General features: G+C 41.1%; 1 protein-coding gene across 2 annotated transcripts; it reads right to left on the reverse strand.

Annotated features, from left to right (window-relative positions):
- Positions 1-11,742: 11,742 nt before the first annotated feature.
- Positions 11,743-40,639, reverse strand: LOC124114965. Of its 2 annotated transcripts, none has more exons than XM_046475730.2 (8): positions 40,389-40,639; positions 31,920-32,234; positions 20,279-20,614; positions 19,475-19,558; positions 18,036-18,347; positions 17,329-17,685; positions 15,116-15,244; positions 11,743-14,135 (listed from the first exon to the last, which is right to left on the reverse strand). In XM_046475730.2, the coding sequence occupies exons 2-8, from the start codon at positions 32,218-32,220 to the stop codon at positions 14,044-14,046; spliced, it is 1,611 nt and encodes a 536-aa protein (XP_046331686.2). In that variant the 5' UTR covers positions 32,221-32,234; positions 40,389-40,639; the 3' UTR covers positions 11,743-14,043. The 2 variants fall into 2 exon arrangements, with proteins under 2 accessions (XP_046331686.2, XP_046331685.2); XM_046475729.2 differs by lacking the exon at positions 40,389-40,639 and adding an exon at positions 37,186-37,320.
- Between the last annotated feature and the right edge of the window lie 31,450 nt (positions 40,640-72,089).

The raw sequence follows: 72,089 nt of genomic DNA on the forward strand, positions 1-72,089 counted from the left end.
GCCCTGGTGTTGTACCTGACAAGTACACACCTTGAACTCATTTCACTAAGCGCCCACGCGTTCGTAGGAGGAAGGAAACTGTTAATATGAGGAAACTTTTCAGGTGTTTTTATTTATGCGCGACTGTTGTCAAATCTATTGCGCATTTACTTAAGGATTCTGTGAAATTCACAAACATTCCGAATTGGATTTAGTCTTAGTTTGTGTGTGTTGTTGAAGTCAGTAAAATTCAGTTGCAAGCTTCAATACAATTGTTTGTTCATCAAAGTCATCTTATGCTTGTTTTGTTTTGATATGACACTGGGGCGGTCGGGTAGCCTAGTGGTTAAAGCGTTCGCTCGTCACGCCGAAGACCCGGGTTCGATTCCCGACATGGGTACATTGTGTGAGCCCACTTCTGGTGTCCCCCGCCTTTACATTGCTGGAATATTGCTAAAAGCGGCGTAAAACCATAACTCACTCACTTATATGACACCATTATTATCGGCGGTCGAAACAATACGCGCACAGCAAACGTGGTGGTCAAGATTATTGCACTTACATAGCGACGTGCATGCACGTGTGTGAGCTTGTCAGTTTTGTTGTACACCCTTTAATACCTAGCGCCTGGCAGGGCAACAACAAGTACCATCTTTTAACTTCGTTTGGTACGACGCCTAGATGATCGAACCATCCGCTCTCCGGGTAGACGCTCTATGCACTATACAACGGAGGCTGACGCAATTTGATTTTACGGAATATGAACACTTGGAAACATTATCCTTGAGTTCAACTAAACACGAACAAAAACTTCGTTGATTTATGGGATTTGTGTGGGAGGCATTACTTAATTTTATTTTCACAAAACATTTTTTGGACATCCTGCATGACAAGCGAACAGTGTTATATTTGTAATGATACAAAAATATTCAACCAAGTCCCCGAGTTTGACCATCCAATCCCGGAATCCCAACGCAAAACAAACCGAGAGAGATGTTCTGCATTAAAGGTTGAATCTGCAGTTAACCTTCATCAACCGACCCCGGGGCCCACACAGCAATTTCTGGTCAGTACTCCCTGAAGCCATTGACCTTTGCCCTTCTTGACCTTAACCGTCATTGACCTGTGTCCTGATACCATCTATAGTAAGTAGGTACGGATAGGTCACCATGTAGCAACATCCTGAGAATGAAATTGAACCTGACACTGAGCTACTGACTATGGTAGTAATAATACATAGCCATGATCATTCAATTGGTGCATTCATGTACAATGAGGAGGTCACGAAGATGGTTTACATGCTTACATATACTGAGAGAGAGAGTGAGAGAGAGAGGGAGGAGATGAGAGCGAGAGGGGGAAGAGAGAGAGAGGGAGAGAGAGAAGAAAGAGAAAGAGGGGAGAGAGAGGGGGAGAGAGAGAAGAGAGAGAGGGGAGAAAGGCTGGAGAGGAGAGAGCGAGATGGGGAAGAGAGAGAGAGAGAGGGAGAGAGAGAGGGAGAGAGAGAGGGAGGGAGGGATGAGAGAGAGAGGGAGAGAGAGGGAGGAGATGAGAGCGAGAGGGGCAAGAGAGATAGAGGGAGAGAGAGAAGAAAGAGAAAGAGGGGAGAGAGAGGGGATGAGAGAGAGAGGAGAGAGAGGGGGAGAGAGGCTGGAGAGGAGAGAGCGAGATGGGGAAAAGAGTGAGAGGGGGAGAGAGAGAGACACAGGGAGAGAGAGAGAGAGAGAGAGAGAGAGAGAGAGAGAGAGAGAGAGAGAGAGAGAGAGAAAAAAAATATACACACACAGATGCACAGCCACAGAAACACGTATCAGCACACCCTGTTGGGCTGATTGTGGGGAAACAGTCATTCGTAACAACGTTAATGCCCAGGGTAGAACATAATGCAGAAATACATCCCTCAGTACTTCTACTTTGCATCGCTGAAGGCAAGGAAAGTGTCTGTACCCAGGATCTCAGCTAACAATGTGGGAAGGTCTGTGTTAACCACCAGGACCCTGTTCTGAACACTAACTTTAACACAACGTCAGACGTATGTCTATGCTGACGTAAAGGAGTTACGGCAGACGTAGAGCATCAGCTGCTTTGTGGATGGGACCCCGACCTCTGCGCGCCACTCCCTTTAAATAAGGATAAAACAAGCTACACACCAATGGTCTTTGGGAATCAATATTTCTGTGAAAGTACAACAAAGTGTAATATTTCCCAGAAAACACCCAAAGAACATGACATAAATGGTATAATTACCACGGCGTATGGTGTTTTTCCTGGAATCTGTTTGCTTTGTATGTTTCTAGGGGTTTCCTTTAGAGAAGTTTAACAATTCAGATAACATTGCGGTGTCGTGTCAGACAAAGGGGAAACAGTGCTTGCGTTCCATTTCAAAATCATGGACGACCCCGGGGATCCCTTGTTGACCATTATTTGACCAACCATGGTTGACCAATGCTACCACATGTTAACTGATTTAACGCCAGACGTTATTCAAAATTAACATACCGTTTTTATTTTAGTTTTCAACAAAATCAGTAATGATACTCTTGTTTCACTGGCTTTTCTGGTTCATCGATCACTGGATTGTCTGGTTTGTTCACAGGCAGGGGTACTGCTGTGCTGCGTCAGGCCATAAATATTTACTTTTTTCCATACAATTTGTACAAATGGCGGGGGCTACCGATATGGCAGGACATGCTTACCCTTTTCGCGAACACCTGATGTCACCACTCATTTTCAGTGGTCCATTCATATAATTTCCAAAGCTAATTGCCCTTTACGTTAAGGCAGAAACTCTAGGATGGGTATTCTCTTGCATTGACAATTTACATTTACGTCATACTACCTAAGTCAGCCATACCTACTGAATGGTATGGTACTCGGACTAGCAGCCTAAACGTGACGTCATCGTTCACGTTAGATCGTTTCATTTATTGATTCAATCATGAATTTTAATTACCTTATTCGACGTAATAAGCGCCCAGGGCGCTCTCAAAACTACAAATAAGGGGCTCTTATTAGAAACTAATTTTGGTGAGAAAAAAACAGAGTTGAAAGATTGTAAATTTTGTGGTTTATGCCGACAGCCTGAAATGTTATAAAAAAAGGAACTGTGTGTATTATTCACGATAGATATATTTTCGAGAACTTAATTGCCCATAATTAAGGGTGCATTACACACACGAGTGATTATTATACACGAATACATAAGTCTTGTGTACATTGATCAATTGGAAAGGGTGCTAATTAGGATTGTTCACTCGCCAATATATTAGCAAATATCGTCATGGGCACATTAGAGCGGGGCGCTTATTACGACGAATACGGTAACAAGGTTTCGCAACTATATACATCATACTTAAAAGTTGCCATGACAGCTTTGTCAAGCAGTTAAACACTTGTTAATACATGGTTGTGTGGCATAGCAATACTCATCGCTATTGTATTTATCCTTCTCCTGGCAGCCATTTTATATAATTATTTCTCAAATGAAGTTTCTGAGTATTGTTTCGGGTACTGCCCTAAGTTATCCTTGATTAACACTGGTTGACTGGTTGACTAAGTTTGATTGTGATCAACCCTGGTTGCCAGAAACGTGATGACCACAGGTCACTCCGTGTAAATGATCGCTCTCAGCAATATTCCAGCTCTATGACGGCGGTCTGTAAATTATCGAGTCTGGACCAGACAATCCAGTGATTGATATCATGAGCACCGATCCACGCAATTGGGACCGATGATATGTATCAACCAAGTCAGCAAGTCTCACCACCCGATCCCGTTAGTCGCTTTTTACGACAAGCATAGTCGCCTTTTACGGCAAGCATGGGTTGCTGATGAAGACCTATTCTAACCCGGAATCTACCACTAGGCTACCCGACCGCCGCTTACTGAAAGTGATACACATCTGATAATATAATAATTAGACTGCTTTTCCTACCACTGAATTTTAACATTCGTTATATCAAATCATGGACCCGTGAAGATTCCGGGGTAGAATAGGTCTTCAGAAACCCATTCTTGTAGTTAAAGGTGACTATGCTTGTCGTAAAAGGCGACTAACGGAATCGGGTGGTCAGGCTCGCTGACTTGGTTGATACATGTCATCGATCCCAATTGCGTGGATCGATGCTCATGATATTAATCACTGGATTGTCTGGTCCAGACTCGATTATTTACAGACCGCTGTCATATAGCTGGAATATTGCTGAGTGCGGCGTTAAACAACAAATCATGCGTAACGACTGTTTAATAAAAATACACGACTGTCTCAACGATATGACGAGTGGGTTTACCGCCGCTTTAAATAGTATTTCACAGTCGGGGTGAATCAAACAAACACCACAACATTTCAACTAAGGGACACAACTCCACATAGTGAAAAGTGGCCCCTAAAATCACAGGACTACCAGGGTCTCCGTGACGAGTGTGGCCGCCAAGACAAGACTCAGATTTCCGATTTCCGAAACAGTATGGAATAACATCATTCTTACATCATTACGTGAGTTATTTTGTGATTGAGTATAGTTTTACGCCGCTTTCAGATATATTCCAGCAATATCACAGCCGGGGACTCCAAATATTGGCGTCACACATTGTACTCTTGTGGTGAGTCAAACAAGAGTTCAGCGTGAAGAGGTAACGATTTGACGACGATGCTAACAAAAATCTCTCCGTTAATGCAGAAGAACTAGCCTTTGAGCTAACTTGAAGTCCAACCAAGTTCGATTCTAAGACCCTCTTTGTTTGCCTGCCTGCGTATCAAACCCGGACTCTGACTTATCCGGATTTCTGAAAATACCGGAACATAATTACAGTTCCCTTGAACATACTTCCTCTTTAAGTTCTCTTCTTAATCCGAGTTCGATTCCCAGTTCGCCCTGATTATGTTTCTAGGTTTGACAGCACAAAACATGTGCTCGTTGGTTTCACAAAGGTGATAACGTCTAACACCTGCACTTCAGGCTTTCATTAACTTGACACGCCGTGATATAATTGACTGGTGATATTACTTTTAATCAGAATATGTCAGACATACAGCATGTCGTAGCTCTCTAGGCATTGCATTCATAGTACAGTAAAGTACGGTTATAACGAACTCAAAGGGACTACTAATTTTAGTTCGTTATAACCGTAGTTCGTTATAAGCATATATACAGCATAACTACAGCAACGAGTCGGGACCAAAAAGTAAGTTCGTTATATCCGTAAGTTCGTTATAAGCGTGTTCGTTATAACCGTAGTTTACTGTATATCCAAACTTGTAAATTTTGTACTTTAGAACATGATCAGTGGGTCAACGCGTTATACTACATACTCGTCTTAGTGACAATAATAGAGATACGTTCGACGTGCCTAATGATACTGTGTGTAGTTATCAAATATGCCAGACGTTTTCACCGTCTTTCATGCCTTTTAAGTTTTAGTGTGAGAATCTCTGCCTTTAATAGCTGCACCGTGACAATAGCTGCACCGTGACAATAGTATTTAGAGTTTAATACATACCCCAAAAGTATTTACGTAAACTACCAGAAATTGCATAATTTCCTTTTTTATGACCTCTGGAATTCTGCCACAATCTATGGAATCCTAGAAGGGAAATTGGTTAATTTTGACACTGTTTGCTTGTTTTGTAAGAGCGACAATGCGACAATGTCCCTTCAACCATTTCATATACGGCTTTTCAAACACAACGGATTAATACATGTTTCGTAATAGTCATGTGTATACATCCATGTACATGCGGTTTAATACATGTTTCGTAATATTCATGTGTATACATCCCCATACATGCGGTTTATTACATGCTTCATAATATTCATGTGTATACATCCCTGTACATGCGTTTATTACATGCTTCGTAATAGTCATGTTTATACATTCCTGTACATGCGTTTATTACATGCTTCGTAATATTCATGTGTATACATCCCTGTACATGCTGATTATTACATGCTACGTAATATTCATAAGTATACTCCCTGTACATGCGCTTTATTACATGCTTTGGAATATTCATGTGTATACATCCCTGTACATGCGGTTTATTACATGCTTCGTAATATTCATGTGTATACATCCCTGTACATGCGGTTTATTACATGCTTCGTAATATTCATGTGTATACATCCCTATACATGCGGTTTATTACATGCTTCGTAACATTCATGTGTATACATCCCTGTACATGCGGTTTATTACATGCTTCGTAATATTCATGTGTATACATCCCTGTACATGCGGTTTATTACATGCTTCGTAATAGTCATGTGTATACATCCCTGTACATGCGGTTTATTACATGCTTCGTAATATTCATGTGTATACATCCCTGTACGTGCGGTTTATTACATGCTTCGTAATATTCATGTGTATACATCCCTGTACATGCGGTTTATTACATGCTTCATAATATTCATGTGTTTACATCCCTATACATGCGGTATATTACATGCTTCGTAATATTCATGTGTATACATCCCTATACATACGGTATATTACATGCTTCGTAATATTCATGTGTATACATCCCCATACATGCGGTTTATTACATGCTTCGTAATATTCATGTGTATACATCCCTGTACATACGGTTTATTACATGCTTCGTAATAGTCATGTGTATACATCCCTGTACATGCGGTTTATTACATGCTTCATAATATTCATGTGTATACATCCCTATACATACGGTATATTACATGCTTCGTAATATTCATGTGTATACATTCCTGTACATGCGGTTTATTACATGCTTCATAATATTCATGTGTATACATCCCTATACATGCGGTATATTACATGCTTCATAATATTCATGTGTATACATCCCTGTACATGCGGTTTATTAAATGCTTCGGAATATTCATGTGTATACATCCCTGTACATGCGGTTTATTACATGCTTCGTAATATTCATGTGTATACATCCCTATACATACGGTATATTACATGCTTCGTAATATTCATGTGTATACATCCCTATACATACGGTTTATTAAATGCTTCGTAATATTCATGTGTATACATCCCTGTACATGCGGTTTATTACATGCTTCATAATATTCATGTGTATACATCCCTATACATACGGTATATTACATGCTTCGTAATATTCATGTGTATTCATCCCCATACATGCGGTTTATTACATGCTTCGTAATATTCATGTGTATACATCCATGTACATGCGGTTTATTACATGCTTCGTAATAGTCATGTGTATACATCCCTGTACATGCGGTTTATTACATGCTTCATAATATTCATGTGTATACATCCCTATACATTCGGTATATTACATGCTTCGTAATATTCATGTGTATACATTCCTGTACATGCGGTTTATTACATGCTTCATAATATTCATGTGTATACATCCCTGTACATGCGGTTTATTACATGCTTCGTAATATTCATGTGTTTACATCCCTGAACGGTGGGTTTCAAGTTTCAAGTTTCACCAAACACCTGTTCCTTAGTTGTTTTTTTAAATGGACGATTAACACGAACAGTGAATACGCAAGAAACTATCGTCCCTCTTATCGATGTCAGGGTGACACTCCTACACTCCTAGGTGAAAAAACGTGTTTTGTAAGACGGGTTAGTAGACGATTAATGTTGATCTGACACAGACATCGGATATGGAGAAAAAGAATAATGTGTTCTTGTGTTATAATCCCCTGACATGTGCACCGGGAAGCTACGTCCTTGATATCAATCACTGCACATGTTGGAGCTGCGGTTAGGTCTCCGGTTGGCTGTAGATTAGTCCAGTAGGAGAGCCTTATGTAAATTATCTTTATTTGCCACATTTATGTATATCATTAAACACAGTAGGACATGTTGTGATTACATGTACAACTTACCTTTCACGTGTTGATTGCACTTCTTGATCTCGGTGAAATGTGCATACCAACCCCCACCCCCTCCCCCTCCTCCTCCCACCCCATCGCCCGACTCCAAGCCCCCATGCCTCCCTTATTTCCAAACATCGGGATCTACATCTACCATGTACATGTCGACACACATAGCCTGCATTGTATCATACAACGTCACTTCCAAATGAGGAAAAACGTAAATGAAGTGTTATATAATTGGAATATAAAAATGAATAATACTTGTATCATATATTTCCCTGGAGGTCAGACCAGGAACCACGTTACTTCATTATGTCGTTTTGGTTTTAAAATAGTTTGATACCATCTGAAACTGACCAACCTGGTACTACATAGCTAATTCGAGTTGATGATATTCATAAACGCTTGAGCCAGAGCTGATGATAAACAAGTATTTTTTATGGAATCATTCAAATTCGAATGCACATGTCAGTTCATGATCAATTTACAAGAACGCAAACGCATATTAATTTCCATTTCCACACAACGTTTTCAAGACAGGTATAAAACGACGAAATGCCATGCGATATATTTGTTCGAATACCAAGGTCCTAATCTAGTTACTGTAAAAGGCGACTTTGCTTGTCGTAAAAGGCGACTAACGGGATCGGGTGGTCAGGCTCGCTGACTTGGTTGATGCATGTCATCGTATCCCAATTGCGTGGTTCGATGCTCATGATGTCAATCACTGGATTGTCTGGTCCAGACTCGATTATTTCACAGACCGCCGTCATATAGCTGGAATATTGCTGAGTGCGGCGTTAAACAACAAACAAACAAACAAACAAAAAGTTACTGAATTTCAGGTACGTAGTTTGTAAAGACCTACCAGAGAAGAAAGGTTTTGATCGTGTCTGCCTATTACAGCAGATATCGGCTTATCAATACTTACGTTGCGTTAATTCTTGTATGGGTGTGTTGAAGTACATGAACGTCTTTGTTAGGTTCTCTACTTGAGAACCTCTCACGGCCATGCGAGTTGCATCGTAGCGACACCAAACGGCAATACGTAGGTAGCTGTTGAAGGGTCGCTTGGGAACGCCAATGTCAGTTACAACAGTACCTACTGATGCTCATGTATGAAGCAACACATTCGATTTTTCTGTTTTATTAACAAAATAAATATTTGCTAAACAGAAACGTAATCAACAATTTTCTTTTGTAAGATACTATGTCAACATGGTAAAAAGGTCTGAAACTGCTACTCAGTACGAAAATACAACAAGAATTACATGCTTCGTAATATTCATGTGTATACATCCCTGTACATGCGGTTTATTACATGCTTCATACTATTCATGTGTTTACATCCCTATACATGCGGTATATTACATGCTTCGTAATATTCATGTGTATACATCCCTATACATACGGTATATTACATGCTTCGTAATATTCATGTGTATACATCCCCATACATGCGGTTTATTACATGCTTCGTAATATTCATGTGTATACATCCCTGTACATACGGTTTATTACATGCTTCGTAATAGTCATGTGTATACATCCCTGTACATGCGGTTTATTACATGCTTCATAATATTCATGTGTATACATCCCTATACATACGGTATATTACATGCTTCGTAATATTCATGTGTATACATTCCTGTACATGCGGTTTATTACATGCTTCATAATATTCATGTGTATACATCCCTATACATGCGGTATATTACATGCTTCATAATATTCATGTGTATACATCCCTGTACATGCGGTTTATTAAATGCTTCGGAATATTCATGTGTATACATCCCTGTACATGCGGTTTATTACATGCTTCGTAATATTCATGTGTATACATCCCTATACATACGGTATATTACATGCTTCGTAATATTCATGTGTATACATCCCTATACATACGGTTTATTAAATGCTTCGTAATATTCATGTGTATACATCCCTGTACATGCGGTTTATTACATGCTTCATAATATTCATGTGTATACATCCCTATACATACGGTATATTACATGCTTCGTAATATTCATGTGTATTCATCCCCATACATGCGGTTTATTACATGCTTCGTAATATTCATGTGTATACATCCATGTACATGCGGTTTATTACATGCTTCGTAATAGTCATGTGTATACATCCCTGTACATGCGGTTTATTACATGCTTCATAATATTCATGTGTATACATCCCTATACATACGGTATATTACATGCTTCGTAATATTCATGTGTATACATTCCTGTACATGCGGTTTATTACATGCTTCATAATATTCATGTGTATACATCCCTGTACATGCGGTTTATTACATGCTTCGTAATATTCATGTGTTTACATCCCTGAACGGTGGGTTTCAAGTTTCAAGTTTCACCAAACACCTGTTCCTTAGTTGTTTTTTTAAATGGACGATTAACACGAACAGTGAATACGCAAGAAACTATCGTCCCTCTTATCGATGTCAGGGTGACACTCCTACACTCCTAGGTGAAAAAACGTGTTTTGTAAGACGGGTTAGTAGACGATTAATGTTGATCTGACACAGACATCGGATATGGAGAAAAAGAATAATGTGTTCTTGTGTTATAATCCCCTGACATGTGCACCGGGAAGCTACGTCCTTGATATCAATCACTGCACATGTTGGAGCTGCGGTTAGGTCTCCGGTTGGCTGTAGATTAGTCCAGTAGGAGAGCCTTATGTAAATTATCTTTATTTGCCACATTTATGTATATCATTAAACACAGTAGGACATGTTGTGATTACATGTACAACTTACCTTTCACGTGTTGATTGCACTTCTTGATCTCGGTGAAATGTGCATACCAACCCCCACCCCCTCCCCCTCCTCCTCCCACCCCATCGCCCGACTCCAAGCCCCCATGCCTCCCTTATTTCCAAACATCGGGATCTACATCTACCATGTACATGTCGACACACATAGCCTGCATTGTATCATACAACGTCACTTCCAAATGAGGAAAAACGTAAATTAAGTGTTATATAATTGGAATATAAAAATGAATAATACTTGTATCATATATTTCCCTGGAGGTCAGACCAGGAACCACGTTACTTCATTATGTCGTTTTGGTTTTAAAATAGTTTGATACCATCTGAAACTGACCAACCTGGTACTACATAGCTAATTCGAGTTGATGATATTCATAAACGCTTGAGCCAGAGCTGATGATAAACAAGTATTTTTTATGGAATCATTCAAATTCGAATGCACATGTCAGTTCATGATCAATTTACAAGAACGCAAACGCATATTAATTTCCATTTCCACACAACGTTTTCAAGACAGGTATAAAACGACGAAATGCCATGCGATATATTTGTTCGAATACCAAGGTCCTAATCTAGTTACTGTAAAAGGCGACTTTGCTTGTCGTAAAAGGCGACTAACGGGATCGGGTGGTCAGGCTCGCTGACTTGGTTGATGCATGTCATCGTATCCCAATTGCGTGGTTCGATGCTCATGATGTCAATCACTGGATTGTCTGGTCCAGACTCGATTATTTCACAGACCGCCGTCATATAGCTGGAATATTGCTGAGTGCGGCGTTAAACAACAAACAAACAAACAAACAAAAAGTTACTGAATTTCAGGTACGTAGTTTGTAAAGACCTACCAGAGAAGAAAGGTTTTGATCGTGTCTGCCTATTACAGCAGATATCGGCTTATCAATACTTACGTTGCGTTAATTCTTGTATGGGTGTGTTGAAGTACATGAACGTCTTTGTTAGGTTCTCTACTTGAGAACCTCTCACGGCCATGCGAGTTGCATCGTAGCGACACCAAACGGCAATACGTAGGTAGCTGTTGAAGGGTCGCTTGGGAACGCCAATGTCAGTTACAACAGTACCTACTGATGCTCATGTATGAAGCAACACATTCGATTTTTCTGTTTTATTAACAAAATAAATATTTGCTAAACAGAAACGTAATCAACAATTTTCTTTTGTAAGATACTATGTCAACATGGTAAAAAGGTCTGAAACTGCTACTCAGTACGAAAATACAACACGAATGGATAAAGTATTGACGATCAGCTGTTTTTTTAAACTTTATATTTTATGGTTAGAGGAGAAACCATAAAATACTCGTCCCACAAAAAACGAGAAACGAATAAAACAGAAAGAAAACCAGAAATATGGATGAAATAACACGAAGACTGGACGAATCTTGCAACAAAACCAAAATGTAACGAATGCAAAAGCTCGAAGTATTAAAGGAAACACTTGAGAAATCAACAAAATAAAAACACATAGCCTCATGATAAGAGCTAAAGCAATAAGGACTGAAAAGGGAGAAAACCCAACAAAATATGTTCTTGGTCTAGAATCACGAAACTTCATTCACATATCATTGGGAATATTAGAAAGCGGTAACGGGATGGCGATCGAAAAACAACACAAATTTCAAGAAGAAGCAGAAGTTAAGAGTTTGTTTTCACTGCAAAATATAGACGAAGAGGTAAGAGATATTAACCCCGAATTCGAAGGCTTGCTTAAAGACTATGATCTCCCTAAATTAAGCAAATTTTAGATAACTTCACCAGCTCTGGAAGACGAATAAAAGTATGAGGAAGTACTGGCTGCTTTAAAATGTTTAAGGAATGAAAAAATCCCAGGTCATGAAGGCTTTACTGTTGAAGTCTTATTTCTTTCTGGATTGACATAGCATATAGAACTCTCTTATATATTTTCTTAATTTTGGTCCCTCCATACATAGATGGTTTTAACTGTTCTATCGGAAATTCTAAATTTCTAAATAATTTTTCAGAGGTTTCTTTTGAATATGGAAAGGGTTTTGTCGCTTTTATCCATAAAGAATAGTGTCAGCATGGTATCTGTTGGATAGATGCCATAATCGATGATAAGTCGAAACTACTTTCATTTGACACATTTGTAAAAAGGTTTGGTACATGTATCAAAAACAAACTTTCTATTAACGATTGACCACACTACAATGTAATTCCCCCTTAGATGTGCAGAAGAGTTTGCAATGGTTCCAAAACAGTATTCTACACTATCTATTCTATCTTACCAAATATAATATCCTGTCAAAAATAAGATATGTTGGATCAGTAGCTGTAATTTCTTCGCCAAAGATACAGAAACAATCACTCATATTTATTGGGAATGCAGCAAGGTAAGCTTTTTCTGGAATTTACTAAAAGAATTGCTATACGATAAAAATTTAAAAAATAAATTAAATAACAAAGAGAAATGTCCTACTTGGTTATCCAAGTAGAAACAAATATCCAAATTATTATTAAACTTTTTAAAAATGTGATTAAAAAATTAAGTTTCACAAAACTATGCCACACTTCTGTACTCTCCAGAATAAAGTACAACAATACTACATGATCACAGATTCCTTTTCAAATAGACTTACATCTAGTCTCTGAAATGAACATATCGTACATAAAAAAACAGTTGTTCAGTTATCTTAATAAAAATATAATAAAAAGGAGCCCAGTGACTCTCTTCATTTTCCTTATACTGCAGTGATCTAGACTTGCCAAACATTATAGACTTGCATGGGCTGTATTTGATATATATTTGTATCGGGGTCTGTAAGACAGACTCCTTTTCAAAGTGCAGGTCGTCATGTCATGCTCTATTCTGTTAAGTGAGTGAGTGAGTTAATATTTAACGTCACATCGGCAATATTTCAGCCATATCGTGACGATATTCTGTTAAGAGTCCATATAAACGTGTCCGCTCAAGTCCAGTATGAAGAGAAGTCGATGTTGTTTCATACCATGCGGAGGTCATTGTAATTTGGTTTTCTGTAAAATGTTGATGAATGCAACAAATAACAATGCAATAAGAAAATAATAATAATTTGCTGATAAAAACATGTCGCAGCGACATACGTAACATCTCGAAAGAGATATACATAATTCATGTTCTAGGTACCATCTGTTAAACAGAACGGGTTTTATCTACACTCTCTATCGCGTTGGGCACACACCCACCCGAAAGATGGCTTGTCAGGTCCCAAAACAATCCATACTTGTCATATAGAATATTGATATAGAACCCATGCGTTCTTCATCTAGTTAGGGCGGTCAACGTTAGCAAAGTTCACTGGACACGACGGGGTATAAAGGTGCCCTCAGGTCTTTACACATTAACGTATCGTATTGGAGTGAAAGAAAGGATTTTCGTCAGAGTGTTGTACATATTACATCCTCATCCTTTTCCTCCCCTTTCGAGCATTTCGCTTCTTTTTAAGAGTTTTTCCGCGTCTCTTTCCATTGCGTCTCTTCTTGTGGCCTGAAAATTAAAAATTAAAAATTTATATACATGTATACATGTGTCCTACTGACGCATCTAGCCGCTCATTCATGTCTGGTACACGAGTTGACCCTTTTCTGAAAAATAACGACTGTATCATCTCGAGTAACAGGTTGTGGACTAACAGGGTTTCACTGTATATATGACATTCTCATTTTAGTGTATATATGACATTCCCATTTTACTGTATGTATGACATTCCCATTTTAGTGTATATATGACATTCTCATTTTAGTGTATATATGACATTCCCATTTTACTGTATGTATGACATTCCCATTTTAGTGTATATATGACATTCTCATTTTAGTGTATATATGACATTCCCATTTTACTGTATGTATGACATTCCCATTTTAGTGTATATATGACATTCCCATTTTACTGTATATATGACATTCCCATTTTAGTGTATATATGACATTCCCATTTTACTGTATATATGACATTCCCATTTTAGTGTATATATGACATTCCCATTTTACTGTATATATGCCATTCCCATTTCACTGTATGTATGACATTCCCATTTCACAGTATATGTAACATTCCCATTTCACAGTATGTATGACATTCCCATTTCACAGTATATATAACATTCCCATTTCACAGTATATATGACATTCCGATTTCACTGTATATATGACATTCCGAGTTCAACTGCTATAACAGCCTGTGCCTGCAGACTAAGATGGTGTATTCCTTCAAAGTGGAACGTGGTAATTTCCGGCAACAAGCAAACCCTTGTTCAAGCAAATAGTGCGTTTGGCGGGTGCTGAAAGAGAAGGACATGCTTAGCAATTTCGCGAACACTTGGTGTCATCACTGATTTTCAGTGATCCATTCATATAATTTTCACCGCCATTATTCGTTTTAGGCCGAGTGGAATCTGTATAAGCACATGACCGAGACTGGTTATTCTTTGGCATTGACGTTTTACATTTAACAGAGGAACTTACCCCTTCTCCCCCTTCTCCTCTGCTTGCGACCACGCTTTTTCTGTTTCCCTTTCTTGCCCGCAGACCTGTGAGACTTTGTCACCTTGGCGCAGTCTTCATAATTATCCTCAGCTACAGTTTGAACATCCGCTAAAATATACCAACGTCGTATTGGCAGGTTGTATTTGGGAACAATATGCTGTTCTATAGAACTTTTCCTTTAGGAGGCCTGCTGGTAAAGTTCTCGAACTGTATCGGGAGTTTGTTAACGACGGTTAAGTCAGTCTATCTCCTTTATGAAGCCGAGAAAATAACTGAAGTCGTTAAATATTTCGGCGTACTATACCATAGGGAAATGTGAAGTACTAAACCATAGGAAATTGTTAAGTACTAAACCATAGAAAATTGTGAAGTACTAAACCATAGGAAAATGTGAAGTACTATACCACAGGAAAATGTGAAGTACTATACCACAGGAAAATGTGAAGTAATATACCATAGGAAAATGTGAAGCATTAAACAATAGGAAAATGTGAAGTACTATACCATAGGAAAATGTGAAGTATTATACCATAGGAAAATGTGAAGTACTATACCACAGGAAAATGTGAAGTAGTATACCATAGGAAAATGTGAAGTACAATACCATAGGAAAATGGGAAGTACTATACCATAGGAAAATGGGAAGAACTAAACCACAGGAAAATGTGAAGTACTAAACCATAGGAAAATGTGAAGTACTATGCCATAGGAAAATGTGAAGAACTAAACCATAGGAAAATGTGAAGTACTATACCATAGGAAAATGTGAAGTACTATACCATAGGAAAATGTGAAGTACTATACCACAGGAAAATCTGAAGTAGTATACCATAGGAAAATGTGACGTACTAAACCATACGAAAATGTGAAGTACTAAACCATAGGAAATGGGAAGTACTAAACCATAGGAAATTGTGAAGTTCTATACTACAGGGAAATGTGAAGTACTAAACCACAGGAAAATGTGAAGTACTTTACCATAGAAAAATGTGAGTATTGTCCCAATTTACCCCAGGACGCGTGTTGTTTACGGCAAAAGTGAATGAGAATATCGCCGCGACTTTCTTTAAACAATGGCGTAAATGTATTGTGATCATGCTGTGTAACGTCATAGCGCTATGTGATGTCATCAATGAAAAGTCGCTGCACGTGAGGATTTGAGGTGTCCCCCCACCGTGATATAGCTCGAATATTGCTAAAAGTGGCGTAAAACCCAATTCAGCCACTCACTTACTATAAAGACGTAAATGCGCACATTTTCGTCCATGCATAATCTAATATATATTTTTCGTATATATTAACGTTTTATAATTATGTTGAAAATATATTATTTAAAATTAAATACTATTTATTATCCTTTAATGCAATATTGTTACGACGGTGAGTGATATCCCAGTATACCTCTATAACAACGTGTGGATTTGGCGTGGTGGTGCAGACTTTTCCTTTTTGTTTGAATAGCTCATATCAAATAACAAAGGTTTTAACCTCAAGATCATCAACTAACCTTCAATTCATCTAGAACTAGTAAGCTGACCTATTTTCATTATCTACGTGTGGGATAGTAGGAAAAGCGTTAGTTTGTTGTGTCGAAAACCCGGGTTCGAATTTCCAGATTTTTCCCAATGTGTGGTGTCCCTCGACTTGGAACGGCCAAATATTCCTAAACATTGCGTACAACTAACCTCATCAACATCAGGGTATGAAACTCCCAAAAATTTCAGCCAGACCACAGGACTGGCTAGCTGAAATACTTGCCAGCCCTGACCAAAACCTGCTTGCCCACCATAATCATATGTTTCTCAGGATAAGCTAACGGGGTTTCTTTTTGGTTACATTTTATCATTCATCTTTACATGTCAATTAATGATTATCATCGGGAAATATTTAGAATATTGTCACATATGAAATATAACCCGACCGTCGGGCAGGGGGATTTGAAAATCTGGCAGCCCGAGTTGAAATCAACCCGTCTCGGACGGTCGGGCAGGCAGGTATTTCGAACACTGTCAACATCCATACATTTCGTTTGGGGGAAAGCGACAAAAGTATTAGATCACTAATTAAAAGTCGTTCTGTTCACGCCATTGAAATATTACCGGGATTTATTGGCTTTTAATGTCATTGCCTGTGTCGACGTAGTCGTTGACTAACCGTTCCGTCTAACTCCGTGCCCGTACTCTCAAACTTACTCTCAAACTGCAAAACAAATCCTCTTCCAGATTTTGACTGTGGTGATGCACGAAACACTATTTCCACACACCCGCCAGAAAATGTTTCATCCAACGTATTACTCCCCCTTAACTTTTTCCTCAGGGTCCTGCGGCCTTTTATATGGTATATCTTAACGTTATCTCCCTTCGTATCGGGGTCAAGGTCGATATCTTGGGTGCGAAGGCGCAGTTTGCCATCTCTCGGGACACGGATCATCTTCCGGCATGATGTTTTTGCCACCTTGTAATGCCAGGGGTAGTTGCTATGACTCTTGACCACCCCCTGGGTTTTGTTGACCACTAAACTATCTCTGTCACACAGCTCGACCACTTTATCTGGAAAATAAGGATGATAATCAAAATCTTAACCTTGTTCCTGACCCGTCAAACCAAAATACGTTAAAAGATGGTACTTGTTGTACCCTGCCTGGCGCTCGCTCACTCGCTCACTCACTCACTCACTCACTCGCTCCCTCACTGGGGCGGTCGGGTAGCCCAGTGGTTAAAGCGTTCGCTCGTCACGCCGAAGACCAGGGTTCGATTCCCGACATGGGTACAATGTGTGAAGCCCATTTCTGGTGTCCCCGGCCGTGATATTGCTGGAATATTGCTAAAAGCGGCGTAAAACCATACTCACTCACTCACTCTTTATTTTGTGTTTTTCACTCCACCGAATATGTACCGACCTTCTTCAATGCAGCTGTACCCTGAGAAGGAGACGTATTTGGGCGGGACAGACAGACACCTGATGGCCCGCGACATTGTGATAGGAACTCCTGTCTTCCATGCAAACTCGCAGGAGTTTTTCCAATAACACACATACTTCTGTGTGAGGAATGTGTGAGTCATGCCGAGGCAGTCTCCACGACGGTACGAACATCTTCCATCAGTGCTCACTCCAACCTTGATTTCCGGTTTATAGATCACGTGACCGGGAGGACACGTTAAGTTCATCTGTTCGCGCTTGGGTGTAATGCATTCCTCGACCGACCCATAAACTGGAATATCAAACAAGCAAGATAATTATACCTTAACGAATCTGTTGAAACTTCCTCCACGGAAATTAACTACAATATAATCTCCCACCTGCATGATTTCACAGTCACATTATATATGTCATTAATAGACTGCAGAGCTCCAGATAAGCTTTTGGTGTTGTGGGTATTTTACCCATACATTTTAAAATCATTGGGTATCAGTAATTCTATCTGGGTATTCAAATTTCTGTTACCCACTAGCTTTTACACATGTGGGTATTTAAGTTAAATATTTAAAAACACTATTCATCTAGTCCCTGCAAACTAGTGTCGTGTGGGTTCGTGAGCTTTATGGGGCTCAAAAATACCACGACACTTCCACAAGAAAGTGTGATGGCAAATGATCGTGATGAAACTGTCATCGTGGAGTTTGGCAAGGTTGACGGAATGCCCGTTTATAATTTCAAAATAAGTTGCTGATTTGCTAATCGAATACGCAGGGTTACTTCACAATATTTTGATGATACGCACAAGTTTTATTTTTGTAGCTTGTCTGTGATGTTCGTTGCGTATTTGATACGCTTGGATTTTATTTTACTGCGTATTTCTGCATTTCTGATGCGTATTTTACGCAGATACGCAGCTTATCTTGAGCTCTATTATAGACACAGACAGAGCAACCAATGTTCAAACATCAATGTGACCCGTGAACATCCGGGGTAGAATAGGTCTTCAGTAACCAATGCTTGCTGTAAAAGGCGACTATGTCGTAAGAGGCGACCAACGGGATCGGGTGGTCAGGCTCGCTGACTTGGTTGATGCATGTCATCTATCCCAATAGCGTGGAGCGATGCTCGTGATTTTAATCACTGGATTGTCTGGTCCAGACTCGATTATTTACAGATCGCCGTCATATCGCTGGAATATGACTGAGTGTGGCTTAAAACAACCAACATCAAAAAAAAGATACACACAATATGGGAGAGCAAACATATTGATGTGTGTGATGTGTATCTGAATCGTGCAGTATTTCTGACATCCTGTCTCACACTCAAACGTTATGAAACTCATGACATGATCATTAATTGAGTGATTCTTGAACACATGCACAATCTGTTAAGCATTCCTCAAATGTTTAACCATCCTACCTTTGAAAAGAGTTTCTGGAAATATGGGAACGGGTCTTTCACGTCGGTTGTTTCTTTGTTCGGGTGCAGTTTCCTCCAGCTTATCTGCAAGTAACATGAAGTGATATTATATAATAATATAATAACAATACAATGACAATATGTCATTAATATGATAAAAATATAATATTAATATATATTAATCAATGTAATAACACCAAAAGAAATAGAATAATATAATAACAATATAATAACAATTAAAAAAATAAAACAATAAAATAACAATATAATAACAATTGAAAACAAATAAAAACAATTAAAAGAACAATATAACAACAATATAATACCAATAAAATACAACTGATGTTAGAATAGCTGCAGCTGCCCATATGCATAATGTAATATGCAACACAATTGATCCCAAGACGTACACAGTATTCTGTTGCATCACAGTCTGCCAGCTTCATAAGGGAGCAGGGCCCACTTGCACAAAGCGATCTTAGCACTACAATTATTGAAGCCTATGTTAAAGTATGGGAGTTACGATGATCTTAGCGCTAAGAACGCTTTGTACAAGTGGGCCCTGGTCTTACACGTTTATCACTTTGCAAAACCCGCGATCACGGGGATGGTGCTGACAAACCTAGAAATATAATCATGGCGAACCGGAATTGAATCCACGACCTTAGGTTCCTGACACGCCTAAGGGACGCAACTCAGCAGAGGCGACTGGGCCACCTGTGAGCCCTTGATTCTTTGAACGTTTTCCCGTGTTTAAGTAAAAACACATGATCTCTAGACAGTACATTATAATGTAGGTCTTACATTCAAATCTGACAAGGAATCCCGCGCCACCTGTGGAGGCTCTAAACCTCAGCTTCATCTTCTCCTTGCCCTGAGCTTCAAAATTCGTCCCCATCCCAGCTGCAACATCTACAGCATTTCCCTCAGCATATGTGCGTATTGACAAGCTGCCACCGTCGTCCACGTCACCGGCATCGACTGTGACAACCAGCCGACGTTGAGGTTTAGGGGGCAGTGTGAGAGTGCAAATTCTAGGTTGTGCAGCGTACGTCGACGGGTACGTTACATGGCTGCGTATCACGCCGTAGTCGACGTTGTTGAAATCGCTACCGTGGGAACAGATGTCGTAGAGGTGATCTGCAAGTAGGACGAAGAATTTACCAGGCAATGTTATAATTGATTGTCAGAATTGTGAGTGAGTGAGTGAGTGAGTGAGTGAATGCGTGCGTGCGTGCGTGCGTGCGTGCGTGCGTGCGTGCGTGCGTGCGTGAGGGAACCAGGAAGGGAGGGAGGGAGGGAGGGAGTGAGGGAGGGAGGGAATGTGGGATGGATGGAGGGAGGGAGGGAGTGAGGGGACACTATAAGTGGGCTCATTGTACCCGGGCCTTCCGCGTTAACCGCAAGGTTACCCCACCGCTTGTCTTACTTATTATACTTATTATTGACAAATTACAGTGCATATCTTGTATATCGATCTATGTCCTCCCATGCATTTATGAATAAAGACTTATATTCATTTTAACCTAAAGATGTACCCCGCCCTTACCTGTATCAGGATGGGCTGATTACATCAACGCGTGTTTTAACAAGATGTAAAATTCCTTACGCACCTCATGTACGGGGCATATATACTTGAAAGGATTGCTGATTAGCTCTGGGTCAGGCTAACTTCCTTAGTCTTTTGAAAACGTTTTGCTATTTCTGGACTTATTTTCTCAGACCAGTTACGTCTTATCCCCCAAGCAGGAAGTATCGTATGGGTTTTGCACGTGAAGCACATTTTATGGTACAAATGTTTTGAATAGCGTGCTGGAGCAAGATATTTAGAATGGGTGAGTATGGTCTTACGCGGCAGCTTCTGGTAATGTTCAAGTTCTATCACGACAGGAGACACATGACATGAGCTTCACACGTGTAGTTTCTGGTTTGCATGGGAAAGTTACATTAACTATCAACATGTGCGAACCATTGTGCATCAGTAGACCCACATCCACAACCATACCAACACCAACACCAACACCAACACCCACACCCACACCCACACCCACACCTACATCAACACCAACACCCACACCCACACCCACATCCACATCCACATCCACACCCACACCCACACCCAAACCCACAACCACATCAACACCAACACCAACATTCACATCCACATCCACATCCACATCCACACCCACTCCCACATCCACATCCACACCCACATCCACACCCACATCCACGCCCACATCCACATCCACATCCACACCCACACCCAAACCCACAACCACATCAACACCCACACCCACATCTATACCCACATCCACATCCACATCCACACCCACACCCACACCCACATCCACATCCACACCCACACCCACATCTATACCCACATCCACATCCACACCCACACCCACACCCACACCCACACCCACATCCACATCCACATCCACACCCACACCCACATCCACGCCCACATCCACATCCACGCCCACATCCACATCCACGCCCACACCCACACCCACATCCACGCCCACATCCACATCCACGCCCACATCCACATCCACACCCACACCCACATCCACGCCCACATCCACATCCACATCCACATCCACATCCACGCCCACATCCACATCCATACCCACACCCTGATCCACATCCACATCCACATCCACATCCACACCCACACCCACATCCACGCCCACATCCACATCCATACCCACACCCACATCCACATCCACACCCACACCCACATCCACATCCATACCCACATCCACACCCACATCCACACCCACACCCACATCCACATCCACGCGCACATCCATGCCAACATCCATACCCACATCCATACCCACATCCATACCCACACCCACACCCACATCCACACCCACACCCACATCCACATCCACGCGCACATCCATGCCAACATCCATACCCACATCCACACCCACATCCACATCCACATCCACACCCACACCCACATCCACGCGCACATCCATGCCAACATCCATACCCACAATGTTTGGAGTAAGGGGCGACTAACGGGATCGGGCGGTCAAGCTCGCTGACTTGGTTGATGCATGTCATCACCCAATTGCCTAGATCGATGCTCATGATGTCAATCACTGGGTTGGCTGGTCCAGACTCGATTATTTACAACGCAGCCTTAAACCAAATTCACTCAGGCACCATTGAAATACTGACACGTACACCTTTAATTTTCAAATAAATCCAGGAAATATGATCTGAATAGCCTTGACACTGGTCATATTTTATTCGTTTACCATTCGCCCGGGATTTGAAGAAAGACGATAAGCCTTCACAACATATAAACACACCGGCAGCTGGTTCCAATGAATGTCAGGGTGTTTCTTCCTTATCGAGTCTGGAAACCACAGATAAATAATATGGGACATGAAAAACTCTCAACGCTGCCTAAATCATGATACAGTGCGAGGAGTTGAGGCCGTTATTTAGCCTTGTAACCTCGAGTCTCGCTGATGGATTGCGACAGTGATGGATGTGGGAAAGTACAGCAGCGTCATTGTGCAACGTTACGGGCGTGTTGCATTCTGGGACAACTTCTGTTGATACTTGTTTTTCCTTTACCATATGTTTTAGACACGGGGCCTAATATATCATAATAATTTAAGCTGAGAAGGCTTGTGCAATGAGCAATGGAGTTTGGGCTTGAAAGTATGGAATGGATTTTGGAATGGAGTTTGGATTGGAACGTGGATGTCAATCTTATACTTGCATAAATCTCTAAGGCAATAATTATTAGTTTAAATAATATTTTATAGTTTATATGAGTAATAAGAACAAGTTATCCCTATATAAGACTGGCGTACTGTCCGCTTATCTAGACTAGCCTATTGTCAGGATAAAGTTACTACACATCCATGGACGTATCTTTTGATATACAGTAAAGTACGGTTATAACGAACTGAAAGGGACTCCTATTTTTAGTTCGTTATAACCGTAGTTCGTTATAAGCATATATACAGCATAACCACAGCAAATAGTCGGGACTAAAAAGTAAGTTCGTTATATCCGTCAGTTCGTTATCAGCGTGTTCGTTATAACCGTAGTTTACTGTACAACCTTGGAGCAAGGCTATCAGCTTTTACCCACACCACTCCCCTGCATTGCAGGCAAAGCTCAGACCAGGGTCTGTGTGACAGACTACTGTGGCAGTTGACTAACATCTAGTCTCTGAAATGTAAATATTTTCCAGTAAACAGTTGTTACATTATAGTTATAAAATATTATATAAAGGAGCCCGGAGACTTTCTTCATACTGCAAAAATCTAGACTTGCCAAACATTAAAGACTTGCATGGGCTGTATTGGATATATTTGTTTCAGGGTCTGTATGAGAGACAACTTGGGGAGAGGAAACATACCGAGACGAGGAAACAGTTTATTTAAAACTGCAGCCTAATGGAACGAATGTTATATTTGGGATAACACTTTCTTGTATAGATTCTAGGGTATCGAACCCACACTCTCGCCAACACCTAATCACCAGCTCACAAGGTAAGCAACCTAACCCAGTCAGCCACCGTTTTCCACAAAATGAATCGCCCGACATGTAGTCGGGATCACGTACTTTGAGGGGCGGTGAGGTAGCCTAGTGGTTAACGCGTTCGCTCGTCACGCCGAAGACCCGGGTTAGAATCCCCACATGGGTAAAATGTGTGTAATCTTATGACGCACATCAGAAAACCGTATGGCTTTTTTTAAATATCTCTCATGTTTATTATCTTTACAAAAGATATCTATGATGCCTATCAATTCTCAGGGGGCACGGGTGGCCCAGCCGTCTAAGGCGCCGCGATTCGCTGTGCAGAGTTGCGTCCCTTGGGCACGCCAGAAACCTATGATTGTGGGTTCGAATCCCGGTTCGCCCCTATTATGTTTCTAGGTTTGTCAGCACCATACCCGTGCTCGTGGGTTTCACCGAAGTGGTAAACGTCTGAGACCTGCATCACTTCAGCCTTTCCACCCACATTAAGCTGACACGCCGTGATATAACTGGAATAATGTTAAAAGCGGCGTTAAACCAAACTCACTCACTCACCCTATCAATTCTCAAAAATGTTACAGAGTAGACTTGCCAAGTCTCTACGGCATTGATTATATAAATAATAAGACTTTTCCAGTCATTTCGTTAACATATATTTGATATCAGTCATTAGTGGTGATAGTTTTTCCTGTACATCAAATACATCTTGTTGAAAGTTTGATCTGTCATTCTGTTTAGTTTTGGAACTGCATGCACTAACAAAGTGGCACAGGATATAGTTTTGAGTAAACTTAACATCGTTTACTTTTTAAAAATACACAGTTTCACTGTGCAGGCAAACTGAAACTCAGTCTATACGATGTAAGAAAACAGAATGTTTCGATGAATAGATTATGCTCCTGTAAACTAACATAGTCTATGAAATCGTTGCTGATTTGAAGTAGAGCTGGCTGTAGCTGGATAGGCTGGATATAAATTTAGATTTCATATATTCCACAGTCATGCAGGACGAATGTTCCTGGCGTGTCACCTCATATTGCAGAGGTTGTTATGGACGAGTCGACTCAGTAAAAAGTCATGATTTTTGCTGTGCAGAAACACCAACATAAACAACACAACAATTGTAAGATTAAAAAAGATAAAAGATACACTCTCTCTCTCATACATACATACATACATACATACATACATACATACATACATACATTTCTGGTGTCCCCCGCCGTGATATTGCTGGAATACTCACTCACTCACTCACCCACTCACTCACTCACTCACTCACTCTCACTCACTCACTCACTCACTCACTCACACACACACACACACACACACACACACACACACACACACACACACACACACACACACACACACACACACACACACACACACACACACACACATACATACATACATACAGTCCATTTCTGGTGTCCCCCGCCGTGATATTGCTGGAATACTCGCTCACTCACTCACTCACTCACTCACTCACACACACACACACTCACACACACACACACACACACACACACACACACACACACACACACACACACACACACACACACACACACACACACACATACATACATACATACATTTCGGTGTTTCGATGTTTGTCCATTTCAATTCAAGAGGAGCCCAGTGAGAGGGGAGTTTCAGAACTAGATTTGACCAGGGGAAACCCAGATTTACTGGAAATAGTATGGTTCAGGTTCTGTGAGACAGGCTATCGTCACAACTATACCTGCCAAAATAATCCTCATAAATGGAAATAATCCGCGAAGAAACTGGCGTTTGGTAGAAGAGTTAATTAATATATATCCCATCCCATATGTGAGGATTATTGAGGTAGAAATGACCCACAGTAAACTATGCACATGGAAGGCGTGGGCCGACCCTCATCGGGTGGTCAGCCTGTCATGGTGACACAGTGGTGCTTGGCGCCAGGTAGTCTGTCTTACAGACCCTGATACAAATATATATCAAATACAGCTCATGCAAGTCTATAATGTTTGGCAAGTCTAGATCACTGCAGTATCAATGAAGAGAGTCAATGGGCTCCTTTTTATTATATTTTTATTAAGATAACTGAACAACTGTTTTTTTATGTACGATATGTTCATTTCAGAGACTAGATGTTAGTCTAGGCGCCAGGATGTAGCTGGAATATTGCTGACTGCGGCGTTACACACTATTCACACACTCACTGTGGCATCCTCACTGATGGTGGAGTGGGATGACTGCTCCTATGACCCTCTTTGCTAATTCCATCAAGCGATTTGTATATTTACTGCCCTTAATTGTGAGCGTGTTGGTTAACAGCGAACAAAGTATGTATAGCCTTTATATTCCAGGTGCAAGACGTTCATGCAGGGAGAGAGCGCCACGTTTGTACCAGTAACTTTTGTACTTTACAATATCGATAAACATTATAACGTCCTTGGTTGCAAACGAAAATCCCGAGCCACAACTACTAGTACTCAATAACACCTGCAAATCTGTAAACGGATAATGTTTATAGCCTAGATATCACATGACCTCCTGTGGATTTCAGGGAATGTACACTCTTCCTTGTAGAGAGCATCAATATCACACTGTTAGTCCGAGTTCATATCGGTCTATGTATGTACTTCCTCGTGACAAATTCTGTTTCGTGACTGGTATACAGCAAGCCTATCCACCCGATCAGTTAGTCGTCTTTTACGACACGCGTAGTCGCCTCTTTCGCCAAGTATGTGTTGCTATAGACCTATTCTCGTATGTTTACGGGTCTATCAAGGAATGAGTGTGTGAGATGGGTTTAACGCTGCCTTGAACAGTATTTCAATTTATCATCACAGCGTTCGAGCTTTATGTGTGAGGAAAGCCGGAACTGATGCAGGTCTCAGACGTTTACCACTTCGATGAAACCCACGAGCACGGGTATGGTGCTGACAAACCTAGAAACATCATCAGGGCGAACCGGGATTCGAACCCACAATCGTAAGTTCCTTGGTGTGTCCAAGGGACACAACTCTGCACAATGAATTGCGGGAATCTTAGACGACTGGGTCACCCGTCCCCCCTTTATCAAGAAGGAAATCAGCAACAATTACATAGTGTTTACATACAGGAAGGTAAATGTTTCTGTTGCATCATAAAAATATGGACGACATTTGCATTCTGTCATTGGAGTACTTTATGGCTGTATTTCTAAACGCACAATAAAACTTTTTTAAATCACACAAGGCTGTGTGAAAGCCGTGCTAGGACGTGCTAAAAACGTGCTATCGATAGTAAACTTTGATTGGAAACATTAAAAAGTTTCTTATAAATTACTTGTTTCTCAGACCGTTTCAATTATTCAGACCCTGGGATTGTGGACTGTTAAAGCTGTGATTAAAAGAATGAAGCTGATCTTCCTTGGGAGCTTGTGTAGTAGCAACCACCGACATGCCTTAAAAAAACTGCTCTGTCTTAAGGGTGCTCAATATATAACACGTAGTCACAAAAATAGGTCTGCAAAACATGATCTACTCAGTGTAGCAAAGGAGTATGAACTTTGAAACACAGTAGATCACTTTATGAAAACTAACCAGTCCCCATTCAAGGATGTGCGGAACAAAACCGTACAGACCAATATAACTGTACATGAAACTGCTGATTGGCACACACGTGAAACTGATTTAATAACATTCACAGTAAACTTGTGCCACGTAGACATCATGTGTGCATCTATAACAATATGCCAACTAGAACTGTGTATGTACTTTTGAAGCTAGGAACACTACCAATACCATCTGGACTGTTTGTGCTGTGTGATGACGAGTGCGACACATAACAAAACACCAACTGCTATGTTGTACAGCTTCGGGTGGCACGGGTCCACCGGGATTCGAAACCCACAATCATAGGTTTCTGGCGTGCCCAAGGGACGCAACTCTGCACAGCGAATCGCGGCGCCTTAGACGACTGGGCCACCCGTGCCCCCGTGACATTACAAAATGATTTAATATTTTGTAGAGGATATGAGCCTTGATAGCTGGGCTGAATACATATCATCTGTATCAAGAGAAATAAGCCCTTGGAACCTGCGACCAATACAATCTACAGGCAGTAACATATCACATCCAGGATCATGTCATGTATATATGCAGTATTGTGAAACTTTCAATTTCTCTGCATAATGCTCCTGTAAATATGTTGTGTTACCCAGATCATAAATTTAAGGCACTCTTCGAAATAATTGGAGGAAATAAAGACTATTCATTCATTCATTCATTCATTCATTCATTCATTCATTCATTCACAGTCGTTGGCAACTATGGCAATATTAACCAAACAAAGGCTTTACAAAGGGAATTTATCAGAACGGGTTGTCATGTAGCATTTTAAAGAGTGAGCCACTTTTAGCAATATTTCAGCAACATCACCAGAAATGAGCTTCACTCATTGACCCCATGACGGGATTATAACCACAAGGCCACCTCCCCACAGTATAAAGAACATAACATATTAAAAATCATGCAAAAATATCACCAACTGAATAGGTTTTCCATAAGTTGTGATACGCTTACATTTAGAATAGTCAACTCAACTTATCCCCTGCAAACCACGTCCTATGTACGTCGTTATATGTTTGGCATGCTTTAATGGAGATATGGGTGCAGGAGTGTATTTGTACAAGTTGACCTTGCTGTGTGCATAGCCTTGCTTGTCATCCTTCCCGACTTAATACGCGTAAATCCGCCCATTCATGCGTGTATGAAGACACATTCATGGAAAGGCAAACCTTTACGACTGTGCACTTGTAATACCGGTCGGTCATTTCTTTACTGAATACTCCCCAGGGAAGAGAGAACGGGATTGGAATATTAATGATAGAATGAATACTCCTCTGTGATTAGCAAGGATTATCCATTTCCTGTGAGTGATCGACATGCGGAAGAACGATGTGTTTTTCCATTTACCCTATATGTGTGGGTGTGGTGTCACAGCAAGGCAGGGTTAATGGAATATGAATCATATCAAATCAAAACTGCTATCATTTCAAGATTGTTAACGACTGACACAGTCTACTGAACTTCACAATCCACCGAACAATGCATGTACAGTCTCTCCCGAACAACCCCAATTAATCGAAACACTACTAAAACACACAGTCGACTGAACCACATTCCACCGAGCCCTACAATCTACTGAAACACAAGCTACAGAAACACACAGTCGACTGAACCACATTCCACCGAGCCCTACAATCTACTAGACACAAGCTACAGAAACACACAGTCTACTGAACCACATTCCACCGAGCCCTACAATCTACTGAAACACAAGCTACAGAAACACACAGTCTACTGAAATGAAGTATACTGAATCACTATTGAATCACAATCACTACTGAATCACAATCTACTGATACACAGTCTAATGAACCACATATACATTGTAGAACCACAATCTACGGAGGCACAGTCTACTGAACCCCACAATCTACGGAGCCACATGCTACTAAACCAAACAATATACATAGCCACTATCTACAGAACCACAGTCCACTGAATTACAATCTACTGATACACAGTTTTATGAACCACACAATCTACAGAACCACAATCTACGGAACCACTCTCTACTACATCACAGTCTACTATACCACACAATATAAAGAGACACAGTCTACTAAACCACACGATCTAAAGAGACACAGTCTACTACATCATAGTCTACTAAACCACACAATCTAAAGAGACACAGTCTACTACACCACAGTCTACGAAACCACACAATCTAAAAATATACAGTCTAGTCCGTCGCTGTCTACTAAACCACACGATCTAAAGAGACACAGTCTACGACATCACAGTCTACTTAACCACACAATCTTAAGGGACACAGTCTACTACATCACAGTCTACTAAAACACACAATCTAAAGAGACATAGTCTACTGCACCACGCAATCTAAAGAGACACAGTCTACTGCACCACGCAATACAAAGAGACACAGTCTACGACATCACAGTCTACCAAACCACACGATTTAAAGAGACAGTCTACGACATCACAGTTTACTAAACTACACAATCTAAAGAGACACAGTCTACGACATCACAGTCTACTAAACTACACAATCTAAAGAGACACAGTCTACTACATCACAGTCTACTAAACCACATAATCTAAAGAGACACAGTCTACTACATCACAGTCTACTAAACTACACAATCTAAAGAGACACAGTCTACTACATCACAGTCTACGAAACCACATAATCTAAAGAGACAGTCTACTACATCACAGTCTACTAAACTACACAATCTAAAGAGTCTACTACATCACAGTCTACTAAACCACACAATCTAAAGAGTCACAGTCTACTGCACCACGCAATCCAAAGAGACACAGTCTACTGCACCACGCAATCCAAAGAGACACAGTCTACTACATCACAGTCTACTACACCACATAATCTAAAGAGACACAGTCTACTACATCACAGTCTACTTAACTACACAATATAAAGAGACACAGTCTACTAAACCACACAATCAAAAGAGACACAGTCTACTACATCACAGTCTACTAAACCATACAATCTAAAGAGACAAAGTCTACTAAATCACAGTCTACTAAAACACACAATCTAAAGAGGCACAGTCTACTAAATCACAGTCTACTAAACCACACAATCTAAAGAGACACAGCCTAATTAATCAAGTCTACTGAACCACAATCTACCGAATCGCAACCTACAGAACAACAATCTACTGAACCTAGTTGCTAAATTACAGTCTACTGAACCATACACTCTACAGAACCACAGTCTACTAAATCAAAATCGACTGAACCACAGTTTACTGAACTCTACGGTATATTGAACCACACAATCTACAGAGCCACAATCTACTGAACCACAACCTACTGAATCACAGTCTACTGAACTCTACGGTATACTGAACCACACAATCTACACAACCACAATCTACTGAACCACAATCTACAGAACCACAATCTACTGAACAACAGTCTGCTGAACTCTACGGTATACTGAACCACACAATCTACACAACCACAATCTACTGAACCACAATCTACAGAACCACAATCTACTGAACCACAGTCTACTGAACTCTACGGTATGTTGAACCACACAACCTACAGAACCACAATCTACTGAATCACAATCTATAGAACCACAATCCACTGAACCTCAATCTACAGAAACACAGTTTGCTAAACCACAATCTGCTGAACCGTACATTCTACAGAGCCATTATCGACCAAACAAAGTATACACCCTTGCCTGGTTGTGACGAAAATGAAACATACAAGACATGGTTATTTGATGCTGATGTACAGGATGCGGATATCACAGTTGTGTTTTGAGCCTCCAGCTTGCAGTGTTGGGGTGACTGTTTTGCGTGGACACGTTTATATAACGTTTGTAATTGTTTGGTCACGTCCAGTTTTCAAACGTATACTTTCTTTTGCCCGGATATTTTCAAGTGTTTTCAACAATAGCAGCTCTTATCGTGACTTGAATGACTCCAAGCATAAAGGAATTCTTTGCATTTATTTATATTTTCTTGCATTGATTCGTGTTGGCACAAAGTTTAAAATGCGGCATTAAAGGCCCATATTCCGGTGTCAGCCGCCGTGATATTCCTGGAATATTGCTAAAAGTGGCGTAAAACCATACTCACTCACTCACTCAAACTGAGGACATTGCATATTTGCAAGCAGGTAGCATTCAAATCTTCTTCAAGAAGTGTAATAATGCGTCCGTCCGTATTTTCGAATTCATGCATGTAAAGTTATTCAATCAGGTATGATTTACAAAAAAACTAAAACGTCAACGCCACGCCACTCCCACAATTTGCATAGAAACGGCAAAGACATGTTCATATTGTAACTCGGTGACCTGGTCGATTGAAACAATAACCTACCTTCTGGCACACACAATGGGTTTTCCATGTTGACGTATTCAGGCATGACTCCTTTACAGGAGATATTCTTTGAATAGGCTATTGGTAATTGGTCCCGCCACCTCAAGGAACAGCTCTTCTGCCAGAAACATTTATTCCTCTGCTTTCTTAGGTCAAAGGTCAGCCCCGTGCAGTCGCCATCTTGATATGCACAAGTGTTGTTCTCGCCTTTGCCAACAAAGATGACTGGCTGGTATATGACATGACCTTGTGGACAGCTGAAGGTCACTCTGTCTTCTACCCTCCCGATACATTTGGACATGAGAGCATCAGTGTCTGGAAATAAATTAATTAAATAATAAATTTGTGTAGCGTCTTTGCCAATTGAAATCTGCTCAATTGCTCTTAACAATCCTCAAAATGTGGGCTCACCAAAACAGGGTACATGACAAGTTTGTAGATGTTCCCACTGACAAGGCCTCAAATAACATAACCATTATATGTAAGCACCACTACATTAATGGTTTGATCAAATAACTTGGCATAAATAACGTATCAAATAATGCCACACATAAGATCAGTACTTCAACTGAGGAAGAAATCTACCGAAACAATAAATCAGCATTTTGAACTTTTGACTTGACTCTAAAACCTGAAGATATGTCCATTCCTCTTTTGTACGGGATTCCGAAGCTCCATAAAATCCATACAAAGCAAGATATGTTGCTGGGTCCTGCAAATGTACCTTCAATTCTCTGTCTCAAAGACTAACCATAATCCTTAATACAATCGAGAAAGGACTTTATATTCACAGAAAGTATTTGAGACAAGTGGAATTAATGCCATGTGGATTCTCGAAAACGATTTGCTTGTCTTTTTGCAATCTAAGAAAGGAACCAAGTTCCACTCTGTCAAAACATTTGATTTTTCAATTTTGTACACCTCTATCCCACATGACAAACTTAAGGGAAAACTTCATTCCTTGATCCATGGGCCGTGGTGAACACAGATACAGTCTGGCTTCCCTACATGACAAGTTTGTAGTTGTCTCCACTGACAAGGCCTTACATAACATAACCATAACGTGTAAGCATCCCTACATTACTTGTTTGATCAATTTACCAGATATAACTGACATGTCAAATAACATCACACATGAGGCCCAGCATGTTAACTGAGAATAATAATAAAAGCGACAAAACCTTTTTTCCAATTCAAGTCGAATGTACGTTTCCGACTATGTCATGAGCGTGTGTTTATGAATCATTCTCAAACAGTGATTATACCGGATGTTCGTAAGAAGGTGAGCGCATCCTGTCCCACCAGTGACACTCGTCACAAACACATGCAAAGGCAATTAAGAAATCAGCAAAAACACGCATTGGCGTTACCAACTCTTGACTTGAATCAAAAACATGAATGAATGAATGAACGGATGAATGAATGAATGAATGAATGAATGAATGAATGAATGAATGAATGAATGTTTTTATTTCCTCCAGATCAATCCGAATATTCTCAAAACATCAAGATTATGTAATTAAATAATGAAATAACAAAATAAAATCTTAATGTTTTGAGAATATTCGGAGTTATGTAGAGGAAATATATATATGTACACACACAGGCTGTATACAGAGAGAGATAGTGGTAATATTACCACACGTTGTTTAGGATAAGTTTAATTTGATATATATACATTGAGAATCCTATATTAGTGAAATGCCACGTTATTTCATCAATGTCGTTGGTATCTGCATAAAGAAAGAATGCTTATATACCATGGTCTTTAATCATCTCTGTTTTAACATACATTTCACATCAAGATTATCAATTAGAGTGGAAAAGAATACATCTCTCTCTGAAAGTAGACATTCACAGTTTAAGATGATATCATCTTAATTTGCAGGAAAGAGGAATTAATCTCATGTGAATTATCAAAATCATCCAATAAATGTTTGCACTCTCTGAAAGGCAAATTATGTCACAACATTTGATTTTTCAACTTTTGTACATCACGATCCCATACGACAAAGTTAAGGAAAAACTGCATTTTTTTTTATCCACGGGGCATTTGTTACTTAACGTGGTGACCATATATATAGTTACGGAGATGTAGGTTCAAGACGATATGTCAATATGAAAGCAAATGTCATCTGAAGTTTACTGAGAAAACAACGTGAAAATAATGCTGAAAATAGGGAGTAAGACATTTAGGCAAGAAGTAGCCAACCCCATGGGCACCTGTTGTGCTCCCATCCCAGCTGATCTGTTTCCGTGTACATATGAATTGGAATTTTGGCTCGGATTGGTAAAATCAAAACAAGGCAATTTGGTCAAGTAGTTTAACTTAAGCTCCAGGTATATCGATGATCTGATATTTTTCAATAATGGCCGAATACCCAATACCCTCCCACTGATGTACCCACCTGACCCATGTGACGTTAAATAATAACTCACTCACTCACTCACCCACCTGAACAAGAATTTAAAGAACTGAGGAAACTCCCTCGTCTGTTTCAGAGTGACACACCACATTCGTTCAAACAAAGCAGGATGACTTCAACTTCCAATAGTCAATGGTCAACATTTAACGTTTAAGACACATTCGAGGAATGCGCTTTCTACGAAGAGCGCCTTACGACACTTGTCAAAGGCCTCAAGAAAGCTTTCAAAACGTCTGATGGTAGACATGTGGAGGACATGTCCAAATTTGACTCATCACTGACAAAAAAAATGTTGGATGCAATTACTGTTCCTGGTTTTTTAGGTGAACAATTGACTTGCCTTTGCATTTGTTTGTGACAGCTACCAACGATTGGGCAGGATACGCTCAACTGTTCGCTCAACATCACATCATCACAATTTGATAGTGATTCAATAACACATGCTCATGATACACTCGGATTCGTACAGCGGACTCTGGTTTTAGGAGTGATTTCGTGTGATTATGGAAATGTTTTTGTTGCTCTGATATTAATGATATTTCTACCTAAAATATTAAACCGATTAAGCTAATAATATTTTGTTTTTAAGTTTCCTGCTGTATACACGAATGTTCTGAGTATTTCGATAAGAACTGTCTTTTATTTATTCGGTTATTATTTTTTTATCTGTTTTCTGAAATGTAAGAGAACGAGCGGCACAACGTGAATCATACCAGTTATCTCTATCATGACCATTTATTTTATTACCACGAATCGACTCTCCGCGTATTTCTTCCACCGTCCAATCAACCAGTCGTTTTTCAGAAGGAAGATTAACAGTTTATGTATTTTTTTACCAGGATGCAGATTGTAACAAAGTACACTGAGCCTATGTTACGCTTAATCGACACAAACGACAAGGGGTGGTGTGTGGTGATGTAGGGTGGTGTTTATCGTAAAATAAAACACTGCAGGGAGAATAAACCACGAGATATCAACATGATTTACAGCCTTTTAAAAATGGTAATCAAACTGACAAGCTTTACAAATATGTACCCGCATTTTAATGATGATGGCTCTCTAAATATAATCATATGTCGGCATAGTACATTTATGTTCTAATCTCAAACCCGTAAACAGAATGTAGCTTCTCATAGCTGTTTCCATCGATTGTGAATTCGTTTTAATTCTTTTACAATGCCGTATTAAACATGTCGGTTAGAAAAGTTCGTTTTAGCAATATCACCCGGGGAACATATGGTTTCATGCGTCCATCGTTAGGTTTTGCGAGTGTTGCTGCTGCAACTTCTGATATTCTGTGTATATATCAAGATGTTAATATTAATCTCGCTAGCTTAATCTGCATTAGACGGTTTTGACGTATAAACATAAACTAACACCCCATAATTCATCGCCAAGTCAGAATATATGTAGCTGACATTGTCCTGTCGTGATTGGTAATATGGTAGGCATTTCACATCTACTTCAGTCAACACCCTAATGGTTGGGGTCACTAATGTACATGACGTCACCACGTCTTCATATATCTGAACATACATAAACGTGAAATCAAGAACAGTTGATAGTTGAGGTCATTAATGTACATGATATCAAGAACACAGTTGATAGTTGAGGTCACTAATGTACATGCCGTCACCACGTCTTCATATAGCTGAACATACATCAACGTGAAATCAAGAATAGTTGATAGTTGAGGGCACTGTTGTGCATGATATCGAGAACAAAGTTGATAGTTGAGGTCATTAATATAAATGATATCAAGAACACTGTTGATAGTTGAGGTCATAAATGTAAATGACAGCAAGAACACAGTTGATAGTTGAGGTCATAAATGAAAATTACGTCACCACGTCTTCATATAGCTGAACATACATCAACGTGAAATCAAGAACAGTTGATAGTTGAGGTCAGTAATGTAATTTACATCAAGAACACAGTTGATAGTTGAGGTCATTAATGTGCATGACACCTACACATCTTCATATATCTGAACATACATCAACGTGAAAACACAATTGTTAGTTGAGGTATCTAATGAACATAATATCAATACATCCACATTAGTATACGCTTTTGTCAATTTCAATATTTGTGCCACCAGGGAAGACGTGATACGCTCCCTAGGTTTGTGTGCACATCCATATGAAGACAAGGATGGTAATTGCATTTTTGTGTCATTGTACCCTACATATAAAATTACCACTGGCAGTTGTGTAACATTCAAATGTAAGGAATCAGCGTATCAAACATTGCCACCCACATCGCAATAGTTGATGTACATACAGTGTTGTATTTAGACGATTCGAAGTAACTACAATGTATTGAAGCAGAATCAAGCATTGTTCATTGACGTTAAACCCATCATTTAACAATTTACTCAACGCCAGTCAGTCGCCCCAAAACAAAGTGTTTTATACACAAGTATTTCCGCTTCGGGTACATACATACAGACCAGTCAGACACGGCAAATACGCATATTATAAGTCAGGAGAAATGTTACGAACGTTGTGTATGGACAGTAAGACAACTCAATTAATGTCTGTGAGATGAGATGAGGTGAAATGGGGTTTGTGTGTGTGTGTGTGTGTGTGTGTGTGTGTGTGTGTGTGTGTGTGTGTGTGTGTGTGTGTGTGTGTGTGTGTGTGTGTGTGTGTGTGTGTGTGTGTGTGTGTGTGTGTAAAACCTCCCGCAGTGTTGAGATGGATACTCCACTCACATTTTGTAAATGACATGCATACAGACACACACACACACACACTAACACACACACTAACACACTAACACACACTAACACACACACACGCACATACTTATATCATTCATATGACAATTATACTCACAGTATACTGGTAGTAGAGACAGCATGACCACACAACGCCACATGTTGACTACGAGGTATATAATCTAATAAACTCTGTGTGTGTCAAGATATAGTCAGACACTTCCTTATTGGGGGAATTCCCATATAGAGATGTGACTCAGCGTGGTTTTTTTGAAATGTTTGAACAATATGTCAGTTGTATCACGGCTCGTTTGTTGATACATGGCATCGTATCCCCATTGTGTAGATCGATGCTCATGCTGTCAGTCACTGGATACTTCCGATGCATCCCTGGTCTGAATATAATGGCTGACACGATTGTCTACACTGAAAAAAGGGTGTTTAGAATGTAAACACATACATGAGATGTTTAGGAATGTGTTGCAATCCTGCACGGAATACACATTTGGTATGTTCTGTTTAAACACGTTTAGGGTCTATCATACAGAGTGAGTGAGTGAATATGGTTTTACGCCGCGTTTAGCAATATTCCAGCAATATCACGGCGGGGGAAACCAGAAATGGGCTTCACACATTGTACCCATGCTATCATACAGAAGCTGACAATGAAACTATATATGTCTGATTACTACGATAGACCCTTAATTGTTTCAGGTTTACACACACACACTTCTAGTCTTCTTAACAAGTCAGTATTACGGTAAAAGGAATGTGTTTTGGTTTGTGTTTAGGATCTCAACACATTTTGTAAAGTGTAAGATGGGTATCTTTACCGTTATAGGGGCACAAGTATCAGTGAAAGAATTTCAGTAACTCTACGAATGTATTGATTATCTTTATCAGGTAGCTCCTATCTTCTATATAATGTGGGCGGATTCTGATAAAACTTGGTTTGTGGATGTGAGTTCGTGAATAAGATATTTACACAGTGGATAATGTGACGAAAAAGATTCTTGATCCTGGACACTCTAGATTCTATCTCCATCATCAGCAATCTGTATTGTCACTGGTTAATCACCCGGAAATGACGAATCGAACACATAGACAAACCGACGATATAACGTAACTGAAAATAAAATTAAAACATGAAAAATTACAAATTACCATAATGAAACCTTAATTTATTCGTCCTGTGCATGAGTCTTGTTTTACTACGCTTGTCGTATTATACCAGGGCTCACTTGCACAAAGCGATCTTAGCGCTAAGATGATCGTAACTCCCATACTTTGGCATATGCTTACAATAGTCTTAGCGCTAAGATCGCTTTGTGCAAGTGGGCCCAGCTGTATCACCGCCTGGGACGCCAAGAACGCATTTCACTTGTCCAGTGGCACATGGAACCCGGACCTTCGTCGTGACGAGGTGACATCCTCACCACAATTCTGACCACCATCATGCGCATAAGGAGTTTTCTATTGAATCTGAAACGTTTTCTACGAAGTGTCGATCAGGATATCGTGTGTAAAGCACAACAACGTGCAATCGTGCACCTGCTCATTGACCTGAATGTTGTTCAATGACTGGAACTTGGTATCCAAGGTGATAACGTGGTTGTGGCACGTGACATACCAATGATGTTCCCTGTACCATGTAGGTCTAGTTAATGATGGCTGTATTGACTTCGTCTTTAGTCGCATCGCTTCCTGAATAGAATTATTCAAAATCCGTGTATGAAGACGTTAATGTGGACTTAAATAGTGTCTTAATAGACATGAAAAACGCAAATTGGGCTAATAAGTGTACACAATATCAACCCAATGATTCTGTCATGAAATTACTCTACTTCGTCTGTGGTTTGAAATGTGTTACCAACTATTTGACGCTTCATGATTATGTAGCAGGGCGTGGAGTCCCACAGTTGCATATGTCACACCTCAGTTTGCCCAAGATTAGACTAAATAGGTATCAAATGTATGATAACAAATCTGCAAATCCAACAATACATTGCAGGTTGTTAAGCTGATTAAAACTCTCAATGAAATACAAGGCGAAGCATATAATGATATCGTGATTTTGTATGCATACATACAAAGTTAGAGTTCAATGTTCAAAAAACTATTACCGTTACTGTCTTGAGGAGACACAAGGGATGGGATATTGAATTTGGCAAACCAACAAAAACAAAAGGTCTAAGGGCGTGAAAATGTTATTAGGGTTTACAACACATCCTTAGGCTTATAAATTTTCTTGGGGCGGTGGGGTAGCTAAAGTGGTTAAAGCGTTGGCTCGTCACGTCAAAGGACCGGGTTCGATTTCCCATAATGGGTACAATGTGTGAAGTCCATTTTCCGGTGTCAGCCGCCGTGATATTGCTGGAATAGTGTTAAAAGTGGCATAAAACAATACTCACTCACTCATAATTACACAGAGCTATATGCGTGGGTTGGTCGGAACAAGCATATCAAAAAGTGTATGTACACCCATATTTATCAGATGGCGCAATAAAGGACTATTAAACTGTGTCATGTTTTCACTACAGTCTGGGTCTATTTCCCATTGGTGTAGACGCAGCGTATTTGATAACGTGATAACACTGCTTATAAACAACTGTACAGCTCATCTACCTCTAACGCCTGTATCGACCTGTTTAACAGCTGCACAGAACTCACAGGACACATACATCCTGTTACGTGTAATGATGACAGTTTAAAGTATGAGGAAGTGTAATAGGTGCACGAACAGCTTACACGTGCTATGTAATTAGATTGGGTGATTTGGCTCTTCGACTGAACGGAGTGGGTGGATAGACTCTTTGAATAAATAGATTGGTCGATTTGACTCTTCGACTAAATAGATTGGATGATTAGGCTCATCAACTAAATGGATTGGTGATTAGGGGCATAGACTAAATTGATTGGGTGAATGGACTCTTCGACTGAATGGATTGGGTGAATAGACTCTTCGACTAAATAGATTTGTGATTAGGCTCTTCCACTAAATGGATTGGGTGATTAGGCTCTTCAGCTAAATAGATTGGGTGATAAGGCTCTTCAGCTAAATAGATTGGGTGATTAGGCTCTTCAGCTAAATAGATTGGGTGATTAGGCTCTTCAGCTAAATAGATTGGGTGATTAGGCTCTTCAACTATTTGGCTGCGGGTCTCATCACCCTGATGGCGTGGTTTGTTGCTCATAATATCAATCACTGGTGAACCTGCTCCAGACTCGATTATTCACAGACCGACGTCACATATACTTGATTATTGGTGAGTGTAGCTTTAAAGAAGAACAAATTTAAGATATCCCTTGGATAGCGTTTACCTTTCAGAGCTGAGATGTAATATCGCTCAGTTGAATTCTCTGTCCAATCCTTTAGCCAAGTTCAGGTCGTAATGTGGCGCCGACCTCCGTGCATCTCTCTGACATTGTCCATCACAATATATATTATAGTCACCCCGAGGAAGAACAGAGGACGCGCAGGAAGAATCACACCTCATGGACTACACACCTGTTCTGTACGGTATCCAAGTAAACCCTTCTGAAGGCAACTACCCCAAAATGAATCTGTCCACCAGCAACACCTGACAGCAGAAGCACTTGGCGACATGAGTGCCCCGATCATCATCTCTATATTTAGAGATACGCAGCACGTTTGTGGAAATTCCTTACTTCACACGTGGAGGAGACACGAAGCACTCGACCGCGATACTTTCAGTCTACGCTTTTTGCAAACATAACGGGCAGGATGTATTAATGAGGTATCTTGGCTTATTATGCTCCAATACGCCAAGATGTCACAAGGCCACATGCTCCAATACGCCAAGATGTCACAAGGCCACATGCTCCAATACGCCAAGATGTCACAAGGACACATGCTCCAATACGCTAAGATGTTACAAGGCCATATGCTCCAATACGCCAAGATGTTACAAGGCCACATGCCCCAATACGCCAAGATGTTACAAGGCCACATGCTCCAATACGCCAAGATGTTGCGAGGCCACATGCTCCAATACGCAAAGATGTTGCGAGGCCACATGCTCCAATACGCCAAGATGTCACAAGGCCACATGCTCCAATACGCCAAGATGTCACAAGGCCACATGATCCAATACGCCAAGATGTCACAAGGCCACATGCTCCAATACGCCAAGATGTCACAAGGCCACATGATCCAATACGCCAAGATGTCACAAGGCCACATGATCCAATACGCCAAGATGTCACAAGGCCATATGCTCCAATACGCCAAGATATCACAAGGCCACATGCTCCAATACGCCAAGATGTCACAAGGCCATATGCTCCAATACGCCAAGATGTCAAAAGGGCCATATGCTCGAATACGCCAAGATGTTACAAGGCCAGATGCTCCAATACGCCAAGATGTCACAAGGCCACATGCTCCAATACGCCAAGATGTCACAAGGCCACATGCTCCAATACGCCAAGATGTCACAAGGCCACATGCTCTAATACGCCAAGATGTTACAAGGCCACATGCTCCAATACGCCAAGATGTCACAAGGCCACATGCTCCAATACGCCAAGATGTCACAGGCCACATGCTCCAATAAGCCAAGATGTTACAAGGCCACATGCTCCAATACAACAAGATGTCACAAGGCCACATGCTCCAATACGCCAAGATGTCACAAGGCCACATGATCCAATACGCCAAGATGTCACAAGGCCACATGCTCCAATACGCCAAGATGTTACAAGGCCATATGCTCCAATACGCCAAGATGTCACAAGGCCACATGCTCCAATACGCCAAGATGTCACAAGGCCATATGCTCCAATACGCCAAGATGTTACAAGGCCATATGCTCCAATACGCCAAGATGTCACAAGGCCACATGCTCCAATACGCCAAGATGTTACGAGGCCACATGCTCCAATACGCCAAGATGTCACAAGGCCACATGCCCCAATAAACCTAGACACCACACGGACACATGCTCCAATAAACCTAGACACTACACGGACACATGCTCCAATAAACCTAGACACTACACGGACACATGCTCCAATAAACCTAGACACTACACGGACACATGCTCCAATAAACCTAGATACTACACGGACACATGCTCCAATAAACCTAGATACTACACGGACACATGACCCAATAAACCTAGACACTACACGGACACATGACCCAATAAACCTAGATACCACACGGACACATGCCCCAATAAACCTAGATACCACACGGACACATGCTCCAATAAACCTAGATACAACACGGACACATGACCCAATAAACCTAGACACTACACGGACACATGCTCCAAGAAAACTAGACACTACACGGACACATGCTCCAAGAAAACTAGACACTACACGGACACATGCCCCAATTAACCTAGATACCACACTGACACATGCCCCAATAAACCTAGATACCACACGGACACATGCTCCAATAAACCTAGATACAACACGGACACATGCTCCAATAAACCTAGACACTACACGGACACATGCCCCAATAAACCTAGACACCACACGGACACATGCTCCAATAAACCTAGACACTACACGGACACATGCTCCAAGAAAACTAGACACTACACGGACACATGCCCCAATAAACCTAGATACCACACTGACACATGCCCCAATAAACCTAGATACCACACGGACACATGCTCCAATAAACCTAGATACAACACGGACACATGCTCCAATAAACCTAGACACTACACGGACACATGCCCCAATAAACCTAGACACCACACGGACACATGCTCCAATAAACCTAGACACTACACGGACACATGCCCAAATAAACCTAGACACTACACGGACACATGCTCCAATAAACCTAGACACTACACGGACACATGCCCCAATAAACCGAGACACCACACGGACACATGCTCCAATAATAAAAGTAACAGTATTCTGCCTTACATATATGTCCGCATGACAGCATGAGATATCAGCACCTCATGTAAATTCCAGACTGTGATATGTAGTGTGCATTGATTACATAATGAGTGCATTGATAACATACAGAAGGTTTTGATAACATGCAGAGTGTATCGAGAACATATGGAGTATATTGGTAACGTACAGGCTGCTTTGATACCCACCTCTGTACATACCTGCCCACAAATGCTATATGTCGGCAGTCTGAAAATAATCGCCCCTGGACCATATAATCCTGTGATTGATTCTATGAGCAAAGATCCACATCACTGGGGACAGATGATACGCCATGTACCAAGTCTATGAGCCTGACCAACCGATGCACTGAGTCGATCACATATGGCCAGGATTCTCCACAGGGGTGTTGATAAACTAAATAGGGATCAACATAATGTTATGCAGGTGTCAAGACTGTTTCAACTGGAGTGAGTGTGTGGCTCTTCCAGATTCCAGTTATATCACGGCGTGTCAGCTTCATGTGGGAGGAAAGCCCGAAGTGATGCAGGTCTCAGACGTTTGCCATTTTGGTGAAACCCAGAAGCACGGATTGTGTCAATTGGAAGTTAGGTAATGGAGAAACCATGACACCGAAGGAATGGTATGATTGTGTAACCGGGTAGGCACAGAAAAGCCGAGGACGCGTAGCGTCCGAGGTTTTTCTGTGCCTACCCAGTTATACAATCATACCATTCCTAAGGTGGAATGGTTTGTCCAACTTATAAACCGCTATCCATTAATCTATGTCATTTTTGGAGCTTATATTTACGCGGTATACGGGTCGCAAATAAGCGCGGTATAACGAGACACGCTTTATAACAGTTGTTATCGCGGGCCGCTGCGCGGACTGCACGTGCTGAAGAGGGCTGTATGCGCAGAAAGAACCGCGTGCGTCGTACCACATGGCATTGTGTCGTTGACTGTTCACAAGAGAGGATGTCTGACGATGACGATATTTTCCTTACTCAAAGTAAGTTAATTGATGAAAATTCTGCAGAAAAGGATGACATTTTTATTTGAAAGGTTTTTCAAGTGCATTTTAGAGAAACTACAAATACCATCCAGCAATCGGAATTTCACGACAGGTTTTGCAATTGCTCCCCAGGTTTTACAATTGCAATTGTTAAACCTGGGGAGCAATTGTAAAACCTGAGGAGCAATTGTAAAACCTGCTGAGTGGTCTTACTACAAAATAAAGGTCGTCTGGGAGATGGTTACAACACCATGGTTTATAAGCGTTAAGAGACAACAATAACGAAGAATATCACGTTATATCTAACAGTATATTCGACGTCCCTGATGAGTGACATGTTTGAGTAAAGTTCTGTAATTAATTAAAATTCAGATAAATATGTATTTAATTAAAAAACACGGTTATGATTATTTGGAGATCCACGAATACATAAAAATTTGGAGATTTGGTTTCTTTAAAATTTCACTCTTGTAATGTGTCTATCAAAATGAAACTTCTATGTATACAGTTGACATAGCGCGTATCAGGCTTCAAGTGACAGGTTCGGATCGTGACAGATTCAACATACGGAAGCCTAGGCCACAGAAATGCTATTTGCAAAACTGAAAACAGTTATGTGACTGAGTCACGATGATGCATTCATGTGAAACACGTGGGTAAGTACATCTCAGCCGCGGCAATGTTTGCAAGGAAATTGATGGTAATCGTCAAATCTGATCATTGTGAACCATTCCGAGGAATCACAGAAAGGATTACATTTTCGTCACATCACGAACTTGAAACGGGTACACCAACGTTTTCCCTATTGCGTTGAAGGCTTAGTTACTACGCTGTGAAAATACAGCTTACCCGGTCAGCCTGTAAATAGACCTATTCAGTTACATATTACGCATTACGGGCACCCAGACACAGAACAATACTTCCCGATTTTTAGTGTTGATAATGAGTAACGAGTATAAATCTCGGCTCCACGTGAAATGCATGTACAACGGAGATAATTTGCCCATATAATATAGTTACATGAAGATACATAGGGGTACATGCCGATTAATAGGGTTACATGAGCGATACAATGGGGGTACATGACGATTAATAGGGTTACATGAGCGATACAATGGGGGTACATGACGATACAATGGTGAACATGTGGATACAATGGGGTATATGACGATACAATGGTGTACATGACAATACAGTGGTGTACATGACGATACAAAGGTGAATATGGGAATACGATGGTGAACATAATGAGTGGGTGAGATCGCTGACTGGCGATTAGTATAAGTGCCTCACTCTGGCAGCGTCGGTTCTCAACCCCCAAAAAGTACGAGAACCTATACTCTACTGAGAAAGTGTTAGCCCAAATATAACACTTGTTACATTTGACCACCTTCTAAATGGCATTTTGTGTTCACAGCACTCCCAGAGTTTTTAATCGGGTAGGTTCAAAATCCACTCGAAACATGTAGAACCGTACAGGAAGTACATATACATCCGGGTGATCCGACGCGACGCATTATCTATTGTGGTAGCACAACAGGGAATATCCGGTATTTACTTCCGTGTGTAGTTTCAGTGTTATGTGGGTCATCGCTACCTGTCGTCACGGGGTTGTGAGCCAGGAAGAGATGTGCGCAGTAACGAATGCATGTCGCAATATCTGAAAGGGGCCATGAAAACGGGGTTTCCCCTCTGGCGAAGGTTTTGTATACTTGAGTGTATAGATGATAATATACCACCTGTATATTAAATATGAATCATACATACACAGGATGTCAGTTAGTACACAGGTGCAGCGGGGTACATGGATATTATTTTTCAAAACTTTATTGACCAATAAACTTCAAGTATTTTACATGTCAGGTAAGATAATCATCTATTTCTGCATCGCTATCTGTGTCTGCTCATGTCCCTTCCTTCCGTATCTTCCTCCGCGTACACGGACTGTATGTGTTTATTCACTAAACAATAGGCAATGTATATGTATGTTTCACAAGCTATTTAAGATACCTTTGTGTTTTCCACGACAAAGTGTGTACTGTAAGATCTGTTGCGGCCTGTGTTATATCATATTCTAATCATAATCTAGTTTAAAAAAAATTAAAACTGCCTAAATATCTTTTTTTCAAAAAAGACTCCTGCATCAAAGGGTTTTTTTCTGGCAGCCACTTTTCAAATGATATGGTCAGTTACCGCCAGATTCAAACATTAGTTCCTTGAAATGAAATGTTAGAAATGAAACCCGAAGACATGAAAGTTGTGGAACCGAGGCGAGGGGGAACAAAACAGGCGAGTGAGCCTGCACGTTTGGTGTGTCATTCCTTCTCGGCCTTCGGTTTCAAGAGGTAGTTTGGACAATGAATATGCATGAATGTCTCTAAATGTCCTGTGTATGAAAGTGAATTCCGTCGACTGTAATATTGGGATTCCCCGACAATCCGCAGTAATAAAAGAAGTGCGCCTCGGTGAGCATGGCTTAATCTTTTACATTCATTGGGAAATGAATGCAATAACACGTGACCAATTCAGCTAATCAGAATGCAGGAATTTCAATAAACATAACGAAAGTTTAATTATTTTTTCGAATACCAAATAGTCGGTCCCGAACAACCAATTGCATGGATGGTAACACGATTTAATTTACACATTTCCGAAGTATAACAAATGCCGTATTGGAATAACACTTTCTCAGTAAAGTACAGATTCTAGTACTTGTTTGGGTTGAGTCCCATCCGGGATTCGAACCCACTCTGCCAAAGCATATGTGCAGATACTGACTCCTTATTAGCAGCAGGCAGAATATATATGTAGACATGAAGATATATGTAGTTTGATTCGCTTTTGATTGGCGGCATCAAAGCAGCAATCTTCATCTTTCTCATCACGACATCAGTGCTTGCACCAAACATTACCCCCACAACCTGCATGATCTCCCTTCAACCTGCATGATCTCCCTTCAACCTGCATGATCTCCCTAACCTGCGTGATCTCCCTATTCTACATGATCTCCCTTCAACCTGCATGATCTCCCTAACCTGCGTGATCTCCCTATTCTACATGATCTCTCTTCAACCTGCATGATCTCCCTTCAACCTGCATGATCTCCCTTAAACCTGCATGATCTCTCTTCAACCTGCATGATCTCCCTTAAACCTGCATGATCTCTCTTCAACCTGCATGATCTCCCTTCAACCTGCATGATCTCCCTTAAACCTGTATGATCTCTCTTCAACCTCCATGATCTCCCTTCAACCTGCACGATCTCCCTTCAACCTGCATGATCACCCTTCAACCTGCATGATCTCCCTAACCTGCGTGATCTCTCTTCAACCTGCATGATCTCCCTTCAACCTGCATGATCTCCCTTCAACCTGTATGATCTCCCTAACCTGCATGATCTCCCTTCAACCTGCATGATCTCCCTTCAACCTGCATGATCTTCCTTCAACCTGCATGATCTCCCTTCAACCTGCATGATCTCCCTTCAACCTGCATGATCTCCCTTAAACCTGCATGATCTCCCTTCAACCTGCATGATCTCTCTTCAACCTGCATGATCACCCTTCAACCTGCATGATCTCTCTTCAACCTGCATGATCTCCCTTCAACCTGCATGATCTCCCTTCAACCTGCATGATCACCCTTCAACCTGCATGATCTCTCTTCAACCTGCATGATCTCCCTTAAACCTGCATGATCTCTCTTCAACCTGCATGATCTCCCTTCAACCTGCATGATCACCCTTCAACCTGCATGATCTCCCTTCAACCTGCATGATCTCCCTTCAACTTGCATGATCTCCCTAACCTGCATGATCTCTCTTCAACCTGCATGATCTCTCTTCAACCTGCATGATCTCCCTTCAACCTGCATGATCTCCCTTCAACCTGCATGATCTCCCTTCAACCTGCATGATCTCCCTTCAACCTGCATGATCTCCCTTCAACCTGCATGATCACCCTTCAACCTGCATGATCTCCCTAACCTGCATGATCTCTCTTCAACCTGCATGATCTCTCTTCAACCTGCATGATCTCCCTTGAACCTGCATGATCTCCCTTCAACCTGCATGATCTCCCTTCAACCTGCATGATCTCTCTTCAACCTGCATGATCTCCCTTGAACCTGCATGATCTCCCTTCAACCTGCATGATCTCTCTTCAACCTGCATGATCTCTCTTCAACCTGCATGATCACCCTTCAACCTGCATGATCTCTCTTCAACCTGCATGATCTCTCTTCAACCTGCATGATCTCCCTTCAACCTGCATGATCTTCCTTCAACCTGCATGATCTCCCTTCAACCTGCATGATCTTCCTTCAACCTGCATGATCTCCCTTCAACCTGCATGATCACCCTTCAACCTGCATGATCTCCCTAACCTGCATGATCTCTCTTCAACCTGCATGATCTCTCTTCAACCTGCATGATCTCCCTTCAACCTGCATGATCTCTCTTCAACCTGCATGATCTCCCTTCAACCTGCATGATCTCTCTTCAACCTGCATGATCTCCCTTCAAACTGCATGATCTCCTTTCAACCTGCATGATCTCCCTTCAACCTGCATGATCTCCCTTCAACCTGCATGATCTCCCTTCAACCTGCATGATCTTCCTTCAACCTGCATGATCTCCCTTCAACCTGCATGATCTCCCTTCAACCTGCATGATCTCCCTTAAACCTGCATGATCTCTCTTCAACCTGCATGATCTCTCTTCAACCTGCATGATCTCTCTTCAACCTGCATGATCACCCTTCAACCTGCATGATCACCCTTGAACCTGCATGATCTCCCGAATCTGCATGATCTCCCTTCAACCTGCATGATCACCCTTCAACCTGCATGATCTCCCTAACCTGCATGATCTCTCTTCAACCTGCATGATCTCTCTTCAACCTGCATGATCTCTCTTCAACCTGCATGATCTCCCTTCAACTTGCATGATCTCCCTTCAACCTGCATGATCTCCTTTCAAACTGCATGGTCTCCCTTCAACCTGCATGATCTCCTTTCAACCTGAATGATCTCCCTTCAGCCTACATGATCTCCCTTCAACCCGCATGATCTCCCTTCAACCCGCATGATCTCCCTTCAACCTGCATGATCTCTCTTCAACCTGCATGATCTCCCTTGAACCTGCATGATCTCCCTTCAACCTACATGATCTCTCTTCAACCTGCATGATCTCTCTTCAACCTGCATGATCACCCTTCAACCTGCATGATCTCTCTTCAACCTGCATGATCTCTCTTCAACCTGCATGATCTCCCTTCAATTTGCATGATCTCCCGAATCTGCATGATCTCCTTCAACCCGCATGATCTCTCTTCAACCTGCATGATCTCTCTTCAACCTGAATGATCTCCCTTCAGCCTGCATGATCTCCCTTCAACCCGCATGATCTCCCTTCAACCCGCATGATCTCCCTTCAACCTGCATGATCTCTCTTCAACCTGCATGATCTCCCTTCAACCCGCATGATCTCCCTTCAACCTGCATGATCTCCCTTCAACCTGCATGGTCTCCCTTCAACCTGCATGATCTCCCTTCAACCTGCATGGTCTCCCTTCAACCTGCATGATCTCCTTTCAACCTGAATGATCTCTCTTCAGCCTACATGATCTCCCTTCAACCCGCATGATCTCCCTTCAACCTGCATGATCTCCCTTCAACCTGCATGATCTCCCGAATCTGCATGATCTCCTTCAACCCGCATGATCTCCTCTAATCTCCACGATCTCCTCGAACCTATATAACCCGCAGCACACTTTACGATCTCATGCATGATCTGACTGAATGATAGATGATCCCGCTGAAACATCTAAATGAAACATCGCTCTGAAACATAGCACTGAAACATATCACAAACATCTCACTCAAACATCTTATTATAACATCGCACTGAAACATATCACTAAAACATCGCATGGAAACATCTCACTCAAACATCGCACAGAAACGCCTCACTCAAACATCTAACTGGAACATAGCACTGTAACATCTCACTCAAACTTCTGACCAAAACATCTCACTCAAACAACTCACTAAAACATCGCAGAGAAGCATCTCACTCAAACATCTAACTGGAACATAGCACTATAATATCTCACTCCAACTTCTCACTCGAACATCTCACTCAAACATCTCATTCAAACATATCACTCAAACATCTCACTCAAACGGCTCACTCAAACATTCCAGTCAAACGTCTCACTCAAACATCTAACAAACATCGCACTCAAACATCTCACTGGGACATAACACTATAACATCTCACTAAAATAGCTCACAAACATCTCACTCAAACATCTTACATCTCACTCAAACATATAACTGGAACATAGCGCTATAACATATCACTCAAACTTCTCACCAAAACATCTCACTCAAACGGCTCACTCAAACGACTCACTCAAACATCGCACTCAAGCATCGAACTCAAACACCTCAAAAAATATATCACTAACACATCTCGGTGACACATCGCTCTCAAACATAGCAATGTGGCTGTGAACAAACAGCTTGAACACATTTACACCAAAGAACTTTACTCCAAATGAATTATGAGTAATAGAAAACTTCAAGATGTCAGGCAAAAGGTTGAAAACGTAGGCGTGCACAGGTGCAGTACTGCGGTTTCGCTAAAGCAAATTTGGGATTGGAGTTTTCTTGATTTCTCTGTTGTGAAGATAATCTGACGCTATGTGCTAAATCTCCTTTATTCTAAGGAGTGTTCCACTTGAACAGCAGAGTGTGTTGTTGATACTTCGTGAGTGGGGAGACAAGGAAGTATAAGGGTTTTGATTTGAGGTTACTTCCCTCTTACACGCCTTTGAAATCATACTTATCACAAGTCTTGTCATAAAGCTTTTATGACGCAAACCAAACACTACAATGTGTGTGAAACATTAGTACAAGGTTACACGCTTAACGGGGTCCATGGGTTGGTTTACAAGACATAAATCCCTTATATCCCGCCTCGAGGCAAAAAGCCGCACGCTTTTTCCGAGTCAATGAAAGTCACGTGACACTGTAAAGTTAACCTCAACTTAATCGAACAGCTGTTTTCTATAAATTTTCAATTTATTCTTTTACAATGGCAGATTAAAACATGTCGGTACGAATAATTCATTGTAGCAGTATCATGTAGTTGTATGCGTCCCTCTTTAGGTTTTATACTCTGTGACCTTGAACTCATTGACGTCGCAACCGACGGTGCATGTCCAATGAACACCTTCAGCGCGTTAACGGTTCCTCTATGTCTGGGCTGATATCATACGCAATCGTAGCATTACCTCTCGTTGTGGAGGTGGCCGTGGTGGTTCATTCACGTAAGTGACGTGTCCTGTGCTCTTGTGGTGATGGGGCGGTCGGGTAGCCTAGTGGTTAAAGCGTTCGCTCTTCACGCCGAAGACCCGGGGTCGATTCCCGACATGGGTACAATGTGTGAAGCCCATTTCTGGTGTCCCCCGCCGTGATATTGCTGGAATATTGCTAAAAGCGGCGTAAAACCAAACTCACTCACTCTTGTGGTGATATCTGGTCGATCGGATCTAGGAAGTCAACGTGCTGTCACGTGTGTCTGATAACGGTTCGAAGTCTTGCAATGGTGATCGGTGCAACGTGGAAACACCTAGATAAAGCTGAATATGATTCTCCTGTTTGCTGTGAAGATTCCGGTGTAGAATAGGTCTTCAGCAACCCATGCTTTCCGCAAAAGGTGACTATGCTTGTCGTAAAAGGCGACTAAAGGGATCGAGTGGTCAGGCTCGCTGACTTGGTTGATGCATGTCATCGATCCCAATTGCGTGGATGGATGCTCATGATATTATCACTGGATTGTCTGGTCCAGACTCGATTATTTACAGACCGCCGTCATATAGCTGGAATATTGCTGAGTGCGGCGTTAAACAACAAACAAACCAACCAATCCTGTTTGCAGTCAGCCGATGGCGTTGTTGTGTTTATTCCGTCAGACGTGGCATGTTTTCGCTGTTTATTTGCTTTAAGTGAGTGAGTGAGTGAGTATGGTTTTACGCCGCTTTTAGCATTATTCCAGCAATATCACGGCGAGGGACACCAGAAATGGGCTTCACACATTGTACCCATGTCGGGAATCGAACCCGGGTCTTCGGCGTGACGAGCGAACGCTTTAACCACTTGGCTACCCGACCGCCCCTTATTTGCTTTAAGATTGTGATTGCATGGAAATGAAAACCCAACGTTTTTATAGCCAAGCAACTGCCATGTTGGTGTGTTTCGGCGCCAGGCTCTCACATGGTTGTTTTGCTATTGGAAGACTTGGAGCACAATCCTGGCACGATGAACACGTGCATTGTCGTCTTGAAACATGAAACGTTGCCCATCACGTTGTGCTAATGGCACCACGAGTGGTGCAATGATGTTGAAGTTCTGACCTGTGACTCTGCCAAGGACAATATCGAACGAAGTTCGGCCAGTCATTGTGTTTGTTGGTTTTCTGGTTTGCTTATTGTTTAACGCCGCACTCATAACCGCACATAACCGGGTGGACATGACACAATTTAAAACAAATGCTTGTAGGGCATCAGATCATTCTAACAACCAACGCGTACGGCTTCATCTTCATCGTGGCGCCGTACATTCCGGCTATGTGACGGCGGTCTGTAAATAATCGAGGCTGGACCAGACAATCCAGTGATTGACATAATGAGAATCGGAATTGGACGCAATTGGAATACGATGACATGCATCAGCCACCCGATCCCGTTAGTCGCCTCTGACGACAATCATGGGTTGCTTAAGCCTAATTCTTCTCCTGGTCTTCACAGGAATCGCTGCTTGTAGACCCGTGAGGATTCCTATAGCTCCCAAACAACCAATGATAATCATAAGAGATGAATCGGGTAACCAAATGCGTGGATCGATGCTAATAATATCTATCACTGGATTGTCTATTAGTCCCCTTTTGCGACAAGCATGGATTGCTGAAGACCAAATCTAACCCGGAATCTTCACGGGACGCCAGTCATTGTGATACCACCCCATACCATTATGGACCCACCCCTAAAACGACGTTAACGTCCACAAAACGCTCATTACGACGTCTCCAAACTCGATTCCTGTATGGAAGTCCAGACTGAATTTCGATTCGACAAAAAAAACTTGACATCAGCCCCACGTCGATTATCGCTTCAATGAATAACATCACAATGCTTTGCAGACCATAGTGACGTCACTGGTTACCATGACGTCAAAATCAAATGAGATCACTAATGGCTCTGCTACTGAAGCTTGTTGCAGTACGTTTTACACTGAAGACACTGCTAATTACTGTCTACAAATTGAAAAAGTTGAAAGAACGATGTTGGATGATAAATAGAATCTCACCCGAGTGTCTTTTGATATCAAATATATCAACACTCGTTGATAAAAGTGGCAAAAATCCTCGGCAAGCCTCGGAATTTTTCCACTTTTATCAACTCGTGTTGATATATTTGATATCAAAAGATACTCGGATGAGATTCTCAATTTATCTCAGTGGCAATTTGCAACCGATTTCTTAATGCAATCGTTCTGACTATGGAGTTGTTGCCCTAGGGCGTCCAGAGCGGCGACGGTCATCGACGCTATGATTGTTTGTATCTGCCCAACAATCTGCTGATGACAGAGTGAGAAATGTGCAGTGTTTGGGCAAGATTACCCTGGAGTGTCCGCACCTGCAGCATGCCGGTGGCACGTAAACGTTCTGTTACTTCCTGAATGATTAAATGTCTGTAATAAAAGTGTCTTTTGGCGTTTGGTTAAAAAAAATCAACATGCGTCTGCTCAACCACTGCTTGTAGTAAGAGGCGACTAACGGGATCGGGTGGTCAGGATCGATGAATTGGTTGATGTATGTCATCGTATCCCAACTGCGTGGATCGCTGCTCGTGATGTCAATAACTTGATTGTCTGGTCCAGACTCGCTTTACAGACCGCCGTCATATAGCTGGAATATTGCTGCGAGCGGCGTTAAACAACAAACAAACAAACAAACAAACAAACAAACAATCGAGTCTGAGTGACACTGATAAATCAAAGAAAAATAACTCCTGCGTCTTTTGCAAACTGTCTAAAATAAATAAAACCCTTTTTTTTTCAAGTCAAATTACGTCTTTCCGCCAGATTCCACCTTTTTGCACACACCATCCATTCATAGCGCATAGATACGCGTATACAAGTGCTACATTGTCTTCAATTGTAACCACCAAGTGCTAATACCAAGCGCTGCTCTATCCCTAAACGAGGTTTACATTACAGTGCTATTTTGGGGATTTTCTAAAGGGAATTCCAGTGTGTATTTATTCCATTGATCATCCAACCCTTTGATATCGCCTGAATGTTTCTGTTAATCAATATGATAAGCTGATGTTGGTTTGAAGATCAGGGATTCGGAAGAGTGACGTTACAGTTACCATTCAAAAACAGCAAGTACATGTACCTGGAATATATTTGGAAGATAATGGAGGGGAGATAACTCACGAAACTCCTCAAGTTACGTTGACCGGTTTGTTGTGTGATCACTGAGTGGGTTGCTCGTGGTACGAACAAGTTGAAGTAAGTTTCTATACTTCAAAGAAACAAACTGACGGTTAAACCTATTTAACTCGATCTCTGTAAATCTCGATATATTGTTTTGACGATGTAAATTCATTGTCGCGGGAACATACTTACTAGTTTGTTTCGATCTACTGATAACTATTAAAAGTTCAATAATCCGATCATTCCGGGTTAAGGGTAGTTTAAGTAATTTAGGCTTAATAACACGCTTCCATGTATTTCTTTAATGGCGAGTATATAATGTCATATGATCAACACAGGTGAACACTACCATGTCACAATCGAGATAAACATATTTAGAAAACATCTATTTCAATTTGATGAGAGCTAAACCATCACATTAGACTGCATATTTGACGAGAGCTATACCATAACATGGGGATGTTTATTTAATAAGAGCTATATCATAACTTGGGGCTGTATATTTGATGAGAGCTATACCATGACATTGGACTGTTTATTTAATAAGAGCTATATCATAACATGTGGTTGTATATTTGATGATTTCTTTACCATGACATTGGACTGCATATGTGATGAGCGCTATACCATGTTATGGGACTGTATATTTGATGAGTGCTGTACCATGACATTGGTTTGTTTATTTGGTGAGAGCTATACCCTGACATGGGGCTATATATTTGGTGAGAGCTATACCCTGACATGGGGCTATATGCTTGGTGAGAGCTATACCCTGACATGGGGCTATATGTTTGGTGAGAGCTATACCCTGACATGGGGCTATATGTTTGGTGAGAGCTATACCCTGACATGGGGCTATATGTTTGGTGAGAGCTATACCCTGACATGGGGCTATATGTTTGGTGAGAGCTATAACATGACATTGGTTTTGTTTATTTGGTGGTGAGAGCTATACCATGACATGGGGCTAAATGTTTGATGAGAGCTATACCCTGACATGGGACTGTATATTTGATGAGGGCTAAAAAATTTGTTGTTTATTTGTTGGTGAGAGCTATACCATGACATGGGGCTATACCATGACATGGGGCTATATGTTTGGTGAGAGCTATACCATGACATGGGGCTATATGTTTGGTGAGAGCTATACCATGACATTGGTTTTGTTTATTTGGTGGTGAGAGCTATACCATGACATGGGGCTAAATGTTTGATGAGAGCTATACCCTGACATGGGACTGTATATTTGATGAGGGCTAAAAAAATTGTTGTTTATTTGGTGGTGAGGGCTATACCCTGACATTGGACTGTATATTTGATGAGGGCTATACCCTGACATGGGACTGTATATTTGATACGAGCTATCCTTCCCCCCATCTACAGGGGGTCCGACCCTCGTCTCCCCCAACCCGCTTTTTGAAAATCAACTGTAGCATGTTCTAGGCAGTTAAACTGACGGGGGAAAAAAATTTGATATTTAGGACACACACACACACACACACACACACACACACACACACACACACACACACACACACACACACACACACGCACACACACACCTTTTATAATGCTGGACCCGCCCATGTTCAGTGTAGGAGGTAATTGAAATCCTTTGTATATTTTACGTACGCTTTGGGCAATAATTGCATCTGGGCTACAATTTGATTTCAACGCCTGTTACGTCGTGTTTTACTTTTAATGATGATGAAGTAATAATCATGGTCATGAAGATCACTGGAAGAATAATAACTTTTGCCTCGGGTTTAAAAATTAAAATCATATTGTTACCTGGACAACAGAAATTATGTGCATTTTATCTTTTTGAATTTTAGAGTGTAGGTTGTACGGTGTTTCAATCATTAATACCACCATTGGTTGTTTGGTATATTTGTGGCAGTGTTATATATGTGTATACATATTATGTTGTGTAATGAAATGATCTTTGACCTTTTATTGTGTTGCATTAAATTAAATGAACCTGTATAGCTGCTGTTTTCTACAGCGCTGCAGCAGAATAATGACTAAATCTCAGCGTGGAATTCTCTTTTATTTATCTTCTGCTGGCTGTGGGGAAGGGTAGGTAGATTGGGTCGGTCCTCTGTTCAATTCAGCTTACGCCTGATAGGCCTGGTTTAAAATGCTAACACCCAGCTTTTAACCAGCACACCAGCCACTCCGCCTTGACCATGCTGTCTTGTCAGTCCATCTTTGGTGAACTCAGTTCGCGCCCCAGTTTCACCTACAGGGCGATTGTTCTGACCGTCAATCAATCCTCTTCACATACAACAACCCATGTTATTTATGAACACCTCCGGTTACACATTGAGAGTCAAAATCGTTTGCAATAATTCAGCTAGAAAGAAGAGCATGTCGTTTTTCTATCACAGCTAGAAGGGTCTGTCGATTTTCTTTATAACAGCTAGAAGGGCCTGTCGCGTTTCTATATCACAGCTAGAAGTGCTTGTTGTGTTTCTATATCACAGTTAGAAGGGCCTGTCGTGTTTTTATATCACAGCTTGAAGGGTCTGACGTGTTTCTATATCACAGCTAGAAGGGCCTGTCGTGTTTTTATATCACATCTAGAAGGGCCTGTCTTGTTTCTCTATCACAACTGGAAGGGCGTGTCGTGCTTACATATCACAGTTAAAAGGGTCGATCGTACTTCTATATCACAGCTAGAAGGGCCTGTCGTGTTTCTATATCACAGCTTGAAGGCCTGTCTTGTTTTTATATCACAGCTGGAAGGGCATGTCGTGCTTATATGTCACAGCTAGAAGGGCCTTTCGTGCTTCTATATCACAGCTAGAAGGGCCTGTCGTGCTTCTATATCACAGCTAGAAGGGCCTGTCTTCTTTTTATATCACATCTAGAAGGACCTGTCTTGTTTTTATATCACAGCTGGAAGGGCGTGTCCAGCTTATATATCACATTTAGAAGGGCCTGTCGTACTACTATATAACAGCTAGAAGGGCCTGTCGTGTTTTTATATCACAGTTAGAAGGGCCTGTCGTGTTTTTATATCACAGCTAGAAGCGTCTGTCGTGTTTCTATATCACAGCTTGAAGGCCTGTCTTTTTTTATATCACAGCAAAAAGGGTATGTCGTACTTATATACCACAGCTAGAAGGGCATGTCGTGTTTCTATATCACAGTTAGAAGGATCGATCGTATTTCTATATAACAGCTAGAAGGGCCTGTCGTACTACTATATAACAGCTAGAAGGGCCTGTCGTGTTTCTATATCACAGCTAGAAGGGCCTGTCGTACTACTATATAACAGCTAAAAGGGCCTGTCGTACTACTATATAACAGCTAAAAGGGCCTGTCGTACTTCTGTGTCACAGCTAGAAGGACCTGTCGTGTTTCTCTATTAAAGCAAGAAGGGTCTATCGTGTTTCCCTATCACAGCTAGAAGGGTCTGTCGCGTTTCTATATCACAGCTAGAAGGGCCTGTCGTACTTCTATGTCACAGCTAAAATGGCCTGTCGTGTTTCTATATCATATCAAGAAGGTCTGTCGTGCTTCTATATCACAGCTAAAAGGGCCTCTCTTATTTTCATATCACGGCTAAAAAGGCCTGTCGTGTTTCTCTATCACAACTAGAAGGCTCACTAGTTTATCCCTATCACATCTAGAAGGGCCTGTCGTACTTCTATGTCACAGCTAGAATGGCCTGTCGTGTTTCTCTATCATATCAAGAAGGGTCTGTCGTGCTTCTATATCACAGCTAAAAGGGCCTGTCTTGTTTTTATATCACAGCTAAAAAGGCCTGTCGTGTTTCTATATCACAGCAAGAAGGGCATGTCGTGCTTCTAAATCACAGCTAAAAGGGCCTGTCTTGTTTTTATATCACAGCTAAAAAGGCCTGTCGTGTTTCTATCTCACAACTAGAAGGGTCTGTCGTGTTTCTATATCACACCTAGAAGAGCCTGTCGTGTTTCTATATCACAGCAAGAAGGGCATGTCGGGTTTCTATATCATATCAAGAAGGGTCTGTCGTGCTTCTATATCACAGCTTAAAGGGCCTGTCGTGTTTCTATTACACAGCCAGAATGGCATGTCGGGTTTCTATATCATATCAAGAAGGGTCTGTCGTGCTTCTATATCACAGCTAAAAGGGCCTGTCGTGTTTCTCTATCACAACTAGAAGGGTCTGTCGTGTTTCTATATCACACCTAGAAGAGCCTGTCGTGTTTCTATATCACAGCAAGAAGGGCATGTCGGGTTTCTATATCATATCAAGATAGGTCTGTCGTGCTTCTATATCACAGCTTAAAGGGCCTGTCGTGTTTCTATTACACAGCAAGAATGGCATGTCGGGTTTCTATATCATATCAAGAAGGGTCTGTCGTGCTTCTATATCACAGCTAAAAGGGCCTGTCGTGTTTCTCTATCACAACTAGAAGGGCCTGTCGTACTGCAATATCACAGCTAGAAGGGCCTGTCGTGCTTCTATATCACAGCTATAAAGGCATGTCGTGCCTTTATATCACAGCTAGAAGGGCCTGTCGTGTTTCTATATCAGAGCTGGAAGGGTCGGTCGTGTTTCTATATCACAGCTAGAAGGGCCTGTCGTACTACTATATAACAGCTAAAAGGGCCTGTCGTGTTTCTCTATCACAACTAGAAGGGCCTGTCGTACTGCAATATCACAGCTAGAAGGGCCTGTCGTGCTTCTATATCACAGCTAGAAGGGTCTGTCGTACTTCTATATCACAGCTAGAAGGGCCTGTCGTGTTTCTGTTTCACAGCTAGAAGGGCCCGTCGTGTTTCTAAATCACAGCTAGAAGGGCCTGTCGTACTACTATATAACAGCTAGAAGGGCATGTCGTACTACAATATCACAGCTATACGGACCTGCCGTTCTTCTATATCACACCTAGAAGGGCCTGTCGTGTTTCTATATAACAGCTAAAAGGGCCTGTCTTGTTTTTTATATCACAGCTAAAAGGGTCTGTCGTGTTTCTCTATTAAAGCAAGAAGGTTCTGTCGTGTTTCCCTATCACAGCTAGAAGGGTCTGTCGTGTTTCTATCTCACAGCTAGAAGGGCCTGTCGTGTTTCTATACCACAGCAAGAATGGCATGTCGTGTTTCTATATCATATCAAGAAGGGTCTGTCGTGCTTCTATATCACAGCTAAAAGGGCCTGTCTTGTTTTTATATCACAGCTAAAAAGGCCTGTCGTGTTTCTATATCACAACTAGAAGGCTCACTCGTTGATCCCTATCACAGCTAGAAGGGCCTGTCGTACTGCAATATCACAGCTAGAAGGGCCTGTCGTGCTTCTATATCACAGCTATAAAGGCATGTCGTGCCTTTATATCACAGCTAGAAGGGTCTGTCGTGTTTCTATCTCACAGCTAGAAGGGTCTGTCGTGCTTCTGTATTACACCTAGAAGGGCCTGTCGTACTACAATATAACAGCTAGAAGGACCTGTCGTTCTTCTATAACACACCTAGAAGGGCCTGTCGTGCTTCTATATCACACCTAGAAGAGCCTGTCGTATTTCTATATCACAGCAAGAAGGGCATGTCGCACTACAATATAACAGCTAGAAGGACCTGTCGTTCTTCTATAACACACCTAGAAGGGTCTGTCGTGTTTCTATATCATAGCTAGAAGGGCCTGTCGTGTTCCTAAATCACAGCTAGAAGGGCCTGTCGTGTTTCTGTTTCACAGCTAGAAGGGTATGTCGTGCTTCTATATCACAGCCAGAAGGGTCTGTCTTGTTTCTCTATTAAAGCAAGAAGGGCCTGTCGTGTTTCTCTATCACAACTAGAAGGGTCACTCGTTTATCCCTATCACAGCTAGAAGGGCCTGTCGTACTGCAATATCACAGCTAGGAGGGTCTGTCGTACTTCTATGTCACAGCTAGAAGGGCCTGTCGTGTTTCTATATCGCAGCTAGAAGGGCCCGTCGTGTTTCTATATCACAGCTAGAAGGGCCTGTCGTACTTCTAAATCACAGCTAGAAGGGCCTGTCGTACTTCTAAATCACAGCTAGAAGGGTCTGTCGTGCACCTCGACTCGAGCGAAAACGGCACCTTATTTTTTTTTTTACCTTGGTCAAATGAATGATATTAAACTTACATTGTAACTTGCACAGGCCAACAATTGTGAGATGTTAAATCAAGTTTACATTAGAAATTAGCCTCTGCTCCAACTATAATCCAACTTAGCTTATACGCAACTCAACTTATGGTGAAAACATAAGATGCTTTGACGAAAGATAATAGAAATTAAACTCACATCGTCTCTTACAAACACAAATAATTGTGAAATAAAACAAATATGAAATTAGCCCCCTACTCCAATTTACTCACCAACTTTTATTCACTATACGCTTTGAAGTTTTAAGTACCTTTACTCAATTTAAGCTGAAACTGTATTTAAGAGGCCTAACATGGTGCTGTCAGATCACAATTATTCACAATGGCCTTTCGATGTGTTGCATGCGAGAAGAATGACAGAAAAAAAATCAACATGCTGTATCATGTGATAACTGTGACCAGTGGAACCGGACTTTCTATGGCCCGTTATAGAGAAATTTGCCGTACTGACTTCCCTTTCCGCTGTGTGAAATGCGTAGCTCCCGTCATTGAAGAGGTGATCGGTAACTTTGATGTCAGTTTCCAGTCAGAAGATGCTGAAGAAATGAGAGTACCAAACCTATCGGAAATTCACATTACGGCTTCAGATGTACTCAATACATCAAATACCATGTAAATAAACCCTATATATTACTACAAAAATCGTTGTTATCGTAATTAAACATAGAGGTTCCGTTTTCGCCCGACACATAGTAGCCGTTTTCGCCAAATGCGGTGCCGTTTTCGCCAGAGAAATCGGTGACGTTTTGCTGAGGTGCCGTTTTAGCCTGCACCCAAATGAGCGAGGTCAATCGTCAACTACACGACCTCGGCGAGGAAAATGAACTACTCCGGACTTCAGTGAATCACCTCAAAGAGAAGATGGAAGATATGGAGTGTAGAGACCGCCGTAATAATCTAGTTTTTCATGGAATCCAGGGATCAAAAGGTGAAACGTGGGACGAGTCGGAGAAGAAAATTCGATCATTCCTAAGTGAGAAATTGAACATTGATAACAGCGAGGAGATTGTAATCATATGGCCCATAAACTGAATCTACGGAAAGCAGATTCTCCTATTATTGCCAAATTTCTCCTAACCAAGGATAAGGGCTTGATATCCCTGGAGCGGGGATCTAGGACACGAGTAACGGAGGATTTTCCACAGTCAGTGCGCGAGGATCGACGAGCCCTCTCACCCTGGTTCGCCCAAGCTCAAGAAGCTGGAAAACAACCTAAAATGCGACTCAACAAGTTGATAGTCCAAGGTTTGGTGTTCATCTATGACAGAAACGCGAAATCAATAAAGAACATCACCCATGATTAACAATATGACACAAGATTGCCAAGAAGCAATCGCACATGCGCGGATTTGTTTGGACCCGGAAGAAGGGAAACGCCTACTGAAAGGGAGGCAACTCTCAACATGCCGATGTCTCAAAACACAAACAAATGAAAATGTGGCCATGGCCTACCGTTTGATATTTTGTCCTGGAACATTGAAGGATTACATAAATATGATAACCCCACATCTCAGGTAAAACACTTTAGTGCTGCATTTGACTTAATTGCCATGTATGAATCTTTTGCTCGTAGTGTAAATGACTGATGTAACTGATGATACCCCAGCACATGAAGAATTAAATCAACCTATAACAAATCAAGAAGTTGAACAACATATCCAAAAGCTTGCAAATAATAAATCACCAGGACCTGATTCGACGTAATAAGCGCCCCGCTCTAATAAGCGCCCACGGCGATAACTGCTAACATATTGGCTAGTGAACAATCCCAGTTAGCACCCCTTCCGACTGATCAATGTACACAGGACTTATTTATTCGTGTATAATACGCACTCGTGTGTTATATGCACCCTTAATTATGGGCAATTAAATTCAGAAAATATATATCTGTCGTATATAAACATTTCAGGCTGTCAGCATGAACAACGAAATTGATCTTTCAATTCTGTTTTTTCCACCAAAATGATATTCTAATAAGAGCCACCTATTTATAATTTTGACAGTGCCCTGGGCGCTTATTAGGTCGAATACGGTAATTGCCATATATGAATCTTTTGCTCGTAGTGTAAATGACTTTAGAACATTCCTCTCCGGTTTTCGATCATATAACAGTGTTCGGGTAAAAACTAAGACGTTTGGTAGATACAGTGGTGGTGTGACAATTTTTATTAAAGAATCGTGGGTCATTGATGGATATTTAACAAGGATATATGAACATTTTAAAAATACAGTAGTTTTCTTATTTAACACATCAAGATTAGGTATTGACAATGATACAATCTTGATTCTGACATATCTATCACCTGAGAACTCGCCTATCTATGAGGATAAAGATAGAGATGGTATGTCTGTATTGGAGGACTATTTGACAGAGATTGTACATGATCACCCAGAAAAGGAACTCTTTCTTGCTGGTGATTTGAATGCTAGGACCAAAACCTTCCTTGATTACATACCTGAAGATAACATTGATTTTATCCAAAAGGAAATTGATGATTACCCAACTGACAGCTTTGAAGTACCAAGGAACAATAAAGATTCTGATAACTGCAACAATTTTGGTAAAAGACTTGTTGAATTGTGCAAATTATTCAGTATACATATATTGAATGGAAGATGTCACAGAGACAAGCAAGGTGAATATACATGCATTACACACAATGGTGCCAGTACTGTTGACTATATGATAGCTTCCCCTAGCCTCATTCCATGTATATCTGACTTTGGAGTAGGTGAGCGAGATGAGTCAAATCACTTCCCAGTGTTTTTCAGGTTTAATTTTGCTCATAATGATTGCAGTAATGTACAAGTCAACAAGAACAATGATGATTCTCTGCTTAGTGAACTTGAAGTTAATCCCTGGTACAAATACCCATGGAAGGAAGATAATAAAGATGTCTTTAAATCCAAGTTTAAAGACTTGTATGACCTCCTCAAAGATGAAATTGAACAGATAATTTCAACAGATGTTAATACTGCACTCTGTCGACTTGTGAATGTCTACAAGAAGCAGCATATATAAAAAAGAGACTTTACTGTTTTTCTTCAACCCATAATAAATCTAGACAGATCAGTCAACCACCTTGCTGGGACAGTGAACTTGAAAACTTAAAGAATGAAAAATACCGTGCCCTGAGAGGACATAGAGACTATTGATTAGATATTAGTGTGTTCAGGGAGTTGAGATCTAAATACAAGAAAACTTTTGCACTTAAAAGACAATCTTATCAAAGTCAACAGCAACAAAAACTAATTGAATCAAGAGCTAATCCTAAATTATTCTGGAAATTGTTAAAGCAAGGGAGACAATCACAATTGCTAGTTGGAATAAGAACTGATGAATGGATGAAGCACTTTTCTTCCCTCCTCCACTCAGAAAATAAACCCATCTTACCTCCACCAATGGACACAGATAATTATGTAACTGATGATACCCCGGCACATGAAGAATTAAATCAACCTATAACAAATCAAGAAGTTGAACAACATATCCAAAAGCTTGCAAATAATAAATCACCAGGACCTGATGGTTTTGTCTCTGAATATTTCAAGAATACAAAAAATATAATTTTACCTACATTGACTGCTCTCTTTAATTAAATATTTGACAATGGTGTGTTTCCAAATGCTTGGAATAGAAGTATCATTTGCCCTCTTTTTAAGTCTGGAGACAAGCATGATGTAAACAAGTACAGGGGACTATCCTTGATTGATAACCTGTGTAAAATATTTACCTCTATCATAAAGTGGAGACTTAAGAATTTTTGTGAGAAAAATAACATAATTTATGAACTACAAGCAGGATTAAGGTCCAATTATTCAACTATTGACATTTTTTTAGTCTGCAGGCAATGACTAAAACATATGCAGGGAGAAGAAAGGGGAGATTTTACTGCCTCTTTGTTGACTTTTCAAAGGCATTTGACACTATAAGACATGATAATCTACTGAAAAGCCTACATGATGTTGGAATCAAGGGTAAACTGTTCAATATAATTTCATCAATGTATTCAAGTCTGTGTGCTTGTGTAAGGGCTTCAGCTGGACTAACTGATTATTTTGAATGTAATATTGGCACCCGGCAGGGCTGTATTTTGAGTCCACAACTATTTATAATATTCATAAACAAGCTTTTAATTCAACTTGAAGACTGCGGAGGAGAAGGTGTTTTTATATCACAAGGTTTTAAAAATGTTGTACAGATATTTAGGAATTATGTTCACCCCCAAACTTGTGTGGACCCAGGCTCAAACATGTTTAGCTGCTCAGAGTTCCAAAGCTGTGTTTGCCATAAATAGATATCAGAAGAAACTTGGTGATATTCCATGCAAAGATTTATTCAAAATTATTGATAGTATTGTCACTCCTATCCTGTGCTATGGCTCTGAAATCTGGGGTGTTAATTACAGCAAAATCATTGAGGATATTCAAGTTAAGGTGTGCAAATCAGTTCTTAAAGTGCAAAGATATACATGTAATGTGATGGTGCTTAGTGAGTGTGGTAGAGCTCCTTTACAGCTTACATATATGACAAGAGCTGTGAAGTACTGGTGCAGGCTGATACAACTGAGCCCGGAGAGACTACCATATCAGTGTTACAAAATGCTAGCTGTTCTGGATGATTCAGGTCGCACCACCTGGGCCACACACATTAAAAATATTCTATTTAGATTTGGATTTGGATATGCATGGAATGGATAGCACAAGAAGTTGGGGATAAAATATTTTTATTTCCATGTTTAAACAGAGACTATTTGACAACTTGCAGCAAACCTGGAGTGTAAATGTGAACAGTTTATCTGACTCTTATTCCTATAAACATTTTAAATCGCTATACTAAATGTTGAATATTACGTAAATTCACCACTTCCATCTCACTTAAAAAGGATTTTATCACGCTTTAGATGCAGTAACTTTCCAATAACAGTAACTACTGGAAGATACCATGTCACACCATATGAAGAAAGACTCTGCCCTCTCTGTCTATCTAAAAATAAGTACTTTATTGAAAATGAATATCATGTATTATTAATTTGTGAATCCTACAGCTCCCTTCGTAATGCACTTTTAGATAAATATATTACCTCTAACCTTCAGCATAACTTTTTCTCTATTATTTCCTCAGATGCATATGATACCTTATATAAAGTATCTATTTTTCTTACCAAAGCTCATCAACTTAGGGTAAATAGTAAATAATCCACTGCGAATAAGTAAAAAAAATAAATAAAAAAATTAAATAATGTAAATTTTCCCAGTTTGTAAATATGTCATTTTGCGCAGGCTTTATGTATTCCTGCATATGTATGTATTTTGGGCCAGTGGCCTTTTATTGAATAATTTGTCTGTCTGTCTGTCTGTCTGTCTGTCTATATCACAGCTAGAAGGGCATGTCTGTTATAATATCACAGCTAGAAGGGCCTGTCATACTTCTATATCACATCTAGAAGGGCATGTCGTGCTTCTATATCACATCTAGAAGGACCTGTCGTACCTCTATATCACAGCTAGAAGGGCCTGTCGTACTACTATATAACAGCTAAAAGGACCTGTCGTACTTCTATATCACAGCTAGAAGGGCCTGTCGTACTTTTATATCACAGCTAGAAGGGCCTGTCGTACTTCTATATCACAGCTAGAAGGGCCTGTCATACTTTTATATCACAGCTAGAAGGGCCTGTCGTACTACTATATAACAGCTAGAAGGGCGTGTCGTGCTTATATATCACAGCTAGAAGGGCCTGTCGTACTACTATATAACAGCTAAAGAATAAGTGAAATGATCCTATGTTACTTCGTATAAACACAAAGCATAAACATCACGATATATTATTTAAGTACCATATATAATTAAATAGTAATGATTTATACATGTCAAATGTCACTGCACATGGCCAAAGTACGGCACCACCATCAGAATAAGTTCACATGTCGCTGGTCCCAATCGAATCCACTGGCTCGTTTCTTGTTTCGAAAAGTCAATTCCTTATTGGTAGGGTGTTTGTACCGAACGCTGTCCAATGTGTTTGAAGCCTTAAAGGGGAAGTGTACACGCAAAAATTACATTCTTTCTTTTTCTAAACAAAACCCAATTTTAGAATTAGTTAGTATCTGTGTTTGAAAATATACACTCATTTTTTTCACAGTGAAAGTAGGAAGCTCACAATAGTGTGAAAATGATATGCCGTTATGAGGCCTTCGTTTTTCGAGCTAAACAGGCCTGAGTTATCTCCCTTAGATTATGACGTAATTGGTGCCAATTCAACTGGGTCCCTGTCTATTCTGAACGCAAAAGATATCAAGTACAAGTTTTCGGTAAAACAACATGGCCTACGACAGACTCCGGCGCAGTGGTGACTCAGCATAACACTATGCTGGCTGGCATCTGAGACGCTAGAATCACACACCTGTACCTACACCACGTGAAGCGGCTCTAACAAAGCATGATGACGTCATAATGTTTATCAATTGGCACCAATGACGTCATATTGCAAGGGGCATAAGCCATGGTGTTTTTGTTATGGAAATAGAATACTTGGTAAATGTGAAAAATATAAATCGTTTTAATGCAAAACATATGTTGATTAATTGTGATATTTTTATATTTTTGTCTATGACACTTCTAGGTTCACACTTTTATTGTGGAAAAAGTACAAGAAAATTAGGTTCATTTCCGTGTGAACTTGCCCTTTAACAGAAAAGAAAACACACAGCCTGGTCGTATCACACAGGATGGTCCTCGGCTGGGAGTGAGTTGGGGTTAACGCCGCCTTTAACAGTATTCCAGTTATATCGCGGCGTGTCAGCTTAATGTGGGATGAAAGCCCGAAGTGATGCAGGTCAAAGACGTTTACCACTTCGGTGAAACCTACGAGCACGGGTATGGTGCTGACAGACCTAGAATCATAATCGGGGTGAACCGGGATTCGAACCCACAATCAAAGGTTTCTGGCGTGCCTAAGGGACGCAACTCTGCACAGCGAAATGGGGCGTCGAAGCAAGAGGTGGGCTTTTGAGGACACTGCGAGAGTGTTGACTGGTCGCTGTCTGAAGATGTACAGATGGTGTATGCCGATGTCGTCACAGCTTGTGTTTCGGAGGTTGTGAGCACCTGGAGATGAAGAGGTCGGTGGTGTTGACAGATGATGATGACCCCCTGTGGCCTGCGTCTGTTCAGCGGCAGAGGTATCAGGACAGCGTACACCATCGACTGCAAGCGTGTAGCCAGAAACCAGATTATTGATTTGATGGTGTTGACTAGACGACAGCGGGGGAAGTGCTTGAGTCTCCGCCCAACAGAAGGGGTACGGCCATTATCTACAACACTTAAAAGGACTGTTAACCCGCTATCAACATGTTGGTAGTGCAATCCCACCTACCCCACCGCCCCCAGAACCATTAAAGAAGCATGCGCTTTTAAATGTATCTTTGCGGGAGGTATTGTAATGTCATTGCTCATTAAGCTGACACGCCGCGATATAACTGTAATACTGTTAAAAGCGGCGTTCAGCCCAACTCACTTACTCCCTCACAAGATCATCCATCTGAGCCGCACGTAAAATCCCAAATTTGACCACACATTCAGCATGCACTTTCAGTCGAAAACAGAATGGCCAGCGGTCAAACCGTCTGGACACAGTTAGGGGGATGGCTGCCACAGATTGATTGATTGTTTGTTGTTTAACGCCGCACTCAGCAATATTCCAGCTATATGACGGCGGTCTGTAAATAATCGAGCCTAGATCAGACAACCCAGTGAACATTTATCCACGCAACTGAGATACGATGAAGTGCATCAACCGAGTCAGCAAGCCTGACCACCCGATCCCGTTAGTCGCCTCTTACGACAAACATAGTCGCCTTTCACCGCAAGTATGGGTTGCTGAAGACCTAATCTTCCCCGGATCTTCACGAGTCTGCTGCCAAATTGTGTTTGTATGTTCTTGACCTCTTTCCTGCTTAAGATTTCTTTTCCTGACATCGGGACAACATTTCGTTCTCTGATAACTGCAGAGTTAAAAAAAACAACAAACATGTGCCTTAATTTTAGGTTAATATGTATGAATAAAGAAAGAAAAAGCGTGCTTTCGTTAAAAAGTATACGAGTTTGCCCGATTGGATCGTTGCCGGTTTGTTTTTTTATATGTTAATTGTTTAACGCTACACTCAACAATATTCCACGGCGTTCTGGAAATAATCTAGGCTGGACCAGACAATCCAGTGATTGACATCATGAGCATCAACCAAGTCAGCGAGCTTGACCGCCCGTTCCCGTTAGTGGCCTCTTACAACAAGCATGGGTTGCTCATACGGATCTTCACAGGACTCGCTGCTTGTTGGTAGGTTGGTTTGTTTGTTGTTTAACGCCGCACTCAGCAATATTCCAGCTATATGACGGCGGTCTGTAAATAATCGAGTCTGGACCAGACAATCCAGTGATTAATATCATGAGCATCGATCCACGGAATTGGGATCGATGACATGCATCAACCAAGTCAGCGAGTCTGTCCACCCGATCCCTTTAGTCGCCTTTTACGGCAACCATAGTCACCTTTAACGGCAAGCATTGGTTGCTGAAGACCTATCCTTCCCCGGATCTTCACGGGTCTCGCTGCTTGTAGACCCGTGGGGATTCCATTTAAGGATATAGCTCCTCAGCAACCTATGATGGTCGTTAGAGATGAATAGGGCAGTTAATGCTCGCATCGATGCTCATGATATCAATCACTGAAAGGTCTGTTTCAGACAAGAGTTTGCAATATTGCTGAGTGGGCGTTAAACAACAAACAAAGAACTTAGGCCCCTCTTTTTAATCATTTAGTTTCAGCACTTTTTAAAACCGAACAGGTTCAGATCGATATTACAAATTCAAGCAAATGTTTTGAAACATGCTTGTAACTTCTATGGCCACTGAAAAATATTATTGTTTCTAAAAACTTCTTAAAACATTGGTAGGTAGATTTCGTAATGGTGTCGAGGGTTGTGTTTTGTTACGTGTACATGTATTAGTGAGTGAGTGAGTGAGTTTGGTTTTACGCCGCTTTTAGCAATATTCCAACAATATTACGGCGGGGGACACCAGAAATGGGCTTCACACATTGTACCCATGTCGGGAATCGAACCCTGGTATTCGGCGTGACGAGCGAACGCTTTAACCACTAGGCTACCCGACCGCCCCTCATGTATTAGTGAATAGCTCACGAATGCCGTTACACTTCGTCATGACGGGTTACTTAAAATTGAAAGGAGGCGACTATACTTGCCGTAAAAGGTGACTATGCTGGTCGTAAAAGGCGACTAACGAGATCGGGTGGTCAGGCTCGCTGGCTTGGTTGATACATGTCATCGATCCTTATTGCATGGATCGATGCTCATGATGTCAATCACTGGATTGTCTGGTCCAGACTCGATTATTTTACAGACCGCCGTCATATAGCTGGAATATTGCTGAGTGCGACGTTAAACAACAAACAAACAATAAAATTGAAAGGAACCGGAATCGAATTTAGCAGGTAAAAAAAGTTTTAAAATACTTAAGAGAAGATCGAGGAGGTGAAGCAAAAACTGTTTGATGTGGCCTAATGTAAGATAATTAAACAAATACAGGCACATTTAATTATACAGATTGTTGTCTTCAAATCAGGATTCGTTCACAAATAACACTGCGTATCATGTGAATTATAGGGTGTGGACATTTTGTAGACATAGCATACGTGTCAGCCATTGATGTGAGTGGAAAGCCCGAAGTGATACAGGTCTCAAACTTGGATAACACCCACTAGCACGGGTATGCTGCTGATAAAGTTTGAAAAATAATCGGGGCGAGCCGGGAATCGAACCAACGAACATAGGTTTCCGGCGTACCCAAGGGAAGTAACTCTGCACAGCTAATTACGGCGCTTTAGACGTGTGGGCCCCGCCTCAATATGAGATACACGTGTCAGTTTATTCACATAGAACCTGCCATAAGTGAAGGTCATTGATATGCAACATATTCCTGTTTGGGTCTGTTTGGTTTATTAATAGATTAATCAGGTAGTGCCCGTCTTCGGAATGCAAGTCGACACAATGTATGTTGGGCTGTTGTGGCTGCCGCTCAGTTGTAAAAGGAAGTCGTTAAATCAGGGTCGGTTGAATTTCTATGCAGTGCGTGTGGCAGTCAGAGTACGGGGTTACAAACTTAAAGGACGCGTGTGCCCAGTGCACATGCCTGAACGTACCTTACTTCCCACCGCATGTTGATTTGCAGATATTCGTCCGCAGTCATACCATAAAGCACAGGGTATGTTCCAGTGGATGAGTAGGCTGTACATCACAACACGCACACGCACACACACACGCACGCACGCATGCACGCACACTCACAGCCGCACACATACACACACGCATGCATACATACATACACGCACACATGCGCGCGCACGCACACACCGACAAACACATACACACACGCACACACACAGACGCACAGATACACATACAAACTGACGCACACACGCACACATACAGTAAAGTACGGTTATAACGAACTCAAAGGGACTACTAATTTTAGTTCGTTATAACCGTAGTTCGTTATAAGCATATATACAGTATAACAACAGTAAATAGTCGGGACCCAAAAGTAAGTTCGTTATATCCGTCAGTTCGTTATTAGCGGGTTCGTTATAACCGTAGTTTACTGTACATACAAACACGCACAGACGCACGCACACATACATACACACACGCACACATACAACACACACACGCACACATGCGCACACATGCGCACACTTACACGCTATATTCCAGCCTCTGAATAATTTTGACCCGACAATCCAGTGATTGCTATAGTGAGCAACGACCCATGCCGCCGGGGGCCGATGACACGTAATCAACCCGACCAGCATAGGTTGCTGGGGATCTTTACTAACCCAGAATCACCAACAGGCCCAATGAAATTACATTGTTTATAATACTGACATTTCCGTTTGTGGAATCATTAAAGATAGTCATCGATTCATACTAAATGTCTGGAAGACCTAACTTAACACGTGACCTAAAAAGGCTACAATGTAATACCCTTTCTGCACATGTCAGCAGAAAACATTCAACATCTTTATTAAACGTCATCGAAACATTTTGTATGTACTTTAAATGTATCACGAACCCCTTTCTAATGTCGTCCTAAAAGCGAAATGACTATCCTCACAGACGCTATCCTGCAGTTGTTTCTCTGTGCCATCAACTCAGATTACGGTAATTGATATAACCTTGTGCATTCTAAATAAAAACAAACGCCAAACCATTTCCATAATCTGAAGAAATGTCTACTAAAATTTTAACACATGCCACAAACACATGCAAAGACAATTCACTTATTCACCTGAAGGAGCATGCCAACATCGTGATATATCGCGACCAACATCGTGATATATCGCGGTCAACATCGTGATATATCGCTGCAAACATCGTGATATATCGCGGCCAGCATCGTGATATATCGCGGCCAAC

Source organism: Haliotis rufescens, unplaced genomic scaffold (genome assembly GCF_023055435.1).
Source record: "Haliotis rufescens isolate VD_foot unplaced genomic scaffold, xgHalRufe1.0.p SCAF_8, whole genome shotgun sequence".
In the NCBI taxonomy this organism is placed as follows: domain Eukaryota; kingdom Metazoa; phylum Mollusca; class Gastropoda; order Lepetellida; family Haliotidae; genus Haliotis; species Haliotis rufescens.

Coding starts and splice junctions, on each gene's coding strand:
- LOC124114965 (XM_046475729.2), bottom strand. CDS start 37,228: ATGTGGCGTTGTGTGGTCATGCTGTCTCTACTACCAGTATACT. Junction 32,235..37,185: donor GTCTCTACTACCAGTATACT/GTGAGTATAATT, acceptor ATTTATTTCCAG/ACACTGATGCTCTCATGTCC. Junction 15,245..17,328: donor ATTTGTTTTGCAGTTTGAGA/GTAAGTTTGAGA, acceptor GGTATATTTTAG/CGGATGTTCAAACTGTAGCT.